Raw genomic sequence first — 63,155 nt, forward strand, 5'->3', positions numbered from 1 at the left:
AAATCCAAAGACCGAGCGACGCTACGAGCGACCGAGAGGGATCTCCGTCGCTCGTCGCTGACTCTTGTTGCTGTCGCTCTTCTCGTGGCTCGCTAAACCACTTGCGTGCGGTTCAGTCTTTAGTGCCAGGCAACCTATCTGTTAAACTGAAAAGTCTTGCGCGAATGCATAGTCCAAGGCATGTCTTTGGAAACATCTGGCAATGACAGCCGAATCGTTTCAATGGCAACCAAAACATCAGGTACTTCCTGGAAATCTGTGCCAGATGGGAGACCCAGAAGCAGGGGCAGATCCAAGGTAGCCTCCTGGGGGGGGGGGGGGGCCTTCACATAAAAGAAGCGGTAAGAAGGGGGGGGGGGGGGGAGGGGGCTGTTAGCTGTGTTTTCATTTCAAACAAACATCGGGGTACGCCTCGAAGCTTATTTACTCATTTGTTTGTTGCTTGCTATGACATACGTCAAAGTAGTGTATGACTGATTTAGTACATAAATACAAACATCATACGCTAAGGACTGTGATGCGGGACTTGAATCTCTGGCGCCGAGTAGCCGCTCAGCAAGTAGAAAGCCTTGCAGAAGCGAATAACATTTTTAGATGTCCAATTTCACGTACTGTAAAACCCTTTATTTTCGCGGCCCCAATTTTTCGCGTATCAAGCAAAGGGTAGGGCCATATTCGTGACCACTAAATTTCGCGAATTCTTGAGGCCGCAATTTAAGGCTTCTAGAGGCTGGTATATTCGTGTGCCCCCGAATTTCGCGAATTTTTCAATTCTGGAATTTCGCGAAAATTGGGGGCTTGCGAAAAATAAAGGGTTTTACTATTTGTCAGACGCAGGAAGTGTGTTTATGTGCCAAGCGAACGAAGAACTGAGGATTAATTTAGAACGATCTTCAATTTGAAACTGGAATCTCAGTCACACGGTACAGAGCATGCTTCCAGAGTTCAGAATTAATAAGCCTATAATGTAGATATAACTGACAGTATTTTCCCTAAACATATTAGAAACTTGTAGTACGAGCGCTTTGCTGTCTCTCGCACCGCTATATCATGTAAAAATTTCACAGCAACGAGGTCAATGCCTCTTGTTCATATTTTATTCACATTATAAATAACGTCGACCTCAATGTTTTATTTTGAACAAGGTTCGATAGTCCGTACAATTGAACAAAATTTACAACCAGTTATACAATTCCTTTATAAACAAGCATAAAATTGATTCGCTTCCCATATTGGAGTCGCATAATACTACAACTTTTAAGACGTCTTTATTTCTACTTATCTACGACATACCACAGGCCGTCATCTACGCAAACAGGGTTCGACAATAAAAAAATATCCGCTGTGAAACGCACACACTTTTTCAATTATGAAAAATGTAGGTGAACAGAGTGAACCGGCAAAAGCAATACCCTATGCTAATATACACATACATGATGACACAGCGAGTTCAAAGAGCCTACTAGAAACAAACACGTGCACACCAAACAACCACCAAGACACAAAAGATGTGTACAGCAAGAAAGAAAATTAATACAAAGCACTGACCAGGTTGCAAATGTCAAGCTATGATATATAACAGCAAAACAAAAGGGAGGTTTCATACAAAGACAAAACCTTGGCGATGAGCACGCAAAGCATGCATTCAAAATTTCATAGAAGATTTAACCACATTTATCACCAGAGACACTTTTGGAGCTCAGCGAATTAGAGAGAAAATGATAGCCTGCGCATCCCGCCATGGGCGAACCTCAGTTACACGGCTTACATCCAAAGAAATGTCGCGATGAGTCGCCAGCAATGCAAGACCAAGCATCCTCTCTTTGCCTATGGTTGATCGGATCCATGTTTTCAGCCTGCGCAGTGTAGAGAAGCATCTCTCTGCTGTCGCAACGCTTATAGGCAGTGCCACTAGCACCTGTAGAAGAATGTGGATAGTGGGAAACATATCCTTGTCACAAGCATTCAGGGCCTCGAGAGCTGTCGACGGAAGGCGCGTGCCACATTTCTCTTCTCGGCTCCACTTTGTGACCCACATATGGTACTCACCACGAAGTGCCCTTTCAGCACCGGTCGCTGCCACACCAATGATTGAGCCATACTTCTAGGCAAGGTTGCTACAAACTGGGCTAGCTTCTGACGCGTTTGGGGCACGTTGTGAAGAAGGCAGCAAAGCAAACAGCTGAAATATATCCAGCGTCTCAGAGGGAAATCTTTGAGCCATGTCTGCGGGACTTTGTCCAACAGGGGCACGTAGACAGCTTGTCTGAAGTAGGCAGTGGCATCGCTTGTGGACAAATTCTGGCAGGAGGCCTGCTTTTTTGGAACACGTTGCAGGCGAAGTTCTGTCCCAATTTCTTCAGCGAGAGTAGTGGCCTCATTTAAAAGATCAGCAAACTCACTTTCTGCCGTGCTTCGCTTCTCGTGCAGTACAGACAACGTGTCTCGTACAGCGTTCTGAGCTGTCTGAAGGTCTATCGATGACTTCTGGAATGCCTTGCTCAGCGAATAGGTATGTGACAATAAATCCACTAACACCACCAATGCTACAAGAAAGTGACTGTCCAAAATTGCAGCCAGGAGAGTAGCACCCTTGAAGGCACTCTGTCGTTCCCTCCAATGAGTGACCTCTTCTAGGGCTTCGGCAATCTTAGGAAGAGCTGTGCGGAACTGCTGAACACTTTGATGGCATTCAACCCATCGTGTTTCACAGAGGCCTGTGAGCTGCCTTCCGAGCGTTCGCTTCAGAATTACGTTTCTTTTAGACGAAGCTGCGAAGAACGTAGTGACCTCTTTTATCACACTGACGGCATTCCTCACGGCTTGCACCTCGTTCGATTTCGAAATCAATAAGTTCAGCGCATGATTGTAACACGGACATCTTTCAGCATTCGGAGCCTTTTTCTGGACCTCCGCAACTGCTCCCTTTGTTTCGGATACCATTGTGCTGCAACCATCTGTCCCAGTTACGACGCAATTCTTTGGGTCCAGGCCATAGCTTTCTAGGATGCCGAGAACGGTGCGTCCTACATCTTGACCCGTAACGGTGGGCTGGACCACCGTTTCTCGATTGTTTGAGTGAACTTGTCCCGTGGATGACTTCCGTAAAAATAGGAACTGAATGAAGTCCTCATGGAGCATGCCATCGCATATGTAGCGCAGTACTAGTGCTAGTTGCGACTCGTGGGTGGCGTCGGTAGTCTCGTCGAACATGACACTGTAGAGGACAGCATTTCGCACCCGTTCAATGATGATAGAGGTAATCTCCGCTCCGCAGCAGGATATAAGCTCATTTTGAGTCGTCTTACTGACGTACGTTTCTCGGGAGGATGAGCCAGGAAGATGTTCAGCGAGCTCTTTATCTCCGCTCTCGACCCGGAAGCGCAAAATTTCTCTGAAATTTCCTTCGTTTACAACGCCAGACGAGGCCGAAATCCCTGTCAACACGCCATCATCTCTGTGCCCTCGCAGAGGGGTCTTGTGTCGGCCCAGGAAGATAATTGACTTGATGATCAGCACCAGCCTTCGCCTGTTTTCATTCACTTGTGCCAAGCGATGGGCACTGACTTGGTTCTCCACACTTTTCTCCGGAGCAATGATGCGCTGCTGGAATTCCTTCCCAGAGCTCACAGCAGCAATGTGGTAACTTTTTTCAGCATGAAGTGTCAGGCTACCATCCTTTCCAAGGAGGTTCTTGAACTGTGTGAGAGGCTTTCAGACTAGCTGCTGAAGAGTGACTGTCCTGTGCTTACCCCCCATGTTTCCTGGGACAAACAGAGCACAATACTTGCAGTAAAGCCCTTTGTGAAGATCTGACAGAACCAGCCATTCAAACTTCTTCAAGTGTTCGCACGTAGGATGGCAGCGAACCTCTTTTCCGTCTTTCTTGTGAAGAGAAAAAGGAAAAGCGTAGTCCATTGGAGGGCTCCCAGTGATTCTGCAGCAAGAGGTTCCTCGTGTAGTCATCAACTGACCTGCCAATATGGCTGCCGACATCGTTCAGCGCCCCTTGTTTGTTTGTTTCCAGCCCGACGGCTGGGCATATTGCGACTAGCGTTTCAACATTGACTTCACTAGCAGTGGAGACGCATGGTGAGTGCGAAGCATGACAGTCATTAGCACGGTCTATGTGTTCGGAAGAAGAAACAAGTGACGTAGAACAAAAGACTGGCTCAGACGAACTATCTCTCGGGGAGGGGGGGGGGGGAGGGGCCGAGGGCCGAGGGCCCCCCCCTGGATCCGCCAGTGCCCAGAAGGAAGATATCTTGCTCACCAACGCAGTGGACACCTGAAAACGAAATGCTAGTTTAATGAGAAGCAGTCCCATATGAAGCTGCATTAACATTAGCAGGATCTGATCTTCAACAGGTATCATAAACAACGCTTTGGCAAGTGATACTGCCAGCAAGACATAAACCTGGAACACTTGTTTTTGTTAGCCCCGTAAAAAACCGAAACTGGCTGTTGGAGATGTTCTCGTCCACTGTGACCCTTGTTTGCTTGGCCTTCTGCATGACCTTAGGGGGCACAACTTCAACTTATGAGCAGTATGCATGGCTATGGGCACATGGTCAGGTGCAGTAGCTTCACACTGCACTTCCTGCTCTTTCGTTTTTTATTTCTTTTTACAGTTCAAGCATAGAGTCTTAGTGTGGTGAGGCACGCTCTAGGTCCTAGGTGAACTAGCAGGGTTAGGACTATCAATGATGTCCTCGACATCCATTGCAGCTGGGAGTGGTCCCAAAGGGGACTCCTTGGCATCTTGGGTCCCTGCAGGATCCGATGTTGCTCTTGCAGCAGACTCTACAGTTGGATCGAAATTAACTGTTGGGCTAGTTGGCTACACATTGTATAAAAATTCAAAAGCGCAAACACCAAAGAAAAGAGGAGGGGACAGGACAGAGCGCTTACTACAACTGGACGTTTAATGCATTCCTTCCTCCTGCCCTCGTGCAGCACCCTCCGTTTTGAAAGAACAAACACAGTTTGAAATTTTTTTATTTTTTAAATCTGCAATGACTTTTAACAATACATTTTTGGTAGGGACTGTTATGCTTACCTTATTTTCCTTTCCCAGATGCTGGGTTGGATAGAGGTTCAGAGAGGTTGGCCTTTGGTCAGGAAAGTGGATGGAGCAAATCTGCAAGAGCAATAAACAATTTGCAGGAAGTTACACTGGAGTAGGCTTGCAGAGTCATTCCCTCCTCAATAGCTGAAAATGACCCGTATAATGGCAGGCTTTTTTTTCTGTCATAAAAATAGCAAATAAAAGTTCTACCTTTCACAACCCCTTCTACACATACGGTTGTTAGGAATCCCAAATGAAACACAGGCTCTAAAGACAAGGTTTGAGTTGTAAAAGTTGTAACCTACGTGAAATGCGTTAAACACCACCTCAGACCTTGTTATTGAGGGGATAGCAAAGATGGAAAATGTTAGTCAAGCAACTTCATATGGGGGCTTGCTTGCATCCTACGCTAATCTATGCTACAGTCAAACCCAGATATATTGAATTCAAAGGGGATTGTAAAATAGTTTGATATATCGATAAGTTCATATCCAAAAATGTGTTAACTTAAGCTCCATTTGAAATTTCCGTGCATCTCTGCTGACACCGAAGGCCGCAACAAATGGGACCTTAGCAAATAGAGCTATAAGAGCCGCTAAATACAGTAGATCCTAGTTAGTGAAAATCACAAACACGGCCTCGCTTAGGTGATGGTGTTTGTGACTTCCACACAGCGCAGGCAACAAAATGAAAAAAATAATTCGACAAATGAAAAAACAAAAAAGCGAGCTGCATAAAAAAAAACTTTCCATCCATAGAATGAAGTTAAGCAAGCAACAAAAAAACAAAACAAACATCAGCAAAAACGGTGAAAGAAAAAAGGTAAACAAAGATCAGGCATTCAAAGTGCGATCGCTCAACCGTTGTCAACGCACTAAACTTAACGAAGACCTTTTTTTGGGGGGGGGGGGGGCTTATTTTATTTTGGGGTCAAGAGTCGCGCAGCAGCAATCGTGTTTGGGGAAAGAGCGCACTCTACCGTTCCAACAGCGGGCATTCCCTGCCCTCCCTACGCGTGCCCATCCCCTTGCTTTTGCCATCTTCCACTTTTTTTTTTTACAACTGCTCTTTTGTTGCGTATTTCCATGCGCGTATTCTGGCTTGGCGATCTGCCAGTCCCGCAGTGCAAGCTATGTGCTCGCTGCCAGCGCCATAATCTGACCGCGGGAGAAGCGACTGGCGGCTGTCTTTTGTTCCCTGTATAAAGTGTCCCCGCCTTGGGAGTTTGATACAGAAAAACAACGCTCCTATACTATTACATGTGATTTTCAAGGGGATGTTTGGACTGTTCATCGATATAAACAATAATTCGAAATTCCCGGGTGTGATATAACCGGGCTCGACTTATGATTCCGCGATCTCTGCGTAGTCGCACTTCACTCGCTGAGCTTAACGTACCGTGACAGTTGCTAATATGCTGGAATGAACGCATGTGCTTCGTACTTGAGTGACAACGTTTTACGCCCTATGATTGCTTCCTTCGCTTGTAAAAATTGAGCGGCACAACAACGACCTCCTCCAGACATCGCGCATACTGTTTACAATTTTTCCGGCACCACCATGCCATCAAAGTAGCAGTACTTGCCATCACATTTTTACTGTGATTTAAGTTCTTCCTTTCCAGGTTTGCCAGCCACTGTCGACGACATTCTTCGTTTTTCTTTCCGTTTGGAAATCAGTGCATCGACAGGGGCACCAAGCATGGACAGTCCATGTGCGTGAGCGGGGCATGTTCAGAGCACACAGCTTGATTCCAGGCCTGAATATTGCCACTCCCTTTTAGAGCGCAGCTCTTAGGGGCCCGTTCCCGGCTTGAGCAGCGTCGGCGTAACCAAGGTCGCCCCAAGGTCACGCAACCCCCAAGGTCACGTGACCCCCAAGGTCAGCCCAAGGTCACGTGACCCCCAGAGGTCACGTGACACCCAAAGTCACGTGACCCCCCCCTTCCCGAAGTCACGTGACACCCCCCGAGGTCACGTGACCACCCCGCAGGGTCACGTGACCCAAACGCCGAGGTCACGTGACCTCCCCGATGACATCGTCACTGATGACGTCACCGGCATCCGCATCGTCATCGTCATCATCACTGATGACGTCATCAGTGACGTCACTGGTGACCTCACCGGCATCCGCATCGTCATCGTCATCATCACTGATGACGTCATCAGTGACGTCACTGATGACGTCACCGGCATCCGCATCGTCATCGTCACGGATGACGTCATCAGTGACGTCACCGGCATCCGCATCGTCATCGTCACGGATGACGTCATCAGTGGCGTCACGGATGACGTCACTGACATCCGCATCGTCATCGTCATCATCGCTGATGACGTCATTGGAGTCCGCATCGTCATCGTCACATCATCAGTGACGTCAATGATGACATCATCGGCATCGTCACGTGACCCCCAAGGTCACGTGACCCCAAGGTCACCCCAAGGTCACGTGACCCGCAGAGGTCACGTGACCCCTCCCCCGGTCACTTCACCCCCCCCCCCCCCGTACCCTTCCCTCCTCCTCCTCAAGAGCTGCGCTCTAATTCGGTGTTACAGGGAGTTGTAAACGGCTTTCACTTTTTTTACAGCCTACTAGTGAGCACGTCTTGTCCGCGGGACGCGTTTTCTTTGTCCCGTTGTGGTCGTCCATCACGCCAGCGGGGAATCAGAAGTTGCGAGCTGTTGATTCCCTGGCGAATGCAGCAGGTACGACGAAAAATGAAGGTCGGCTGTGGTGGCTTGGAAAGCGTGCGGAGGGTGCGGTAAGTGGTGTCAGCTCGAGTAACTGATTCCCTGAAAGCGTGTATATTATAATGTTGGCAGGGCAATTAGGAGACATCACTCCCCTCCGGTAGCGTGGAAAGAGGCGACCATTTAGAAGCAAACAATACTGACTGTTGCTACATTTCTTTTGCGTAGCAAGCTTCGCACATATATATGCATGCATGCATGCACGCATGCATGGAAACAGAATTTCTACCTGTGTAGCACTTTCAGGACTTTTTAAGAAATAAAATCTCTTAAAAAAACGCTCCACAACTTTTTTATGGCAGCGGTGCACAAACTGTGATCCATGGATTCCCGGGGTCCTCGAGAGCATTCAGGGAGGATCCGCAGAGATTAGAGAATCATTAAAAATTTGTGCGAGTCTATTCTCCAGCTCTGAAGGGTAAAATAAGCTGGATAATGAATCACTTTTATAAGAAGCTGAACACTGATTTTATGCTATTGGACGCGGACTTGCTGATTTACCTTTAATGCACATTGTGCTAAAAGTCCCGGCAATGCGTTTTCCATCGAATTACTTTTCTACAGAGACAATCCTTTTTGGCTCGTTCTACAAAGGCACCAGTATCAATGAAGATTAAACTGATGTATAATTTCATACTTTGCTACCTGCCGCTTGGCATATCAGTCAAACAGGCCAGCTCTCAAAAATGCAGCGCTGCCCAGTGAGTACAAGAGCAGCAGCAATGTGCAGCAGTAATCACTTGACTGATTCGGAGGGAAATGGATGAAGATGTAGTTGTGGTGTAAAAGTGAAAAGCAAAACTTGACTTTCAAAACGGTTAGGTTTACGTTCTATACACTACTGGAAGTGCGAGCAGCTAGGCAAATACAACTTTAGGCTGATCACCGACCTTCCTGTTGAAAATATTCACAAGATCATCTCAAAGAACCAAGCAACTCATGCTCCAGAAATCTGCAGGGTTACAGTTCTTCATAGTCAAGAACGGGTCAAATTCTCTGGCGCTGGCCTCGGGTGGCACCCATGATGGTTGTACAGAAGGTCATAGCAGATGCAGCAGTGTCTTCGAAGCAGCACCTTCCAAGCAATGAAGCCTTGCACCAGGTTGTAAGATGAGAGAGGAAAACGGACTGCCTACACAAGCCGTATACTGTACGGGCGCTGGTTATCAAGGGAGAGTTAAGAACAACTTTAGATGGTTGGGAGTTTCTGCAGTGTGACTAGCGGAGGCGAAGCTTGACTCTTGTTAATTTTTTTTTTTCACCGCCGGAAACTTGAGGAAATTGAATAATGCTCCAATGTGGCTCATGGACGGAACATTCAAGACTGTGTTGCCGCTTTTCAGACAGTTATACGCAATTCACGGTAATCTTCATGGCCATGTGTTCCCTTTTTTTACTGCCTCACGACTCGACGAACCCAGATGGTGTGTGAGACGCTCTTCGAAGAAGTGCTGAACTTGGCCGCAGATCTTGGACTTGCATTAAATCCGAAAACTGTGAGTACAAACTTGGAACTGGCAGCATTCAAACTCTATTTGGTCGTGGCTCCCGATGTTGGAGGTGCACAGTTGCCTGTTTGACTTTCGTCAATCAGTATGGAGGAGTGCAGCACCTAGAATTGGTAGTGTTTTACAAAAATTATGTAGATGGCTTCGTCATCAATGTGAGGCAGCTAGCAGCCCTTTCGTTCTTGCCCACTGAAGAAGTATGAGATGCCTATGCGTCCTTGGAACCACTCTTGCCGCAAGAGTGGTTCTCCTACCTGCTGCGATGGTAGGAGGACAACTACCAGCTTGAAAAATCACGCTGCCGTGTTGGCTGTGCCCTGATTAGGAGTAATCTGTGACACTGTTCCAGATTTTATCCTTTGCACATGTTATAAATCGAGACGCAATGGTTCCCCGTGTTTCGGCATTCTGACTTTTTAGCTCGGTATTCCTATATCAGGCTTATTAAAATTTCCCCACCCACCGTATCAGAGATAGTTTAACCATGGGTGTTAAAGTTGGGGTAGGCCTGACATAGGACAATTTCGGCATTCGGATAATTCAGAATTTTCGGCGTTTTTAATGCTTCTTTTCTAAGGAGCGCACGCTGTTGCACATATTTGTGTTCATTTTCTCGTGTGGAACTAGATCTCTATGAACAGGAATGTGCCATAAAACATGACACTTCATAGCAAGAATGATAGCTATTTAGACTGAAGACAGCACAAAATGTCCAGTGGCCCCAGCCCAATGCCACTGAACTTGGATAAAATGCACAACTTGCATCCGAGTTGATGAGGACGACATCAGCCATCTGCCTCACATTTTGCTCCAGCAGGCACTTCAGCAGGAGTCTGCGGCTCTCAGTTTTCCGGTCTACCCAGCACCTTGGCAGCACCTTGAACACGAAAATGGTGCTCGCGATGCTCCGCAGGTGCTCCACAAGGACCTATAAATGAGTGAACAAGCTGCAGTGTCCGAATTTCGTGGTGTGTGGCCACAAACATGAATAAAAGGTAAAAAAATAATCAACATACCAGGATGTCACTGACAATCACGTCCGGTGGCTGGCAGTTCGCCAGGTCATTGCCTCCAACGTACACACTGCGGTGCCCCCCCTACACTAGATGTACACATACCCATGCCACATGCGAATTACAGGCAGCATACGCTGAGCCATTTCAACTGGCCAGCTCCCAGCAAGACGCCGTCCATCTCGCAAACTGCAGAAGAATTGCAAAACATGACACTTCATAATAAGAATAACATCCATTTAGACGCTAGGCCCCAGCAAGACGCCGTCCATGTCGCAAACTGCAGAAGAATTGCAAAACATGACACTTCATAGCAAGAATGATATCTATTTAGACTGAACACAGCATAAAAAAGTCGGTGGCCCTTGCCCAATTCTAGAGGACTTCGGATAAAATGCACAACTTACATCTGGGTTGATGAGTATGACATCAGCCATCCATCTCACATCTCGCTCCAGCAGGCAGTTCAGCAGGAGTCTGCGGCTTTCAGCTTCCCGGTCTACCCAGCACCTTGGCAGCACCTTGAACACGAAAATGGGGCTCGCGATGCTCCGCAGGTGCTCCACAAGGAACTATAAAGGAGTGAACAAGTTGCAGTGTCCGAATTTCATGGTGTGTGGCCACAAACGCGAATAAAAGGTAAAAAAATAACGTACCAGGATGTCACTGACAATCACGTCCAATGGCTGGCAGTTCACCAGGTCATTGCCTCCAACGTACACGCTGTGGTGCCCCCCCCCTACAGTAGATGTACACGTACGCATACCACATGCGAATTGCAGGTGGCATACGCTGAGCCGTTTCAACTGGCTAGCCACCAGCAAGACGCCGTCCATCTCGCAAACTGCAGAGGAATGGCAGAACATGACACTTCATAATAAGAATAATATCTTTTTAGACTGAACACAGCATAAAAAAGCCAGTGGCCCTTGCCCAATTCTAGAGGACTTTGGATAAAATGCACAACTTACATCTGGGTTGATGAGTATGACATCAGCCATCCACCTCGCATTTCGCTGCAGCAGGCAGTTCAGCAGGAGTCTGCGGCTCTCAGCTTCCCGGTCGACCCAGCACCTTGGCAGCACCTTGAACACGAAAATGGTGCTCGCAATGCTCCGCATGTGCTCCACAAGGAACTATAAAGGAGTGAACAAGTTGCAGTGTCCGAATTTCATGGTGTGTGGCCACAAACGCGAATAAAAGGTAAAAAAATAACTTACCAGGATGTCACTGACAATCACGTCCAATGGCTGGCAGTTCACCAGGTCATTGCCTCCAACGTACACGCTGTGGTGCCCCCCCCTACAGTAGATGTACACGTACGCATACCACATGCGAATTGCAGGTGGCATACGCTGAGCCGTTTCAACTGGCTAGCCACCAGCAAGACGCCGTCCATCTCGCAAACTGCAGAGGAATGGCAGAACATGACACTTCATAATAAGAATAATATCTTTTTAGACTGAACACAGCATAAAAAAGCCAGTTGCCCTTGCCCAATTCTAGAGGACTTTGGATAAAATGCACAACTTACATCTGGGTTGATGAGTATGACATCAGCCATCCACCTCGCATTTCGCTGCAGCAGGCAGTTCAGCAGGAGTCTGCGGCTCTCAGCTTCCCGGTCGACCCAGCACCTTGGCAGCACCTTGAACACGAAAATGGTGCTCGCAATGCTCCGCATGTTCTCCACAAGGAACTATAAAGGAGTGAACAAGTTGCAGTGTCCGAATTTCATGGTGTGTGGCCATAATTACGAATAAAAAGTAAAAAAATAACGTACCAGGATGTCACTGACAATCACGTCCAATGGCTGGCAGTTCACCAGGTCATTGCCTCCAACGTACACGCTGCGGTGCTTCCCCCTACACTAGATGTACACGTACGCATACCACATGGGAATTGCAGGTGGCATACGCTGAGCCGTTTCAACTGGCTAGCCACCAGCAAGACGCCGTCCATCTCGCAAACTGCAGAGGAATGGCAGAACATGACACTTCATAATAAGAATAATATCTTTTTAGACTGAACACAGCACAAAAAGGCCAGTGGCCCTTGCCCAATTCTACTGGACTTCAGATAAAATGCACAACTTACATCTGGGTTGATGAGTATGACATCAGCCATCCACCTCGCATTTCGCTCCAGCAGGCAGTTCAGCAGGAGTCTGCGGCTCTCAGCTTCCCGGTCTACCCAGCACCTTGGCAGCACCTTGAACACGAAAATGGTGCTCGCAATGCTCCGCATGTTCTCCACAAGGAACTATAAAGGAGTGAACAAGTTGCAGTGTCCGAATTTCATGGTGTGTGGCCATAATTACGAATAAAAAGTAAAAAAATAACGTACCAGGATGTCACTGACAATCACGTCCAATGGCTGGCAGTTCACCAGGTCATTGCCTCCAACGTACACGCTGCGGTGCTTCCCCCTACACTAGATGTACACGTACGCATACCACATGGGAATTGCAGGTGGCATACGCTGAGCCGTTTCAACTGGCTAGCCACCAGCAAGACGCCGTCCATCTCGCAAACTGCAGAGGAATGGCAGAACATGACACTTCATAATAAGAATAATATCTTTTTAGACTGAACACAGCACAAAAAGGCCAGTGGCCCTTGCCCAATTCTACTGGACTTCAGATAAAATGCACAACTTACATCTGGGTTGATGAGTATGACATCAGCCATCCACCTCGCATTTCGCTCCAGCAGGCAGTTCAGCAGGAGTCTGCGGCTCTCAGCTTCCCGGTCTACCCAGCACCTTGGCAGCACCTTGAACACGAAAATAGTGCTCGCAACGCGCTCCACAAGGACCTATAAAGGAGTGAACAAGTTGCAGTGTCCGAGTTTCGTGGTGTGTGGCCACAAACACGAATAAAAGTGTAAAAAATAATCAACGTACCAGGATGTCACTGACGATAGCGTCCGTTGGCCGGCGGTTCGCCAGGTCGTTACCCCCAACGTACAAAACTGCAAACTTCACTGGCTTCAGCGACGCTGCGGTGCCCCACCCCCCCCCCCCTACACTAAACATACATGTATGCACTCCACATGCGAATTGAAGGTGGCGTAGGCCTAGCCGCTTCAACTTTCTATCCTCCAGGAAGACACCATTCATATTGCACACTGCAGAAGAATGGCAGCGACGTGTGCAACAGTGCAACGTGCAACTGACGTTGAAAAGAAGGGAATGGATTGTATATGATTCCAGCAGATAGATGGATCGACCACCTGTTTTGTTCAGCGTTGCCAATTCGTGCCGGAACATACCTCAAGGACAGCGACATTAAAAGTTATGTGGAATGGTTTTGACTATCAGTGCGTTTGTTTTCCTAAATAATAAGAATACTCAATTCTATTTTCTTATATTGTTATACTACAGCGTGGACTCTATGGATTGAAGTCACGTTAACAAAAGTTAGAAATCTGACACCTGGGTGATGAACATGTTTTTTTAGAATAGAAAAAAAAAAAAAACTTGCCGCAATCAAAAGTTACAAATAAAAGTGCTAATTTTTTTCTGAATTTAGAGCAAAGGCAGTTAAGCCTCCTTTATGCCATTGAGAAAAAAAACATTCCAGTGAGGCACTGGGCCATTTGATTGAACTCAACAAGGTATAAAAGGGAGGCAAGAATAATTTCTTGCATTTGTTTTAAACTGAAATGTAAATCGCCAATGTACCTGTTCCCATTCGTCCAACACATACACTCCAGCTTGACCACATGGAAGCTGTCACACTTTCGCAAGTGCGGAACGAGGGTGAGTTTGACAGCAGTTACAGATTAAGATACTAAGAGAAAGAACGCAGATAGGTTCAGGAAGATCATGTCCCACCGTCCTAGCGAGCACACCATCATCTCCAATCTTTATGTCCTATACTCTGTCCGACCATAATTCAGAGCGCGGCCACTGCCACGAGGCCTACGGATCCCCATGTGGCGGGTTCGAATCCTGGCCGAGGTGCCCGCAATCTGACTGAGGCCTATTGCGGAGGAGGCGCCGTGTAACCGAGCTTTCGGTTGCATGTCAAAAGATCCCCAGGTGGTCCAAATTAATCCTCAATCGTCCGCTGGGGCGTGCCAGATGCCCGTCGTTGGTTTGGCACGTAAAACCCCCAAATTTGATTTTTGACTTTTGGCCACTGCCACGAGCAGGCGTAGCCAGTCCGGCGCTGATACCATATCACGTGACCTGCCGTTTTCGTGCGGCGGTGTGCATAGCACACATTCACGTGACACGATTGCAGCTTGGCAGGATGGTGCATAGCATCGGCCACATTCAGACTTGCGGTGGAAGGAAATGTAGCTACACCCACTACGCTCAGTCATTAATGATGTCATAAGTCCCTGGCTCTACCGTGAAGTCTACTTGATGAGCCGAATCCCACTGCTCTCTCGGCCTGTCCTCCATCTCCCTTTCCTGTCTCTTCATCTCGGCCTAATGCAGGTTCTCCCTATCTTGCCTCTCTCTTTGTCCTCCCTTACCCTGTCCTTTTACTGCTGTCGTTCCTCTACTACCTCATCATGTGCTAGGTCTGTTATCTGACGGATAAAATGCAAGCGCCTGTCAACGCCCGTTCGCTGCATGAACAAACGAATGTGTGCCAGGAACTGTGCTATCTAGTTTGTGTGCTCTGGAGCGCAATCTGAAAACCTCAGGTTAGCGGCGGCTGCTCTCAGGACCTGCTCCGCTGGCGCGTTTCTGCCATCTATGAACCTCTTTTGCTTTACTGGCCAAACACCAGCAGGCCAAGCCACATGTTGGGGCACAGCAGGGGGCATGGTCACTTCTTCCACATCCTCAAGGGTCGGGCTCGATGGATGTCCACTCTCTGCTCCCCGCTGTGCGGCCAAAAAAGCAGCCGAGTCCTGGAAGGGGGATGGTGGGTCCTGGAAATGCATTTGCCACTGTCAATATGTGCCAAGCAATCTAGATCGGGGATCGGCAACCCTTTCAAGTAGCTGGCCAAGGAAACACGAAGTGGATGTGGGGTTGGGTTAGACGGGAAACTAGTGTGTTTGTGTGTGTGTGGGTGTGGGTGGGTGCGGGAGGCGGCGGTGGGAGGCACGTTTCGAGGTTCTCCGACATGCCCAAACGCTGTTCCGTTGTCGGTTGCAGTAACGAGAGCAAGAGTTGTTGTGATTTATATTTCTTTAGGTTTCCTTTTACTAGCCTGCACCCAATGAAGCGTCGGCTGTGGATTCGGGCAATCCGGTGAAACAACGTGAACGGCTCCTAAAGGTTGCCTTTAAAGCATTACCGTGTTTACAGTTGCCACTTCAAGAAAGGTTCACGTCTTTGTTCCTTTATTTGTTATTGGTGTAGAAATACAAGTCAGCAGATTGATTAATACGTATGCTGTTAAGTCGCTTATGTGCCACGCAGAGCGAGCGCCTTGGAGTTCGCGTTTCTGTGACGGTGCGTTTGACTGGCGCATGATTTTGCTTGCTAAAGTGGCGGTCTTGCATTGCTACGCAAGCTGCCTGCTTTTTGGGTGTTGTAAACATTGGAATTGCCCACAGTTTCCAAATATTTATAAAGCATTGAGGTTAAGTGGCTATGCTGCACAGTTTGTTGCTATGTGCACACCCAGAAAGAGAAATGGGACCACGACCGCATCTGCTGGTCTTGTGGTTAAATAAAAAAGAGGAAACAATCGACTTCAGGAGTTGTTTTCATGTATCTGTCGAGTAAAGAAATTAGTTTGCAACATTGTCTTCTTCATGTATCTGTCGAGTAAAGAAATTAGTTTGCAACATTGTCTACAGGCGCGAGACTCAAAGCAGACAGGTGTGACCGATTTCCTGTTTTTTCTTCTGGACCTCTAGTCACACACCGCTGTAGCCTGAAGCGGGGTGACATCAATGCCGAAGCTCGCTCACAACTCATTGGCTGTACGTGTACGTCTTGAAAATATATTAAAGATGTATTTTAGTGGTGAATTTGATCTTGTGAAATTTCGAAGTGGTACTCCCTTCCAGTAAAAAAGACAAGACCAACAAACTTTCCAGGGTCAGCGTCGCTCTCAAACGACTTAGTAGTCCCCAACGCGTCCGCCGTTGACCCTGGGAAGTTTGTTGGTATCATTTTTAACAGGAATGGAGCTACACTTCGAAATTTCACAAGGTGAAATCCACCACATAAATACACATTTGACGAAAATTTGACGTTGGCATTTGCGGACGCCGAGTTTTTCGGATTATTTTAGTCAGCCTTTTTTGGACCATTTTATAGTGAGACTTCACATTTATGATAATACTTGTCGTCAATTAAAATTTTCGAGCAGGTTAAACAAATCAGTGTTGCGGAGTTGCCCCTCCGGAGTTGGAATGATTCCGGAATCATTCCGCATTTTCGCGACCCCGGAATGGAATGGGAATGGAATGGCGGCAACGGTGAGGGGAATGGAATGGGAATGGAATTAGATGCCTTTTGCCTGGAATGGAATGGGCCAGGTTGTTTATATTTTATTTATTTTTTATTAATTTTTTCTTACGTTTAGCCATACCGAGCCAGTCAGGGAGTCTGTTATTCAGAAATAAAATTAGCGGGAAACTGCGAACTTGCGTAAGGCCCCAATAGACTTATACGCAAAAAAAATGCAATACAAAAAACAGGCGTCGAAGCAAAGAACAGGGGGGGAGGGGGGGGGGGGGGGGGCGTCGGTGGCGCCTTTTACCAGTGAAGTTCAACACAAATCCGAATGCGTTTGCGCCTGTAATATTGCACGGCTCAAGGGTACGTCATCAGCCGACGTGAACGTGACCCGCTGCACTGGTGATCCGATACCCAGGATGGAGGCCAGACATGGCCTCGCTGTGCGGACCCAGACTTCGTACACCTGTGACTCGTCTCGAGCGCGCTGTATCTCGGAGAGCTCGCACCTGTGCCGGCCATCTCAGGTCGCAATCCAGGAGGTCTCTTTTTGAATGATGCTAGGCGAAACTCGAAGACTGCCATTCATGTGTTGGAGGCGGACAGTCGGCAGGAAGGACCGTCACAACAGGTAGGCCACCGTATCGATTTTTCAACCGTAACAGAAGATAAGACATGTGCTTCAGGATGCTTCAAGTGGTCCACTTTTCTCGAAAATTCCAAATGCAACTGCCTGCATGGTCTTCAACGAGGTCACCTACAACGAAAGTATGTATTCTCCTTTCATACAGCAGCGTGGTTAAAGTTTCATGTTCAACACCTACAGATTCAAGAATACTAGTTCATCCCACCGTGACGTCATGGGATCACTGCTGACGGGCGCCCTTATTGGAGGGGGAAGTGTTGATGTTTTGATGGAATTTATTTAGAGGTCAAAGTTTTTTCGCATCACTGGTCAGTCAGACAGGATGCCAGGGAAGGGACTGCGCTCAATCCTTGACGGAACGTTTTTTAAACCCATTGACTTGAGGACTCTTCGCCCGGAACCACTACCTTCAAGGCGAAGTGCCAAGCCTGCGGAAAAGTAATTTCGGGACAAAAAACCAAAAAAACTTTCACTTCAAATCTAAAGCCACATCTCAGTTGGCGTCCGAAAGAAATTTGAAAAATGTATTGCATTATCAGTATTTATATTTCTGCTCTTTCTAAAATGTATTCTTGTATTTGTATTTCCAAAAACTTTTTGCCTCTTTTTAAATGCATTTCCGATATGTATCGCGATACATTTTTACAGATATATTTGAGACTTCAGTATCAGGATCTTGCAACTATTTTCATATATCCCAGTATTTGTATTTCCAAATACATTTTTGAATATTTCTGCCCAACCCTGCACCATAATGCAGCTGTCAAATGACACTTTTAACGTTTAGGAATTAGAGGAATGGAATGGAACGATTCAGCCATTCCAGGAGTGGGAATGGGCCCAGTGTCCCCATTCCTAGGAGTTAAAATGAATGGAATTATCGAAAACTCTAATTCCCCGGAATGGAATGGAATGGAATTGGAATGGAATGGGGTGCCCATTCCGCAACACTGAAACAAATAGCTCGCAGTTGAGAAAAATCTTGAGCGTCGTCCATTCATTCGGAAAAATGTACAAACGGACAAAGTTATCCGTTGTCAATGCATTTATTAAAAACAATTGTACTTGTCGGTTTCGTTAATTAGAGTAAAAACGCCGAGCGCATTTACCGACCGCGTTCAGGCAGCCAACTTAGCTTGGAGCGGGCAGAACCGGAAGCAACGCAGGCCATCAAAAACGTTTCTCCTGCTTGCCGATAGATTGCGCCCAACATTTGCGGAAAAGGCCTTTTAAGACAAAAGGTTAATTAAGGCCTAAATGCTTTGGCACTGCACTGATTTCTGAAATCCAGCCTACAGAACACTTGCGCCCCTTCTCAATGCACATTTTAGTTTTCAATATTGCTCGCCGAGTCGCAAACATACAAGTTGAGTGTACTAATTAAAAGTCACGCAGAGATGTAGAGCTCTTCATTTGTCACTTGCAAAAGCATGTGTGATTATGTGTGCTTTATCCTCGAAAACATCCATTTACACACCGAGCATCAGTGTACTGCTTAGATTTGAAAACCCCAACGTAGGAAGCTGATGTAAAAATTAACTAGACGAGTCATCTTACCCATCATCAAAAAACACTGCGAACGACTCCTCTGACTCATGATCCACTTAAAATGAGCAAGCTCCACTGGATGAACATCTTGAACTTGTCAGAAGTCTGTCTGATCTTATTTCTGAAAGATACAGATGTTGTTCGAGTCCTCCTTCCTCAAACCATGTAATACCTTGAGTTTGAAGAGTTTTTGCTAGCGGTGTCTTTGCAACAAGAACATTGAGCGATTAGACTCACTACAATCTGTTTAAACATAACTTTGCTAAACATTTAAATCAATGGCCCAGCCAGCCAAGGACTGTAAAAGCAAGACGCGCGACAGCATACTGTCCGAGGTTGCAATCCCCCTGCCCCCTGCGGAGGGCTTGTCATATGCCTCGCTCCGATTGCCTCGTGAGGGATGCAGCTTTTAACCATTTTGAAAGTTATGCTGAGATAAAGTATACTGCACTGTCGGAATAGTTAAGGTAAAGCTCTAAAGCTCTTCTACCTGTGGGAATCCCAGATTTGGGTTTGGAGTGAAACATCAACCAGTAATGTCAGACAGAATCAAAATCGGAAAGCTGCGATGGCTTTCATTCTACAAAAACATCAACCCCAAAAAAATCTGTTTGGCCCAAAGACTGCACAGAGGGTTTACGCTGTGTCAGGGGCCGACCCCTCATCTAGGTGGTTAGCCGGTGTCCTCAGTATGTAAGAGATAAGGGTCATCCAAAAAAACAGCAATGGGGCGAGGGGGGAGAGAAGGTGGTGCTGTTCGCTTTATGAAATGAGGCAGCTGTAAAGCCAAAGGAAGTGCCACAATGTGGAAGCACTGTATAGAGGAATGCACACAAAAAACAATAAGAAATAGCTTTTGTAAACTACGGCCCATGCTCATTAGTCTGCAAGCCCGAAAAGAAAGTAAAGATGGGCAAATAATCTCCGCAGGATCTTGGTCATCAGTTGCCTTGGTTGCATTTGTGGTGCATTCAGGTGCCTTGTCGCATGATGGAGTCACTCCTAGAATTCAATAGAAGAGTTCAAGTTCCATCGCACATGGCAGCACTTCTGAAAGACAGCTGGAAAGGTGACTATAAGCCCACAAACATACCGTAGAATGCCGCGTATCCGCCCATTCCACACTAAGCGCCCATTCCCAAAGTTGTAAGATCTGAGAAAATATGCTCAGTACATTGATATGTAAAATTGATGACGGGGCAAGCGCCCATTCCCCATTTTTTCGCGATTATCTTAGATTTTGAGTGGGCGCTTGCCCGGTATTTTACGGTAATGATGAGGAGACGCCGCAACACAGTGTGTGCTATCTTACCTCCAGTTTGAGTGCTGGACTGGCTTTCTGAAGTTCCTGTAGCCTCAGACGTGCATAATTGACAGAAAGAACCATGTAGTTGTATGCTGAGTAAACTGCATGAAGATAAGGGCTTTAGTAACCAATGAGAAATATGAAAAGTATACCTCCGCAAAACATTGGAGGTGCCAGTTGGGAAGCGCAAGCTGCCAAAGTGGATCCACTTTGGCTTGTAGACGTCCGAGGTTCCACAGCTGCAGCGCTTTGTTCCTGCCACCTTGGCCGCCTCCTTGGCGTACTTGTCCCTCAGGTACTTCTACTTTGCCTTGCAGATGTCGTCTGGAGAGAAATATGTTGTTCGGGACACGCATGACAGACATGATATTGCTGCCCGCAAGGCCGAGAAAGCAACGCTCAGTCACGGACTTCTAGAAGACTCGCATTTATTCTGGTTTTTATTGTAACTTATGTCCTGCTTTCTTGTCCTCGAAAGTGGCAGTTCATCCTCGCCCCGAGCACGTGACGCTCAAACTTCCTTTGTCAATCTTTCGAGATAGTGACACACTGTAGATATGCCGCTGCCTGTGACCTTGTCGATTCAGTCTCGCTCTCGCTCTGTTACGCTGCCGGTCCGCTGCCTGCTTTTCTGCTGCCTTGACACTCTTTTTTTACTTTTTTTGTTTGGCACAAGTTCGCCGATTAAACCTTTATTTTTCAGTTTACTGTTCATCCTTTCGTCACTTTGTTCGTGACAATATACTCATGCAGAAATGTGAAAAAGACGTCAAAAATGCCATAGGTAATTATGTTTCGTGGGCAACAAACAGCACACACAAAATGCCCGTTTAAAGCACTTGCGCAACAAATTTAGTCCCACCCTTAGAAATGAATGGCCAAGCTCTCATGCAGATGACTATAGTATGTTCACTGCTAGGCTGACTGGGCGGTAGAAGTTACACGCTCGTAGGAACAATCAACAATAGCTTGCATGCCTACAACGTGGTCACACTCTCTGGATAGTCATGGCCATAGAATGGATCAGGCACGGAGGGGCAGGTGACTGACTGATCTAGAGAGTATATAGCTTTCACTGCCCGTCAGCTTAGCAGTGAATCAAATACAGACATTTAATACCGATCTCACTAACATCTGGTATGTGTACGATGCTATGTATACTTTGTAGGCCGATTGAAACCAATCTATAGAACAAGAATCGTAAAAATTTGTTTTGGGCTGGATGGTGCTGTAATTTGTCATTATTGTTCGTGAAATGTTTGAAAAAATGCTTGGCTGAATCAAAAGTTAAAATTAACCCTTTGCTGCCTGACCCTACTTAACATTTGCCCAGAGTAGTAGAACTTTCAATAAATAATTGGAATGGCTCTATTTGAAGAAACCCAGAAGCAAAAAAAAATATTTATTGAACAGAACAGTTTTTGTGAGTTGGGACATAATAATAATATCTTTATTCAACCCTGGAGGGTTGCGGCACCACAGAAAGGCCATTGGCCCATACCTGAGGCCTGTGGTGCCGCACTACTACATATTGTGAAAAAAGAAACAAATAAATAAATAAATATGACAATGAAGCATTCAACGTTTTTTTCCATGGAAGATCACTGCTGAAGGAAGTCCGATACCTCCTTGCACCAGTCTTTAAGGTCATCCTTCTCCTGGGGTGGACAGTCGGTCAGCGTCTTTGGCAGCGAGCGCCAGAGGGTTACACACTTCACCAAGACAGAGTTCTGGTGACGCACAGTGCGACCGAACAGTGGCTGTAGCCCACCAGATCTAGTAAGGCGCAAGCTTTTAACCAGCGGGAGCTCCTGATCTCTTGGGAGGAGGCTGTCAGCAAGGAGCCGGAGTGATGCAACCTGCCGGCGAAGTGCTAGGGGGTTCCACCCCACCATCCTCAGAAGTTCTTGCGTGGACAGGTCGCGGTAATGTGGCAGTCCAGGGGAAGCCTGGCACTGCAAGACTGTGTAGGCGGCACGCCGCTGCACACTCTCGAGGGACGCTTTCAGTGAATTCTGGTAAGGGTCCCAAACTGAAGCACAATACTCGAGTTGTGGGAGCACTAGAGCAGTGTGTCCCGTCAGTACTACTGACCTATAAGAAACACGAAGTTGTTAGGAAATCTCTTGAAAAGCTCCAAAGCAATTCCTTTCTTTAGATATGCAGAGAAACACTCCGCAACAGGTGCATTTGCTGAAAGGCGTGATTCTTGCTTGCGCTGTGCACAGACTTCGCACCTTCCACGTTTTTCGCCAAAAACAGGCCAATGTGAGCCGAGACTACTCTTTCGCACATCTGCACACACTCAGTAGGAGGATTTGCGCCGCTTGAGACACTGTCCACCGTCTTTGCTACCTGAATCCCTTTTTCGACTAGACGACTGTCCCATGGTGAGGAGTCCCATCACAACGGAGCGCTTGTAGTCCAGGTAGGGGATCTTTTCGTTGAACTCACAGTAGGCGACATAGCTGTTTACAAGAGATATGTCCAGGAAACCAAAAAACAAACGGTGCCACCATTTCTTCGATTTTCTGTCGGTTCCATACATACTCCGTAGCATGTCTGCCTTGTCAATACCTCCCATGAACATGTTGTAGTCCGAGAGCGCAGTCGGGCACGAGACAATTATTTTTGTGCCGTCTCGCTCCGTTCTTTCCACAGTTCCCACTTCACAGCCATGGTAGTTCGAAATAATGTAGACTACCTTGTTGTCTTTCCATTTAAAGAGAGTTATTCCTTCCTCTGTAGTTTTGAAGTCGTGCTCTCCCCGTGTCAAGCTCTTGTCAGAGCGAAGTTCTGGAAGCTGCCTTCGGTTGCTCCGTATTGTGGCACAGGCACATGTTTTTTCCATTTTCAACTTCGCCATCAGTGGCACGGAGGAGAAGTAGTTGTCGAAGAAAAGCGTGTAGCCCTTTCCTAGGATTGATGAAGAAAGGTCAAGAACCACACGCCCCCCAACCCAAATTCAGACTGAAGGTCAGATGTTTCTAGTTGCTTTCCGTGATACACCTGGAAGGTCTGGATAAAGCCCGACATATCTCCCAAGCACCAAATCTTGTAGCCGCGTTTGATCGGTTTCATGGGGTTATACTGCTTCATTGATGATCTTCCTTTGAAGAGTATGATGGATTCGTCGACGCAGGCCTCTCGTCTCAGACCATAGGCTAGTTGAAACTGCCGATTCAGCCCATCTATCAGTGGCCTCGACTTGTAGAGCTTGTCGTTGCACTGGCTGGATAACAATGAATTATCATTTAGGTGCAAGTTCGAAAGTATCCTGGAAAACCTGTCCCTCGACATAGTTCTTGAAACCAATGGCACCCCAAGGTCTGGGGAACCTGACCAGTAGTCCCTCCAAGAGGGAAGTTGATATCCCATCAAGAAATTGATGCCCAAGAAGCCAATGAGCTCTGTGGTTGACAGCTGGAGGTCAATGCCCTTTTGCGTGGCATTAGAGGTTGCTTTGAAAAGATATTTCCTCTTGCAGTGGCACGTGAAGCAGACCTAGAAAAAATTCCATTGGTGGTGAGCAACCACAGAACACATATTCGGAAGCCCCTTCCTGTTCCTTGAACTCCGGTCTCTCAGTCACGTGCTGCCTTCGACGCCACTCGTAGCGTTTCTGACGAAAGGAAAACTCAAAGACTGCGGCTACTTCTTCTGGACTTACACACGAGTCTTCAGAGGCTGCATTGTTATTGACTCCGCCTGTGCTGTGCGATTCTGCTTGGTTGCAGTCCGCCCCTGGCTCTGAGGCGTCGACCAGACTTGGTCAAGCAACTCTTGCAGATCACGTGGGCAGTTAGTTTTTCCTGGTTCCCTATCCGGGTCATCAAAATCCGACTCAATATCCATATCAGCTGAATAATCGCAAGGTAGGTCTTCAAAGAGGAGCTTGTCGATTTCATCACGGCTAAGTGAACTTCCACCTGCTGCCATGCTGAAAAAATAAGCAGTAGTAGTATTTAGTAATAGCAATATTTATTCAAATCTCCGTCAAGCGTCGAACAGAATAACATTTGCCTAATTTGAAGCCTAAACTAAGCAAACAAAACAAGCTTTTTCAGGGCGCAAAAAATGCTGTAGCGCGTTCCATTTTGTCTTGTAGTACTGACGGGACATGAATGTCCCAGAGAACAAACATTCGCATAATTGAAAAAATTGAGCCGGGCGGCGCTCTATATTTATATGTGCTGCCTCAGAAGCTATAGTGAATGCACATATGGTCGCGCAATAATGTAGAATAAAAATTACTTACGTTTTCGATGACTTTCGTTTCAAGAATCAAAGAGCCCGCGCAAACATGCTTTCAGCCATCTTGAAAATTGTGTTCGCGCGATCGCAGCGCCAAAACGGTGCGCTTTGGAAATGCTGCCAATGCCACCAGTGTCCCGATAGGTTTTTGCCGGGATATGGAGCATGCAGGAGATAAAAAAAAATCGCAAACTTTTGGGGCACATGTGTCCCGTCAGGCGGGAAAGGGTTAAATATGATGGTTGATTGTCTGCAGACACAAATGGAGTTCAGCCTTTTCCATACAACCGAGAAAAAACTTTCTCGTGGGCTGAACAAAAAGAGGAATAAAGACGACGCAGAGATTATCTTCCTTTCCTTCCTTCTCATTTGTGTTTATTTAAAACAACTGTCAAAACAACACAAAGATCTGAAAAAAAAATAAAAAAAATCATCATCTGGGCCGCTACACATATTACTGTCTTTGTCTGTCGATTTTTGAAGGAATCATTTTTTTTCCCCAATATTGTTACCAAGACAATCCAACACCTGACTGCACGCTCAGGATAAATTACAATACCATGGTATGTATAAGCGATTGAGATACATTTTGTCCACGTGGTCATACGCTGCAACAAGAATCGCATATCAAGAAAAACATGCGCACAACACAAAATGATAAAACACAGTGTCAGGGGATGCAAAACCATACTCGACGTGCACGATGCCCGACGGACGGGTGGTCTCCTTCCATGCGTTTTCCCGTTTCAGATCGTCTTTGTGGTCGCGTTGAAGCTTTCCGTACAGCCAAGAGTAGTTAAAGACGAGCTCGATCAACTGAAAGCACTTGCTCTGGTCATCGAATACGGCAGCATCTGCAGCCCTCTGCGCAGCTTCGTCTTTCTTCTTCGCTTCCGCAGCAGCGTTCTTCGCGTCTGCAGCAGCCTTCTTTTCGGCCGCGGAAGTCACCTTCTTCGGGTCTGAAACAGGGGGAAGTTCATAGATGCAGCCATACTTGCAAGCATGCAGTCAGCTTCTGCGACAGACAGCGAAGAAATGCAGAGCTGCAACTCGTGCCCTCCACTGATCAACCAGGAGACGGGAGCACCCTATTATGTCACAGTGTGTTTTCTTGCGCCTTTAGAAAAAGTTTAAAATGTAAAACGTTCTTATGCGCTCCCAGAAAACGCACAAAATAAGTGCGACGTCAGAAAATTCACAATTTCTGGGAGTTGCACGGCCTACGCGTGCACAAAAACACATTGATTTGGATCGCATTTTAGTTTTCTTATCTACACATGGCAACCAATAGGCTCTTACTTGTAGATGGATTTTAATTTTTTTGTGTGTGTGATCTCGGTTTGCATTGGTTGTGCAGGGTCAAATCTCGGCTGTCACTCAGTTGGCATCACAATCATGCAATCAAGACCACTGCTCCGATTTCGTTCACTTTTGCCGTGGAGATCCTCCGACCACCGAATATTTTTATCCTGTGAAGTGTCTTTCTCCCTTTATACCGCTTGAAAAAAAGGAAGCATAGGTACAGTTTTATCACTCACATTTGTTGGCAAAGTTCCCATCAGTCGCTCTGTTTAAACACCTTCATAACTGCTTGCTGTCGACCCCCATTGTCACACTAAGACAACGCTGTTTGAAAAAATTAAGTGCCAAAATACATTGGCAGATTTTTCTTACAGCTCAATACTGGAAAATTTTCTGTCTAAACTGATGTATAAAGTTATTGAAATATTCTGTAGTTTCATTTCATACCCCTCTTAAAAAACAATGTGGTATACTTTGTGTTATATGAGCGAAGTATGTGCGAAGCTTCCCTGATAGAGCAAACAACATTCAGTGCAGCACGACACATTCACCTGTATTTGACATACTACAGAAATTTGCCTGTGATTGAAAACCCTCTGGTCTGTGATACCGGTGCCTCCCAATGGTTTCATCAGATTCCTCCCAATTAGAAAAGCGTCTCCACCCACAAAATTGGTGGGGCAGGAGCTTGCCACCTTCATGGGCTCTGGTAAACAAACAAATACTTTGCTGCCTTGTTTGACGCAGCTTGCTGCAAAGGCGTCTTCTGCCTGGTACCAGCGCCTCCTTGCAACCCTGGTGCACCAATATTGGTGTAAGTGAGCTCACGCTCAGTGCGCTCAGGTTCGGTGCAAACTAAAAAACAGTAAAAAAGTCGTTGCAGGGCCCCTTTAACGAAGGGTAGGCATTAGCTCGAAAGAGAGATTTTGGAAATGCCTGAGGCGCCTGACTCCGGTAGGTTTGCTGGAGTGCATTGCACGATTCATATTGCAGTAAGAAAAAAAAAAGGAAAAGGGCATAAGCCATTTGCCAGTCATCGAACAGTTACTCAATAAGCAAACAGAAAAAGACAATTCAATACACTCTTGCCAAGGGGTCTGCAAATGAAAGCTTATCTCAGACCCCTTACAAGAAAAATAATGTTCACAAGATGTATTCCCTCAATCATAACAGCCTGCTCTTTTACAATGGCAAATATAACAGTATTGAGTTTAAACAATTTGATTTTACATTTACGGTTATATGGAATGCGGGGCGCGGGGACTGAATGGTGGGTGTTCCGCGGCTAGGAGGGTGGTGATGCAACTTGTTGATGTCCAGGCAAGGCGTGAGTGTGGGGAGTTCTGGCTCCTGCTGTTTTAGGCCAGGAAGGGGGACTGGCGATGGCACTGAATATTTCTTTACCTGTGAGCAGTGAACCATGTGTTTGTTGGTGGAATATGTTACCGAAGGCGGGCAGTGGTCGAACGCGGAATATCTCAGGCGTACGCTTCCAAACAATTTCGTAGAGGCCCTTAAAATGCGGGGACAGCTTTTTCAAAGGAGTACCCGTACGGCTGGTGGCAGTATGGGGTGGCTCTGGGAACCGGGTCGATGCTGTCGTCCGTCCCCATGTGAAGGTCGAGGTCTTGCTCGTGTGTGGCGAAGAGAGGCGCGTGGCTGTTTGAGATGGGGGCTTGAATCCTGTTTCGGTCACTGTCGTTGAGGTTGGCCCCTATCAATGGGACAACCGATGAGGGCAGAGCTGGTAAGGGCGTTGGAGAAGCCAGCTTGGGCTGCTCATGAGGCTTGACGAGCTGGCGGGTGGCGGTGGCACAAAGGGTTGCGGCGGGCGAAGCTTGACTTGGCATGCTGAGTGGCGGGGGCATGTAAGCGGGAACTTCCAGCGTTGTCCAGGCTTTTTAATCCTCTAAAATCGGTTCCGATTATAGCCTCGTCCCACTAGAACGACAAACACCGAATTTTGTCTGGCGACAAGGTAAAGTTGTGTGTCGCTGATACCGTCCCACCTCAGCGACAAATGGGACCGACAAACGCCGAGAAACACTCGACGACAGAACAGTTCTTGTTTGTCGTCTGACTCGTACCGCCACGAACACGAAGCGGCAGTCCCACCTACGAACACTGTCCGACGAACTATCCGCCTTGCCCTCGCATTCGCGTCCGCTCCCTCTCGCGTTTCGACATCGAGCCGATCGAGCATCGAGCCGATCGAGCGCCTTCATTTGGTATGGCATTTTGTCCGGAAAAACGAGCCGTTGTGGCCGCTCTCCTTTTATTTGAGGCCCTATCCTCCAGTGAGGATGAAGAGCTGCCAACGAAACGAAGGATGTGGGTTAAGCCCTACCTGCGCCGACACCGGGAGCAGGGCTGCTACGCTAACTTGATGCGTGAGTTAGCGCTAGAAGACGCCGAGGCGTTCCGCTCTTGGATACGCATGGACACCGGGACATTTGAAGAACTGTTGAGGAAGGTGAGACCGCTCATCGAGAAACAAGATACGTCATTCCGCGAAGCCATCCCTGCAGGCGAAAGGCTGGCGATCACGCTGCGATACCTCGCCACTGGTAAGTCATGTAGCAAGAGCGAACCGAAGAATGTTGTTTACGCACAGAGTTTGCTTTTGAACAACATAGTGTTAGTGTCTAAAGTACCGTCCGATGGCGCTCTTGGAGAGCGTTCAAGTGCCATCCGACGACATTCCACTCACGCCTTCAAGTGCCGTCCGAAGGTTGCGCATAAAACGAATTGTCAAAGCGAATTGTTTGCAGCGGGAACGTAGCTTAGCGGGTAAGATATCCGCGTCAGACATAGCGTTCGCGGGTTCAATACCCAGTGTAGATTTTCTTTTTTTATTTTTTTTCCTCGAACATTTGTTTTGTCGATTTCACGTATATCTGAAAAATTAATCTTGGTCGCATTCAGACATGCACATCGAAACATAAAGGAAAAGACATCAGATCGTCAGGGTTTTTTTTTTAATTAAAGTTTTGACTCTAAAATCACCCGCAAAAATCAGGAACTCGACGCATCAAGTAGAAACTTGCTTCGAATACTTATTTTATTGGTCAGATTGACGCATTAAAACTTTAAGCTTCGATTGGAAGTACAAACATATTAAAATAAAAATAAAGAACAACAATGTCCCATGTTACTAAATGAGACAGTTTTTATTTTTTATTTTTTTGCACATGGAGTAGAGGCTTAGAATTTTAATGTGTAAATGGGACTAGTAAATTACATATTCGAGGTAACCTTCAACTTGATACATTGAGTCAATCCTCTTTTACTGTCTACAAACAAAGTTACAAGCTAATATTAATGGCCCGTAAAAAATCAGCAACTGTACGTATAAGGTTGAACTTACCTCAAATACATATTTTACTACTCCCACGTATGCGTTCAAATTTCAAGTTTCTACATACAGAAGAAGAAAAAAAATTACACCAATTTGGGGCTTTTTTTTTGTTTTTTGTTTTGTTTGGAGTGTGAGTGGAGACTTTAAAATTTTTTGCTGGAATCCGGCAAGTATAAGACGTATTCGGGGTAAGTTTCTACCTAATGCGTCGAGTTCCTGATTTTCACAAGCAATTTTACAGTCCAAACTTTATTTTGAAACACAAACGCGGCGGCGTTTGTGAAATAAAATATTGCGGTTTCCGGATGCATCGATTTGATATTCTTTATCATACTGGCAGTGCTAGTTATCGCTCGTGGTATTCATGCACGGTCGACTCTTGTGGAGTAACGTTTGCATGGGAATTTCAAGTCTTCAATTTCTCAATTTTAATAGGAGCCAAGTCACGATTAAGTATTTTAGCACGTGATTGAGGTTTGCGAAAGAAAGCAATTGCAATATTAGGTGAAACACGCTGTACTCTCGTGTTTCATGATGGTATACTTGTTTCTGTGCTGTGCATTTCTGATCTCGGTGCTATCATTTCTTGCTTACAGGGGAAACCTTCGCCTCCATGGGTTTCCAGTTTAGAAGGGGGCATAATACCATTTCCAAGATAGTCCGGGACGTTTGCGTCGCCATCTATGAAGTCTTGGCCCCCGACTACATAAAGGTAGATTTTTCCTACATGATTTGTTGTCAGCATAATTAGAGCAATCCTTACATGCTTCACATTAACTCATTAACCCCTCCATAATTCAGCCAGCAAGACAGAGTTAATGTATCATACTACATATACACTGAACTGCTCTTTCATCTGTACGGAGTAATGCAAATAACAAAATATTACGAATATAAGCTGGCAACGATGCTTTCGAGTTATTCATTACCACATATTTCTACACTAAGTGAAATAAACTAGAGATAATACAAGCTTTTCTTGCATCTAGGCTTCGATAATCGAACCATGGAGTTAAAAAAGTGTGGGTCTGTTCAAACTTCCGAATTTATTAGACTGAGAAATGCCAAAACTGAAACTAGAGGTGCGATGGACAACACTAACACCATTATAGTATTGATGCCGAAGTATTGATCATTCTGTTACATTGCTGCATGCATGTGTAGTGGCCGAGTGGGAACCACACTTGGCTGCCATGCAGAGGTCCCGGGTTCGAATCCCGAAACCGGCAGCAATTTTTTTTATTAACTTGTAAAACATGTCCTAGAAAATTCAAGGCTGTTGTCTTTTGTTCTAATAGGAATGTCCTAGGGCCAAATGTTCTAGTAGGAATGTTATAGAAAGCGAAGCGGCAATAAAACGAACCCCACATGGTTGTACAGAATCATTCAATCTCCAGCGCTCAACCTTGCTGTCACGCCGACAATCGAAGCCTGCGACGCAGTTATTTTCTTTTGTTCTGGGCACAAGTTCACCCCCATTAAAGAATTATTTAATTCAGCTCTTCTTGTCACCAGTTATTTGTGACAATATCTGTCCCTGTTACCTTGCGAATTTTGTCACTTTTTCTGCACATTGATGGAACATACAAGTGGAATATGCAAACACATTAGTTCAGAACGTGCTTGTCGACTTTTTGGCTATGCCATTTAATAAGTGTCAACTTAGTGGATTCCACTGACTGGATCCAAGAGGCATATCGGTGCTGTTTGATGAAGCTACAGGCATAATATTTCTATATACTTTTTCATGATAACACTCAAGTGAACTTCACGGTTCTTTTGGTAGAAGAAGTAAAGAGTTATTTCTATGTTGCCTCATACTTGACAAACATAATTCCCTATTCCATTCAAGGTGCCATCAACACCAGGCGAGTGGGAGCAAGTTGCCCGAGGCTTCGAAGAAATCTGGCAGTTCCCTCACTGCCTGGGTGCCTTAGATGGGAAGCATGTCACGATCTGCCCACCTCAGGGTGGGCAGATCGTGACATGCCACGGATCTACGGGCACGTATTGGCCGGGGCATTGCTGAGTTTCCGAAAGCAGCCCAGCTGCCAAACTCAACGAAGACGGCACCTTTCGTCATCGTGGGGGACGAAGGGTTCGGCATGAAGCCATACCTGATGCGGCCGTTTCCAGCGTCAGAGCTGGAAGATGCCGAAAGGATCTTCAACTATCGGTGAGCTCACAATATGCTGTGATCACTATGCTGCTGTCAGTGCATATTGCCAGTTTACTTGCATTTCCGAGTTACGAGGATAACAATAGCATACCACGGCCAACAACAAAGTGCCATCCATACATACCGTCATGGCTGCCTATGGGAGTGTCTGCCACATTTGTCATCCATGCATTTCATGGGCGTCCTTTTCTGTGTGCTAAACCAAAAAAATGAAAGGCTCCATAAAAACATGTAGTTGAGAGGCCTCCCCAGAGGGCTGGCAGCTTGACAAGAAAAAGCAGCTGCGCTGAAAGAGTGTGTTGTGTGGCCAGCGGCATCATCATATGTATTACCGGCACAAGCAGCGTCGCCAGCCCTCCGTAGTCGGAATCAAAAACGCGCAAATAAACGTCTTTGTCTCTCAGCAATCACCACGTGCAATTGTGTCCCTACGCGTGGTTCACATGTTGTAATTGTCATTTGGTAAGCGAGAGCAATTTCTTCTCTTTTTGCACTGTAAAATTTAAAATGACAGACCTCTGTTAGGCTTGAACCACGCTTCACTGAATTCTAGATTGAAACAATTAAGGGATACCTGACAGGCAAAAAGATGGAATTGGTGTTAATAAAGAATACTAGTTTCACATGGGCAACACATGTGCCCCATCAGAATGCTACGACTGTATGTCAATCTCGCCAGCAAAATTGCTGAAAGTAACTTTTTCTTATTTGAGCGAAGTTACACGCTGCAAGCACGATGGTGTGCTTTGCTATTTTTATTGTTATCAGCCGAAATGGTATCTTCATTATTTTAATATCCCCTTTGCTGCAAATTTGTTTTCTTAAAATCCCAGACCTGTTGAATTTGTTTGGGGAGTGCAGTGTGGGCCAAGCTGAAGAGAGTTAAGTAGCACAGCCATGGGGATAAGCAATCAGTAAGGGTGTGAATATATTGTCACAAATGATAATTGATTAAGTGATAAATAAAAGATACTGAACATTTAATGTGGCGAACTTGTGCCGGGTAAACAAAAGAGGAACAGTAGCGTCCCAAGCGTCGAAGTTGGTGTAACCACAAAGGTTGAGCGCTGAAGCGAGTCTGACTCGTCAAGGTCCCGTGCAGCTCCTTAGCTTTACTTCGTTTCACGATAACTTGGCGAACCATGGAGGCTACGGCCCTTGTGACCTACTAAGGACGTTGGAGTGAGGCACATGACAGCACGTCACGGTGGCATTCGTGTCACTGCACCAAATGCGAGGCCTGAAGGAACCAGCTGTCGTCTGCTGGCAAAGAGTCGTCCGCTGCGATACCAACCAACTCGGAATGAATGTCTACCGCCGCAACATTGCGTTCCGCTAGAGTAGCGAGGTCTTTGAGAACAGTTCATGAGACAGACATACAGTCAATTTATCCGTGAATCTGTGGCGGGTGCGACATTTTGAGTGGCAGTGGTCGACTACAGGGCTGTGATCGTTCAAACATGTGGCGCTCACTCTCTTCTCCGTGGTCACATGCTATTTCCTGTGGTTTAGACGCAACCACCAAAGGTAATCAGAGTCGTGGGTCATCGAAGGCGCACACTCAATATTAAAAATAAAATAAAAATATGATACTCATTTTTTGTGGCTTTTAAAAAGCTTCAAATATGTTGAATGAAAAATAAAAGTTGCACAGACACGTGACTTCTGCCAACACACTTTGGCTTCCACACACTTTTCCTCTTAATTTCTTCTTCCTCCCCAGTCCAGTTTTGGATTCAGTTTCAAACAGTTGCATTTTTTAACTTTATTAAAAAATATATGTGATGCTGTAGCAAAATATTGATTGGGTAGCTTTTTTGACACCATAATGGATTGCCTAACAAAAAATAAATTTTGGGGGTGTCAGCATCTCTAAGTATTCTTTAAAAGTAACATATCTTCGTCTTTCTTCCGTGTAGTGTAGCGTAGTGTAATGACGCAACTTCAGTTGCCGTTAAAATAAAAAAAGATGCCTGGAACTACTTTTTGTTGTGTAGGCCGCTGTTGCTGTTGTGGTAACGAGGCCTCCGCAGCCTTGGAGTGCTGTCACATGCCTTGCTCCGATACCCTTATTGGGTCGCGGCGGCTGCAGCCTCCACAGTTCGCCAAGTTATTGTGACACGGAGTATAGTGTGTGTTAGCATCTTGAAAATTCGGCCCAAAAGGTATGAGCGTTCGGGGTGAGGATGAACAGGCATTTTCAAGAACAAGGAAGTTGGACAAAATGATAACAGTTACATCCCGAGCAAGAATAACTACAAATCTTTTAAAAGTCTGTGACCTAGTGTTACTTGCTCGGCCGTGCGCACAGCAATATTGCTGAAAGTCAAATAGCAGAGTGTCATCCACAGCTTCAGCAGTCATCCTAGCAATCAGTGAACCACTGGCATCTTTCTATGTGTGTGCTTTAGGGTAGTGCAACACTCTAGCTAATTTGCCTTTTTTCCTCATTGATTGAACAAGATTACAATCTATTTTACAGGCTTTCCCGGGGACGCCGAATTGTTGAAAACGGCTTCGGCATCCTCCGGAACAGATTCCAAGTCTATGGGGCTCCTCTTCGTCACAAGCCGGACAGAGCGGTGAAGGTTGTGAAGGCGACTATTGCCTTACACAACTACCTTCGGACGAAGAACGGCACGCGGGCAAGGTACACACCACCCGACAGCCTTGATGTTGAAGACGTGCTCACAGGTAAATGCGATATTAGCTGTTCAACTGGTGTAGATATGTCACTTTCAATTTTCAATAGTTGCGTAATGTACAACTAGACACATCTCCAGCGTGTTGCTCACAATCAAAATGTGTAGTGCTCTAGCGAGGGTCCCCCAATTCTTCTGGTCAGCAGCCATGGCAATGCCACTCATTATTATTGCTTGCAGCTATTTCTGAATGTAAACAGCACTATTCGGTGCACTAATGCAAGACTGCAACACATCGAAAGATCTAATGTTACTGTTTAACCGGTTTCACATCCATGAAACATACTGTTGTGGAAAGACGTATGCGTTCCTTCGAATTGAAATGACTATGGCCAAGAGAACAACAGTCAGCTCGTGGCTTTTTTCATTGCAACACAATTTCCCTCCAAAGAGTGTGCCGACCTCTTGCACAGCAATAAGTGCCGTATGGAATAAGTTCCTTATGGCGAATTTGGGTGGTCAGTCGCCGGCAACTTATTTTGCCGGAAAACCGGCAATAGTGTTCCCGTAATCAGTTTCCGGCCGGCGCGCACCGTTCGGGTGGTGGTTCTCCGGCAAGCAACGGCAACTTTCCGGCGCTTTTTCGGCCCGAGCTCCAAACGGCCGGGCCAGCAGGCGCCAGTCTGTATCCAGTGTCGTTACTTCCGAAATGGGAGAGAAGGTCAGTGAGAAAAAAATGAACAAAAGAATTAAACTGATCTGAAGTCACTTCAGCAGCCACTGCTCAAGTCAATCCAAGCCGTTGGAGCATGGGTGACGGCAGCAATAGCCTCTTGCTAGCAGTGTCGCGCGAACAGGAGGCGAGGTAAACGCCACTGTCTGGCGTTTCGTGTTCGGGCGCTGAGGGTCACGTGGTGTGCCGCCAGCGCGTTTCTGGTTGCCGGTTCCGCCGGCTCAGTCTCGCCAGCGATTGACTACCCGAATTTGCTATTATTTAGGAATTCTGCAATGCATGGCGTGCAAGAAAAATGCAAAGAAAGCAAGATGTGCAGAGCCGTATGTGGACATAGCTGGTCATGCCACATTTGAACTTAACAGCCCATCTAAAGCAACACCATTATAAGCAAGCTGCTTGTGCCATTCTAGTTCTGCTGTAGCTGGACAATACTTGTTGGCTTGTATGTGAACATTCCTTGCTATATTGGTGTCGTGCCATGCACTCCTTGCTCTCCTTCACATTTTGTGCAGCCATTTTTTCCTGGCAGTGCTCATGCCTTGCAAATGCTTGGCATCAGATAAACTCTACTCCACAGCCTCATAGCATTCGTAGTTCTTTTGTGAGGGTCTTTGCAACTTGTAGTAAAGACTCGGTTAATCTCTAATACTGCTAGTTGGTGGTGAATGCGTTAAAAAAAATATTAATTTTCATTTCACTTGTTTCAGTCACTGTACGTCAAGGCAGCTGGAGAAAGGGTGTGAACGACAAAGCAGTCTTCCCCCTGGAGCGCATTGGTGGCAGACAACCAGACGACGCCAAGGCTGTTCGTGAGGTCTTCAGAGACTACTTCATGAATGAAGGCCAGGTTTCTTGGCAGTGGAAGGTGCTGGAGTAACGGTATGTCATGTTTGTATGCAGGAACGAAGTAGCATCCATTAAAACAGTTGTTGGGGTATTACGACATTACTCAGGTCCGCTGAAGCCGTCATTATCTGCAACCCAAGACATTGTAGGTAAACACTGAAAAAAAAAGGACACCTATACCGACTTCATTTTGCATGTGTCCCTCTTTTCATGTAGATTTTTTTGTCTATACATAGTCAGGCATATCTAAGTATGACCGCTGAGTCCACGCTCGACTGCGTCCTTACTATTGTTTTCGCTTAATTTTGGTTGCTAATAAGATATATAACATCTCCAACAGGCCATCTGTATAGCCAAACAGTTGAGTATAATGTATAAAAATTAAGGTGTTGTAGCTTTCAAGAAGTTTGTTGCTCTCCGAAAGCAGAAAAGTAAAAGAAAAGGCTGGCCGAACTGCAAGACATACCATTCTATTTATTTCCATCGAAGATAAGCGCATGCGCTCAAGCCCACTGTCTGAATTCACTCATATGCGATCCTGCGCTCTTAATAATCTTAAACCATTTCGAAATAATCCAACAGTTTTCTCATCCTACTTGCTAGCTGGTTAGAGACAAAACAAAATGGAAGAATAAGTTTTTACGGTGTTTTGTTGGTTTGTCTGCATGGTGTGCGAATATAGGCATCGCAGCTAGAGGAGGCCAATTTAGTGCCACAAAGTACCATAGCAGCACACCTGCTTGGCTTATACATCAGCCTAGCAAGTGTGCTACTGTACTTAAGGTACTACTAGTTTGTGAAAGCTCACCCAATACCAGCCCAATTTGAAACCACAGAGTTGCATAGAAATTTGTTAGTGCTGTTTTTAACTCTTCGGGCCCATCAGGCAGTTCTGACAACAATGAACTCCTACTGTACACGAAGAACTACAAATTATTTATGATCCTTGAAGTGTGTGCAATGTTGGATTCTACACCAACTGAACAGGGTGGCTAGTGTGACCGCAGCAGAGTTGATAGCAGCAACACCAACCAAAACTAGAGACACGACACTCCAGCATATGAAACAAGTTTAAAGGGATGCTGAACCGATATTTGAAATCTCATAATTATTGCCCGAGCGGGCTTCACGGGATGGTACTGTACCTAAAAACGATTGAACCGATATTTGAAATCTCATAATTATAGCCCGAGCGGGCTTTACGGGATCGTACTGTACCTAAAAACGATATTCAATCAGACGGATGGGGCCCGAATTATTGTATTTCTTTGAACTAAGAGTGAATCCTCGGCTGGAAGCCGCCGGCGCGAGCGAGTCCTTCTGAGAGCAGGCGTAACAGAACTGACGTGCGCATTCTCGGTGCCATCTGCGCCCCTGGTGCCTCCGCGCATTCTCCTCGTTCGTTGGTGCTCCCCTTGATTCTTCGCTCGGCGGCTGTTTTCTAAGCAACCGGTACTAACAATAACAAATGCCACCCGGCTTAGCGCCTGGCTTGGCTCTGTCTGTCTTTTGAGGCGAATGAGAATGCGCACGTCACGAAGCGAGCTTTCCACGACGCTCACCAGGGGCCGCGTAAAATTGTATTTTTCGTGTTTATTCAATTTTATACGCCTTCTTGCTCAGAACAACGTCATTTAGAAGTAAAGGACAGGCTATGTATGCCATTGCGACCAAGAATTTCCACCCAAAAATTTCGGTTCAGCATCCCTTTAACACTGTAGCTGTGAAAATGCAACATGCAACATGCACACAGTTGGCCTGTGCACCTCAACACGAAATAACAGAAAAAAAAAAAGAAAACTGTTTGACAAGGGCGAGGAGCCTGACAATGTGGCAGTTTGTTGTCCGGTTTTAGTCTCCAGACTTATTCGAGCTAAATCTGCTACACTGTGCCCAGTGATTGCAGGGACTGAAGGCTTGCACTGAAAAACAGAATGATGCTTGGTTCAATTCCCACTCCTGCTTGTTACAATAAGGACGAGCATGGCACGAGCATGCGGTTCTGTTGTCACTCCACGATACATGATAAAGACCCCCCAGGTTAGCAGTTGTAGCACAGAACCAGTGTCATCATATTTTAAAAGTGGACTCGCCTTATGTTGTGTAAACACTTGACACGTCCAATTTGCCTTGCTTTTGCCTGTGAATGGACTATCTCTACTGGAAGGGAAGTTGTCCCTGTGCACGGAGAAAAGTTCTTTGCTGAGCATGCGCAAAGCTCATTATCTTGCAGTAGAATTTGATATATTGTCTTGCTGTGTGCTTTTTCTGCACCGGCAGTTTACAGCTTTGCTGTAGACTGCCCGTGTCCTCTCCCTCAGCCCATTTGACTGTTTAGCCCGAGCACGTTTGTGCAGCAGTGCAGAAGGCACAAGCACTGAAACAGAAAAGTACCTAGTGTGGGCACGGGTGGGTCTACCTCAGAGCTTATCACAAATGTGCATGTTCTGCTGAGTACCTTTTTTCAGCACCGCACACAACCAGTGAGAAAGTGTGGGGCATTGTGGAACAAAAAAACCATATAAAGCTCAAACTGAAACTTTTAATTTTCTCCTTCAGGCACCACGACCAAACTGGCTGCGATTGAGTTTTCCACCATGATTCTGTGGGCGGCCAGCATGGCCATCTGCCTGTCCGCACCCCTTGGTATGCTGCGGGCGCAGCACTCCATCATAACGCCGAAGCTTCTGCACTCGTCCGGCTGCGGCGGCTCCTTGGCAGCGTTCAAGCTGTCGACAGCTGCCTGCAGCAGCACCGCCCTGTTCGGTGCCGCCTCCTCCGTGCGGCGGCAGTTCTTCTTGGAGGGTGGAGGCGCTGACTGCACAGCTTCTTCACTCGGCTCATAAATCAGCTCGAGGCTATCATCCTGCACATCATTTTTTATCCCACTTCTCGTATTATTTGGTGTTTTCTCTTTTATTCTCGTATTCACAAGCTCTAAAGTACACATGCATATTTGAAACCAGAAGCCTGACAAAGAAAGCTTTTCATGAGAACAATTGAGTGTGTGTAACGAATGTATCGCAAATTATCAATTACGAAAGCTAAGGTATACAGAGGTAATTCATTTGGCGAGAAAGGATCCCCTGAAATTTGTATGGAGCACAGATGCAATCATTCCATATTCCAGTTTGTTGGCTGGAACAGTGATACTAATCTCTATAAACTGCCTTTTTTTTAAAGAACTTTTTTGTCATTGTTTGAGTGTGAGCCGTGACCTGTAGATTTGGCACATCTGCTGAAGCCAACATTTGTGTTGCCCATGCAACTATGTGCTAAGGAATTATTAAGGGTAAAGGTGCTCATCCTGAGAGTCAATTATTGGGCGATGCCTTGAATGAAGTGGCACAGATATGTGTTCTGAATTGTGTTGCTCCTTCCCGATTAAAAGAAGGTCCCTCCAAAATGGGCACTTACCACTTCCTCCTGGGAGGTCTCGAGTGTCGACTCGCTTTGGGCTTCAGGAGCCCCAGCCGACAAGAACCTCATTTTCTTGTAGTGCGCCCACTTTGGAACAAAGATGTCATCGGCCCCAGCACCAGAGCGGCTCGAATCCTTGACCTTGCGGTTTTCCCTCTGGTACTGGGACCGCATATTTGCCCATTTGTTCTTCACTTTTTCCACTGCAATGCAATAAAACAAAATATTCACACTCCATATATCTTGCCACCTCGTTTTATGCTGTTGAGTGTTTCAAGCCATGTTTAAACTACTTGTTAGAACTATCAAAGTATCAAAATGTATACAAATGCTCCAATTGTGTCACCATATTTCATTCGCTGACATTGTAAATTGTCGACCAAACTGGACGAATAAATGTGGTTTGGTGTAAATTGGACTCGTGGTCATATTCAGTTATGTGCACTCCGGAGGCGCGCGTACAGGCGAGTCGCAGCGGTGGCGCGATAGCTTTTCGGTCACAAAATTGCGTAATTAAATGCGCGTGAAGTTGCAGTGATTCTGAGCAGCTGCAGCCGCTACCGCATCGCGATCAAATCGCGAGTGCTGTCAAACTAGCGATTTAATCGCACTGCGATCGCGATGAGATCGCGCATGCGGCTACCTTCTTGCTAGCGCTCGCCAGCGCAGTAAACAACTTCAAACAATCTCGAATACAGTACTTTAGTTCGAGCGTGAAAGAAGGCTGAATGGTGCGTAGATGTTTCAACTCCGGACGTTTTAATCGCAGAAAACACAACCAATGAGTACATACCGTTGCCGTCGAAGCCCAGGGCGATGGCAATATCTCTGAACGCCTTTTCTTTCGTTGTCTTCTTGTGATAGGATGGGTGGGTCACATCCCATATTAGTGGCCGCTCTTCTACCATTTGAATCAACGTCGCTTCGAGCGCCGAGTCGAACTCTGGCGTGGCTGACGCTGGGGCTCCCATCTCCAATCCTCGTGGTTATATCAGTTATATCGATCGCGCACAAAGAATGCTTCGGATTTATTTTGGTGTCGATGGTCATGAGGGAAGCGCGGAAGTAAACAACGACAAAAAATATCAGCCGGAACTGTATATTAAACATCAACACATAAATAATTACCTCTTCTTTGGCCGTGTTTGTCGGCGCGTAATTCTCCATCTAGCAAAACGGGAAGACTGCGTCGCCCGACTCGGTTTGTCTGTGTATTTTGCCGTGTTTTGTTGCCGACTTCAGTCCCACCAGGAAACAAGTTTCCTTGTTCCCGTGTTCTGCGTCGTGTCCGCCAGGTGGGACGGCGGACTCCGAAAAACAGGTTGTCCGTCGGTGTCGTCTGTCGCTCGTTGTCGTGTGTCGCTGTCGTTTGTTGCTGTCTGTCGCTCTAGTGGGACGCGGCTATTAGAGTTCTGTTGACGTTGGCGCAGCGTGCCACCTTCGAATGGCGATCTCCTGCCACAGCTTGGCGCTCGCCATCCGGGGCAGGGTCTTCTCGAAGCATGGCGCCACAAGTTTTCAGTGGAGCTGGTGAATTTCTGGGAGTTTGGCTGGCTTGACGTAAAGCTCGGTGCGAACAGCACAAAGCCAGTCGTCTCCAAGATTCAATGGGAGGGGGTTGTTTTCAAGCATGGCGGCTTCGACAACTCCAGAGGTGTCGTCGACGAAGATGCGAAGACAAGCAGATCTGATTGGCATAATCGCACCACCCCCGACGACGATGAGGGGAGCTGCTGTCCACGGTAAGAGCTGTAAGCTGCTGGCATGTTTCGCGGAGATGAGGGTGATGCTTGATCCGCTGTCGGGAAATGCATCAAGGTGCCAATTTTGCAGACGTCAGCAGTGACCATGTGTCACGGATGACTAAACCTGATAAAAGAAAAACTCTGAGATTAAACGAGAAATTACTTAAGAATAAAGAAAAATTGGGTTTGACCGGCGACAGGCGACAGCTCCACGCCCGGTGTGAAAGTCAACAGAGAGGCGACGGAATGCAGGGGTGAAAATAACAACAAGAAATTTAATTAGGCAATGATAAGCCATGCATGACGACATGACCAACACCAACAGAACGAAATGCGAACACGCGTTACTCCAACATCACATTCGCGAACCTTTGGGCAGTGGGGCCACGAAGAAAATCAAAACGACACTCAATTCTTAACACAATGCGAAACAACTCACTGCTTGCGGCACAAATGCAGCCGGGAACAAGGTTCGCCGACCCACAGAAAATGTAAGTTCCGAGGAAGGAAACTCTCCACTGCTGGACCCAAAGTCTAGGGGAAAGTTCAAACGAAGTCCTAAGACTCGCCTACGTTTTGGGTCCGACGAACGACGAATGCTTGACTTGCCCGGCGTAGTGGACTGGTTGCTCGGTCGACGCAACACAGCACCACACGCACACACATTTCCCGAAAAAGAAAAAAAAAAAAAAACTGATACCCGTAGGCAGGCAAGCCACTAAGAGCAAGCACCAAAAATGATAAGTTCTAATCGCCGTATTCATAAACATTCCCCTACTCGACTCCAAACTCAACTCGAGTTGAGTGGAGTATGGACGCGCGGTTCCACTCGAAGTGCATTGTTATTCACGGACGTGAATTGGCACTTATTCAAACTCCTGTGTGTTCGAACTCGAGAACGGAATCTCGAGTAAACTCGAGATTCCGTTCTCCACTCCAGCAAGCTTGAGGACGTCTGGGAGCGAGATTATAGCCAAACCTTCTATTCAAAACGCCGTTTTCACGTGAAAAATAAATATATTCGTTCATGTTATCTAGAAAAGTGTATGATTCAAAGACCGAATTAGTGAACTACGAAGTTTTATTAAGGAAGCATAAAGATTCGACGTGTAAAACGGACAAAGTCGTTATCTTGTCTGGCAACAAGCGCATTAGCTGGCTGCGTCCTGTCCTGTCGTTGTTTCATCAGTCTCGTCTTTCGTGTTTTCGCCGATCTTGTCTTTCGTGTTATCGCCGCCCGCTGTCTTCCGTGTACCCCTGCTTCGTCGCCTCGCTGCCTCGCACGACGAATGATGGAGGACCCCAATGGCAATGACTCGGAAATGGCATAAACCGAAGAGCGTACGGGGGTTTGATTTATTTATACTGCGGAGAAGAAGGCGCTACTCCAAGGGCTTGTAACAAAACATGCGTGACTTCTGGAAAACAAAAAAGACAAATAACTACCCGAAGGAGGCTAAACTTAAAGCATGGGAGAAACTCAGCACCGAGTATAACAGCCAGCCAAACGTCCGCCCATGAAGCGCTAGGCTACTTAAGATGCATTGGGAAAAAGAAAAATTGATACAAAAAAAACGAAGTCTGACGAGACAAGGGACATTCACGCCACAGGTAAGTCGACCATTTGCATATGTGGTAAACCGTTCCCGATGTGTAAAAAGTAAACATTGGAGAGAAGTCCTTTTTGGCCAGAACAATGCTATGTCCACGACGTTGTGCAGCTTGTTGGGTCTCGTATGAAACGAATTGTCAAAACGGGTTGTTTAAAGCTGTAGCGTTGCCTAGTGGTAAGGTGTCCGCTTCATACGCAGCGGATCCAGGTTCAATCCAAAGTGGGCCTATTTTTTCTTTTTGACATTTTTTTTTTTGTTGAACATTTGTGATATTGAAATTTCTTTTTTACAATTATCACTGAAAAATATGAGGTCCCCGCAATTTGACGGAGGCTTATTGCAACAAAGTGCCCAGCATTCAATCGCCCATAAGAAGGTTCCCAGGTGGTTCAAAGTAATCCTTCGCTGGGTTGTGCCAGATGCTCTTTGTTGGGTTCGCTCGTAGTCCCCCTAATTGTTTTTATCTCGCAAGGAGGCGAAAATGCAATCTGCACTTTGTATTCTTCATCCCATAGATTGTTCATACTTTCTCTAATGTGAGCTTCGAATTCTTATGGTCTCAGTAGGTGGGCCACGAACAAGCCGGCCGATGAGCCCCTCACTCATTCTTGTGGGAGCACGGGATAAAATCTCACTAATATTTTCTTCGACGAGTATAATTCAAGGGGAAAATACTGGAGTGCTTGCTAGAAAATAACAAGGGCCATCTCGGCACCCAATCAAATGTATGTTTCCAAACACTCAATGCATAATTCTTGGTTTTGAACCCTCTAGTATAATTCATAGTTAATGATATACGTAGATTAAGATGGTAATTGTTTTCTTGTTTTGAATATTTAAAAAAAATAATGTTTGAAATAATAATTTGTACAGCTGGCCCGCCACCACTCTGCTCTGTCGCAGAGTACAGATCTCTTCACAAGTTCTAGTCTATATCAGTCACAATATCTCTGAGCTTTCACGTGCGACAAATCCCCAATGACCTCGTCGCAGTCACCCTCCGGGAAATTCATGAGGCGGGGGAAGAGAGTGTCAGCGAGGACCCGGGAGACACGCTCGATCACACCGCACACCGTCGTATGAGACACGTTTACGAGATCGCCCGTAACAACTTGAAAAGTCCCCTCGCCATAAAATCTCAGGGCCACGAGGAGCTGGAGCACTGGGGACAGTGGCAGGCCGTGACTGCTTTCGTTTGCTTCCAGCGGAAGGCACTGGAGGAGGCTTACGACGGTCGATTTCGTGAAACGATATCGCACGAGGAACTCCCAGTCATTGAAATGTTCCAGCGAATTAAGTCGGTCCTGGCAACATCGTCTCGGCACATTGACTGCCTGGTCGGGGTCTGGGTCGTCGTGAAGAAATTCGTCTGTTCTCAACAAGAAGTCGACAAATGATGCATCGGCCGCTATGACACTGAACGCACTCGAGTGACTCGAGTGACCGTTCAAGGTAGCTCCTGCACAGGCTCGAGATCTCGAGTAAATTTTGGAGTCGAGTGGAGTTTCGAGTGGAGATCTGTTTATAAATCGCAAAACCACCCTCTAGTCGAGTTTCGAGTTGAGTAGCGTTTAAGAATACGGCAGTAAGACTCGCGTACAGGGAGGAACCGCGTTGAGCAGCGACTTGTCCAGCTCCAGGGCTCGACTACCTCCTTTTTTCCCAAATTCTCTTATATAACCTCTTCTACCAAAACACATGTTGCTGGTCCTCACCTCCCAGGGACAGACGTCCACTGGAAAGCCTTGGCGAGATTTCTCCTTAGATGTCAAGAGACACTAACCTTCCGCCAACCAAAAACACGTGCGAGTACATTCGCTCGTCCGAGCCCCCAACCCAAAAACAAACAAACAAACACATCAACGACAACAACTCTAAGATGTTGATAATCGGGTGAAGAAAAACTATCCGCGTAGAGAACAAAATGGCAAAGACGGGAGATTCACGAAAACACCGTCTCGGCGTCGCCTTCACACGCCCAGTGGTCACACTGGGAAATCAACACAAACATTGAAATAAAAGAGATGGCTCGAGGCAGTACACGCAAGGTGCCTCGGAGAGCTCGTGAAGAGAATGCTCTGAAGCCGCCATCACAGGCAGACACGTCGTTCGTTGTCTCTTTCTACGTCCTCACTTTAAACAACGTGGTAGGACCTCATGGCCGCCACAGTAGGTTGATCAACAAGGCAATGATGCCATAAGAGTGAACGGCAACAATGCCATTTCACATGCAAAACAACTATTTTCCTGCTCCCTTTGCAAGATATTTCGACATGTGCTGTGTGCCTCAGTACAGCGGAGCTAAAGTGGCTCTGAACGGGGCCAGGTTAATCCACGGCTCTTGAAACATTGCGCATATCACAATCTTTATTTATACTGTTCTGAAGGAAATGCGAAATGACAAACGCTGGCAAAAAGAAAGTGCGAAAGGTTTTCCCAACATGATCTTTTGCCAATCACAAATGCTAAAGTAGATCGATCACTCCGAGTAACATGGACAGAATAGGGACAGAACACTCGCCTGTCTTGTGGGTTTTGCGCCCCTCGTCCGAGCGCTCGTTCTTCCACTTCTGTTTGAGGTCCCCTTAACACTTCTTGAGCTGATTAGAGTCCCGTGGACTAACACCCGGTGAGCAGTTATGCTCAGTGCAGAGTTTTTCCCAGGTTTCGCTTTTGAAGTTCGTAGATATGGAGCCTGTCTTTTTGCATTCAATGATCGTTTTATGCTCGCTGACAAGCCCCGATAGAAGAGATATTTCATCAATGGTAAAGTGCGGCGAGTTTCTTTTTTTTCTTTTTTTTTAGTGGCCATTTCACTGCTGCTCGGGGGTTGGGGGAATCTCAAAAGTTTAGCAGAAATCTTGGACAGAATGGAAGGCTGGAGCAACCAAACGAGTGAAGAGCATGCTTGGAACGCGATGGGAGAGATTGGAATGGTTCTACTTGGTGGCTATTTGGCATGTTGCTAGACAAAAACATGATTATTTCCAGAAAACGCATACAATCGCTAAGTAATTAAATTTCCCATTAGCATCTCTCGCAATTTATGTTTTGTAAACACATGTTGTACCGTAGAATACTGCGCATCCGCCCATTCCACGTTAAGTGCCCACACCCATATTTGTAAGATCTGAGGAAATATGCACAGACTATTTATATGTAAAATTGATGCCCGAACATGCGCCTATTCCCTATTTTTTCACGATTATGTCTAAATTTTGAGTGGGCGCTTGCCCGGTATTTTGCGGTAAAAAAAAACTTTAAAGAAGTAACTTATTTTAAAGTCTGAAACAACCTTTACGAGAAAAACTGCAGCCTACTCTCGCAACTTGAACGGGACCCGACGGAGGAAGTTCGCGGGAGCGTCTATGCAACGTAAAAGCCAACTTTGGCGTTTTCAAGTGAAACTTAGGGTTGAGGCGAACTTGAGTAACTTAAAGTTTGGCTACAGTTGAACTCATCTATGAGTTTGGGGGTTAGTCTTATCCATTGGATCTGCTGTTTTGTTTGAATCAAAACTCGAGTAACCACGTGTGGATCGCCTCTGCACCGTGTGTGCACTATTTTGTGAGCCTTGCGGAGGTGTCACCTTGCTAGAAACATCAACATAGTTGAACCTACAGCCACTCTGGGAGCTACTGACCGGGCACCATAATGTTTGTGACAGCTCCTTCGACCTGCCTCATAGTTATGCACAGTGCAAGTCATATTCACATTTTTGTGCAATTGCTGAGATGGGTACAAAAGCTGTCAGTTTGGGCCGCTGGAGCCAGCACAGTTCACCATGATCACAGTGTAGCAAAGGTGCAACCACGGACCATCAGTGGCCATCAGCATGAGGCTACTGACAGCACTCGTGCATAATATATGTCAGTGACGCATAGGTGAAAACCATGTATCATGTAGATGAATCCAGACTGTTTCTTATACATACCATTTGGTGGTGGTGGAGCTGCCACCTGTGCTGAATCCTCACTAGCACCTTTGGCGCTGATGAGTCCTACATAATCCAATTAAACATAGCCTAATGCACGACAAATGGACAGCCTTTCTGGTTTTGCGCTGATATAATGCACCATTGCCTTCACTTCAGAATTCAGGTAATGGAGTGCCTCATGCACAGGTCTAGAGAATTAACCCGTGAGCTTGAGTGCTACGATCCAAGCTTTTGAAGAAACATTACGAGGCAGCACACTCATGCAAAGTCAATAAGACCAAAAGCAACACGGTGTTTATTCACCACCAGTTGGCAGTTTTAGGAGACCCTTACCTTGTTCTACTGTGGCCACGGTACGGTGGTAAGGCTTTAGTCGCATACTGAAAAGCGTGCTTCAAAGTCGCAGTGCGAGCTTCCAGTAGCAATTCCACTACGCACGGCAATGGTACGCTAAAACTGCCCATTGTGATTCCCAGCACTTACCGACACTGCAGCCGATATGGTGTGTGGCAACGGACCAGGTGCGACCACCCTAGAAATCATGTGCCTTCTCCCGTGTCCTTGCGAGGAATCTTCTCATTGAAGGTTCAAAGGTTCAAAGGAGTTTATTGGCCTTACTTCCATACAGCTGAGAGCCTGAGGCAGCCAAAAGGCAGATGCCCCGTGCATCCAAGTGCTGGCTGCCTCCTCAACTGTATGTTAACAAGTAGAGAATACGTGAGAATGAAACTTACATGTACAGGTGAGATGCACGAAGTGGAGCTGGTCACAGGATTTACACATCCCTGTACCGCACTAAGTCTTTGAACTCGATGACACTTTGGGCCCTTCTAGCGTCATTCGGCAAGGAGTTCCATAGCTCGGGGGCATGGATGAAGAGAGAGGCGGAGGCACTATTGATGCGTGCAAGGCGCTGCTCAAGTCTCAGTGGTTCCCGCCTTGACCGCCGCAGGTAACCTTTCGGGATGGGGCAGCCACCGTGCAGAAACTTGAACAGGAGTACCCGCCTGGAGAAAAGTCTACATTTGCCAAGTCTAGACCACCGCAGGGTCTGTGACTGCCTTTCATAGGGAAGTTTGCTTGCCCTATCCTGTATCTTACCCTATCCTGTACGCTTTCCTTTGTATTGACTCTAGCTGCTTTTGGAGGTCGGTCTGGTGCGGGCTCCAGATGGTGGCACAGTATTCCAGGACTGGCAGTACGAGGACTGTGTACAGCGTACAGAAGGCCTGGTGCGGCATGGCCCTTGACGTTCGGGTTATGAACCCTCTTAGCACGTTTGCATTGGGGCCAGGATTTTGTCCTACACATGAAGTTCAACGACAGCACTCAGTTCACGTCTCCCACCGGACGGTCGTGTGACAATTGAGGTGTGACAACCTTTGCAAAAGCCCGATTGGACACAAAAAATTACAGAAGTAAGGCAAATTTCTGTACAGACACACGAGCACCTTACGTATGACGTTACGTCGTCGGCCACAACAGCCATAACGATTCATTGCGATCGCGACCGGCAATTTTATTTAAATTGTACCGAATTTTGAGAAGTTAAACATGTTGCTTTTCCAAGACCCTCCGATGTGGCGTTTTGCATTTTCTCTAGGGACATTCATAGGTACAAATCCTGACCAAGTTTCAACTCAATCACCACTCTTCGTCGACATCATTAACGTGGCGCGATGAAGTTCCCTGCCAGTTGAGTTCGCCGGCGATTGAGATTTAGCTCCTCCCACCGGCGACGTCACAATGAAGTTTCTCCTTCGCTTTTTCAAGCATAGACAGACTGACCCGTGATGCTGCGCTGCTGCAGTTGGTCCACAGTCGTTAAAGCAGCGCATCACGTCCTTGGTGAGCCGCCTGTCTGTTGGAAACTTTATGAGTTGGTGAATACACGTCGTCTCCTAGGTGGATCCGAGGAATAGGCAGACAATAAGAAAGAGAACATTCCGCGGTAAAATCTCGTTGATATGTTCCCAGCTAAAATAATTCCCCCAATGCTACTCAAAAGTGCCAGTCCCGTCAGAACTACCAGAGGAGTCTGTACCGATTTCCCCCTCGTTCTGTTTGCGTTCCCAGTTTCTACATCAAAACACGGCACCTAAAGCAGTTTCATGTTTCAGAGCGTTTCAGAGCAACCAACTAACCGCATTGTGTTTCAGCTGTAGAGTTGACTGACGTGTTCAGCGATAAACATTGCTATACTGTCGTACTGTCTAGTTGTTTTTCGGGTTGGTAATTTCCTTGACCTTAAAAGTAACTAAGTATGTTACTCGTAACCGAAAGAAGTAACTAGGTAGATGTAACTTGTTACTAATAATGCATTACATACATGTCTGATTCTAAGTGTGATAAGGCATTGTAATTCAGGCTGCTCAATATTAAATACTTCTATAAATTGAGAACAAAGCATGCTAAGCAACCACCCGTCGGGCATGTTGCCTGCCTCAAACTTGTCGGCCAGGTCACAATTTCTCCACATGAAGCTATCATGGGTACTTCCTGGTCACTTGACTGTCAACTGGAGTCATAGCCGTTTTGGTTGCGGTACAGGTGCTGCTCCTTTTTTGCTATCTTCAGGGCGATGTGTGTCCCACCCCATCAATGCAGCCCAATACCGTGGGGAAGGTTTTGACCTCCAGGAAGCCTAGAGGTTAAACAACAAACATTCTTCTATAGTGCATTTTGTTTGTAGCGCTGAAACAAGTAATGCAGACACTTTGCCTATCTGAGAGAGCAGTTTTAGATGAGACATGCGTCAAATGAAGTATGATCATAGGGGTGGAACGGCTGCGCCATTTGCGCCTTTTTGCGCCAGACGCATTCGTCTGCGTCATCCTGCGCCATTTTGCGGAAACTGCGCCACAGGCAATACCTTGCGCCATTATGCTCCAAATTGCACAACGTGCGCCCAAAAAATTGTATTTTGTCTTGGTTTTGATTTTTATCGACTCAATTGGCAACAATGAGCGTATTTAGCTAGGTCGGCCTTGCAATACTTTTTTCTGTTTTTTTTTCTCTGTGTATCCCGAGTCGAAAGCACGCGAAAAAACTCAGGGGTCGAATTCGAAGTGCTACACCACCTGCGAGTTGATTGTTATTCATCAACCATAAGCGGTTAAGCAAGTCTGATGAGGTGAGGTCGATTCGTTAAGCGTCAGATTGCCTGAGGCTCTGCGGCCCGGGTTGTGGTTGTCATCGAGTTGAAAACACATTAGCTAAAGATTCCTTTTAGTACTTCATCGTTACAAGTTGGAACCGCATTCCTGCAAGATAAATCGTGATTTGATAGAACTGAAACGCGGTCCAGTCCCAAACTTTGCCGGCCAGCAGCTCTCACGCGAGCGGTAGATCCGGCTTATCGCTTCGAATGCGATAACTCCGTTAATCGTGGTCTGTGGCTTCAATATTGAGTTGTACAATAGGATACACTCGAAATTGTTGCCCTGTTCCTCCGCGGAACTGCACGTCCGTTGCTTACTCACGTCACATGGTTCGCACATATAATTACTATGTCGAGCACGTGTGAGTTGTGCTATAAGGAGTGCTGGTTTGCATTTGAGCAGCTGAAAGCCACTCAGAAAATATCAAGGACACTATTTTCAGAAACATATGGTACTTGGTTTTTGGTTCTCATTAAGGCTTGCAAAGAAGTTTTCGCAATTGTTTCACTGTTATCCCATCTACCTAGGTCCCTAACCACTCATGTTCATCTGTGCTGCTAAGAACAATTGAAATTTCTCCCGTGGTTGTCTAAGAAGCTGAAGTGCAATGAAAACTGATCTGATCTGCTCCAAAGTACACTTCACTTGTTCCGTCTTTGGATCAGAATCGTTTATCATAATTAACTAAACAGGTGGGGGAACCAGTGATTTTCCTTTGCCATTTTGCATGGTGGCAAATCCTCATCTTTCAGCCTGCATCTGCAGCAGAGAAAAGCCTACGCGCTAGTGTTGTGAGAGATTAGTTAGTAGCGAAAATTAGCGTCGCGCACGGGAAGCGGACGCTGATAGCAGCGTCCGCTTCCCTTTTAGCTTGCAGATTCAAATGCAAGGAGCAGTCCGAGTAAATACGCCAATGTGGCTCTGGCTAACTTTTAATGGAATTAAACTGAAGGTGACGCCATTTGGAAAACACTTACCACGTGCAGTGAGCAACGCTGCCCGCGATGTCAGGGAAAACTTGATCCCACTTTTGGCGAGGTCGCACAGGACACTGCTCACCGCGTTGATGATCCGTGAGGAGCTCGATTGGCTCATGCTCTCTACGTCGCCTTCCACCGACTGAAAGCTCCCGCTCGCATAAAAGCGGAGCGCAAGCAGCACTAGAGCGTTGACAGGGAGTGAACACGAACGAGCTGTCGGGCGTCAAAGCACCGGTGCTAGCGCATCGCGGAGCCTCTGCACGGCCGGCCTCGGCAAGCACTAGTAGCGCTCGAAATGGTGATCTGCGATCGTCTCCAATGTCCGACGAGTCCAGAAGAGACGCTGCTGCTGCAAACTTCTTCTGGCATCGCACTGCTGATCGAGTAGGAAGATGACGTAGGCAGCCATTTTGAACAGACTGCCGCAAAAACGTTTGTAAAAGGAAATCTACCGTTGTAGGATTTTGTCGTAACTCACGCAAAATCAAAACATTTTACTTTGAGAAAACCAAAATGTTTGTAACTTTTGCGTAAGTTATATTTGCAAACTTTTTGTCGTAGGAACGTTTTATGAATCCAACCTCAAATCGGGGAGTGCTAAATGCTCTTATCTCGTCTGCTTGAAGGACAAGTAGCATTCCTAAGAGCATATGACATGTGCATGTGACAATTGGGGGGAAAGAAGATGTACAGGTGTGTCTGTCTGCCCAATACTTCGACTTGTCCTTTATTCTTTGGCTTTACAAGATAACCCTCTCATGCATGAATTGTGAGCACTATGTCAGAAAACTTTTATACCGTGTTGTGGCATTCATGTGAACAACCAGATGTAAAAAAATTGTCTAAAAAAATTCCACCCTATTTACAATAGCAGAACTTACATATTAAAAATTACATATTACATATCAGAACTTACATGTCCTCATTTGAGGACAATGTGCATTCCAGTCAGTCGTCGAGTGATTCAATTTCTGGTATTTTTGCAATGGTCATTTTAATCAAAATAATGAGTATATTCGGGCTAGAACACGTTAATACTGTTTCATTTCTGTTCCACAATGCTAAAGAAGAAGCTCTCGGCTCAAAAAGACGAAAGTGAACATCTCACGAGGCTTGAAACTGTTCAAAGCACTCAGGGCAGAAAGAATTCGAAAAAAAAAAAAACTCAAACCAAAAGTTTAGAAACAAAGAGTTCCCAACGTTTCGGGGTCGACTGGACTCCTTCTTCAGGGGTGACTGAAAATGGAATGGGAGCGTTATGCAAATCATGCGTAACGCTTTTAGCGCCACCACTTTCAGAGCGTCTGCCCTTGCTTTTTAACAACTTTGGTTTGCACTGCTATCTTACTGAAAGTTTGAAGTCCAATTGGAACTTGATGCTTTGACAAAAATTTTGGTTGTTTTCTACTTAATTAACGGTGACCCCAATGTTAAGATACAATCTATTTTTCCTTGCAGTTATATAAGCCCAATGAAGACAACTAGAACAGAACTTTCAGCAAGATAGGATGCAATTAAGCAATACCAAACATGTATGCCGTAAACTGATCGTCACCTCCGAAGGTGACTTCCATCTGCGGAGTATTTGGCATATTGTCTTCTAATTATTCCAGTTACACTACAGAGACCACACAACAAGCAAACGACATACCTAGCTCTTCATCCAAATAGGCGCGCACGTCTTCGACGTAATGCGATATCTTGGGCCTTTTCGCTGGCAAGGCGAACGACTCGGCAAACACTTCGTCAAGAACGGCTGCCTCGTCGTCACTAGAGCTGGAGCTAAGCTGATATCTGTTGCTGTCACTAATTTTGCCGTCTCGTGACATAGGCATTTTAGATAATGGTTCCATATTTCTGCGTTCATTCAGACACAAAAGGCATATGCGAGCCACACGTGTCCCCAATGTGTTTCATGAATTTTGATGTCTTCTGGTATACTGTGAAATCTCTTATTGCTTATTTTATATTTCTCAAAATTCAAGTTTTGGAAATATTTCATGGACACAAAATTTTGCGATTTGGAGTGATATGGTATGAATTCATAATGACATGTAATATGTTTGCGGGACAAATTGTATGCCACAATTTTCAGGTCAAGAAATGGATGAAAATGAAGTGATTTACAGTACATTGAACATGCATATTTTCAAGGTACTCTGACCTTACAGGACCTTATAGTCCTGCAAGGTCTAGGGTACTCTGACCTTATAGTTGATTTCACCTTGCTCATCTGAGGTAGTAGTTGAAGATGCGTTTTTCGCCATCAAGCCCACGTCCGGGTTAGGGCCTCGAAAAATCCGGCCTCAGCTGGAAAGCATCGTCCTCCACGAACACACATGGAGCAAGGATTCCTTTGCTGGGCAGTGGCAAGTCCTTGGGCAGCTCCAGATGGCCTTGCTCAAGGAGCCGGCCGAAGGCAGACTTCTTGAGGACCCCTCCATCGCTCTGCTTCCTGTAGGCGCCAACATGCACAACAACAAACTGGTATTCGCCGTCGACTACGGCAAGCAGCACAATAGAGTAGGTCCCCTGGAACGAACAGCATTATTTTACTTGGGACAGTGTAAACACGGTGGACTCGCAATAATTCAAACTTGGATATTTTGTACTTCCGGTTAATTCGAAAGAACTAAACCCTTTATGTTTGCAATGCATTTATAAGCTGCTTAATTCAAACGGCGTTTTTGCTAAATTAACGCAGTCTATTTATTTGTTCATCGCAGTGGGTTAGCCCCATTGAGTGCTTTTCTCACAGCAATACCGTTGAAGGACATGGTCATTCCTTTTCTGCAGTACACAAGCGCTCGGTGAGACGCACACTCTATGCTACTAACCGATTGCGATTATGCAAGCAGAACTGTCCTGAGAGAAGAGCAGTGCGAGCTTGAGGAAGACCGCTTCGCCCGATGAATTAAACGTGCAAACTGCTTTTTATCTGAGTAGTTTGTTGATCGAGACTTCAATGCAGGCTTGATTTATATCCAGCCAAGGCCCGTGAAGACATGGTCACCACACTGAGAGCGTTCTTAATAAACTCGGATTTTGTCTAGCAGCATCCGGTCTGTCAAACCATTCGAAGACTCGAGCTTTAGGAAACCGAAATGGTCTCTTATTATTGGGTTAATAACAATTCAATTCAAATTTGGATCTTGAATATTTGCATACCTCTAGCAAATATATTAATTTAACTCTGCACATATTCCTGTCAAATATTTGCATAATTGAAACATGTGCTGACGAAACAATGCACACCCTTATCGCATACCATTTGCTGTTCCAGGCCGACATGGTTGCACGTCAGAAGGGTTGACCGCGACAAAAAGTGTTCCCTATAGTTTCTCTATGTGTAGTGCTGTACCATCAAGGTGTCGCTGTAGTTCCGAGTGTGTGGAAAACTTAATGCACCTTTGACATTTTGCTTTTGTGGCCATACACCTGTTCAGCAGGTTCTGGTGTCACATTTTGCTTGGTGGATGCATTCCAAGTGCGTTTTGCATCGTTGCAGGCACTTCCAGTCATTCCTCTGCCTGTCACGTCCACTATTGACAGCAGAAGTGCTTCGTCATGTGAGCATGTCACCCCCAAGGCTGCTGTGCATGTGCAGGACACATCCTGCAGGTCTGCTCCCTCAAAGTGGACACTGACGTCGTATGATCTTGATGTTGTCTGTGATGACCTTATGTTTGCCTTCAGCCGACACTCTGTACCATTCGTCGCACACATGACGTCACCATGGCGAGAGTCCAAGAGTCTTCGGCGAACACCTTGTGATTCTCAACCGGTTTTTCATCTATGTCCAGCCTTGTAACCATGTAGTCGTAGACAACTGAAATAAATATTTAAATGTGTTAATTCCGTAAGGGCAAATGAATAGTGTACTACATGGGGTAAATACTGCGGTGATGTTCTGCCTTTCGAAAGGACTCTTAGAGCCCTTCAGGGGCAACAGTAGCGGCCTTCTTTTTCTGCAGAGCGCAGTTAAAAACAGCTGCGAATATGTAATTGAAACAACTTATTCTTCGCAGTCTCAATATTTCACGATTTAGGCCAAAGCTCAAGTTTGAAAATTATTCGCGGGTGCTAATTCTCGCGAGGCAGTGGAATCTCAATGTTGCTTCCAATGTGTGTTTACATTTTACAGGAATTGTTAGCAGGACCTATTTTTGCGAATTTTAAGCGTTTCATGAAATTTGTGAAAATTAAGTCATTTACATACGGTTTCGTCTCTGAAGAAATTTTTTTAAGAGTTATATCATCATAGTCACGAATGTCAATTGTTCTCGTTCTCTGGTAATCATTCATCATCCAGATGTCTATAGCGTGCACATGCAGCGAGGAATACTACCGCGATCGACTGTCCCTGGGTCAAGTTAATACTCAAAAAGTCACACATTCGTATGCATTAAGGCTAGCCCCCCTTCCTCTCAGGAAATGTGATTTTTTCCCTTGGGGTGTGCATGGCTTGGGATTTCTTGGAATATGGTAGTGTCGTCTGGGATCCTTATACAAAAAAAGACATTGATAGGCTAGAAAAGGTCCAGCGACAAGCTGCGCGTTTTATTCACTCTAACTACAGACAGACAGCATCCCCAACGGAAATGCTCAGAGCTAGTAATATAGAACCTCTGCACATAAGGCGAGAAGTCGCACGTCTGAAATTGCTTTATTTAATGATCAACGACAAACTAAATTTAAGCCCGAATAAATACGTTCTCCCATCCAGCTCAAAACGATCAGGTAGATTGAATCATACAAAAACATGTCAAACTTATAAAAGCCGAATAGATACCTTTAAACAGTCTTTCTTTGTAAAAACTATTGAGGCTTGGAATTCCTTGCCCAATGACGTTGTAAATTTGGAAACCGTGTCCTCCTTTGAAGATTCCATTGCAAAGCTGTTAACATAATGAGAGCTTAAAGTGATGTCCTTTAAGTGTGCAATTTGTAATAATTATGTGGGTCAATTTGTTCAATTTGTTTATTTGTTTAGAGGGCCAAGGTTGTGCATTGTTGTCATTGCTTGTTCGAACAGCAGTGTCTGCTACATTGACAATTTTTTATGCTTGCGTCTTTTTTTATGTGTCATCACAACGATGGATACTCTCCCTGTAATAGCCCTCAAGAGAGGGCTGACAGTATTTTCAAATAAATAAATAAATAAATAAATTTCAAGACTTGGTGTAGGGGATCGCGGTTGGCGCAATATATATGCATTAAGGCTATCCCCCCTTCCCCTTGGGAAGCGTTTTTTCTTTGGGGGAAGGGGAGGGGCTGGGGGGGGGGGGGGGGGGCTGGTTAGGCCGGGGTCTGATTGGGCCTGGGACTGGCTAAGTTAGTCAAACCATGTCAGGCCATCTCTATTACAGAGGAAGGAAGACACGATTTTAGGTATGCATGAAAATAATATGGTTAGGTCATGGTGAGTGATAATACCTGAAAAAGTTTCAACTCAGCTCCACCCAGACTTTTTGTGGCTGGGTCAAAGACGTCCAATGAATCAAAAAGTCTTGGTCAGGTGGGCAACTTGTTCGTTGACACATTTTTGGTATGCATCTTTCGTAGATATCCAACTTCTAGTAACTTACTTGAGTTTAAGAAAACGAGAGCTAAAGCTCGCTGGACAAGACGCCAGGCGAAGGGAAGCTCCTGGAGAAAGTATTTGACGTCCTTGAGTAGTTTTGTATCTACAAAAGAAGCGTGGGATCGGCTTAGAAAGATTAGGGGCGACTACTTACCTTTCAGAACTCCTCTCTTCCCTGCATCATCTTCGACATCTCTGAAAGATCAAGCGAATGTTCTTGGGAAACATTTTCAGGATGTTTCTAGTTTACGCAACTGCAGTGAAGCCTTTAAAAAGTTCCGTTCGACAGCAGAGAAACAACCAATCATTTTGTCTGGTGCTCGTGACGCTCCGTACAACAGGCCTTTTACACTCTCTGAGCTCAAAGTGGCTCTTAGTGTAAAGAAACAGTCTGCTCCTGGACCAGATAATGTTCATTATGAGATGTTAAGGCACCTGTCACCTGATTCTCTAGGCAGTTTGTTGACCTTTTATAACTCATTGTGGCATCGCTCTGCATTCCCCGAGGTTTGGAAAAGAGCTCATGTAATCGCTCTTCTGAAGCCTGGCAAAGATGCTTCTCAACCAACTAGCTACCGACCCATTGCTCTCACAAGTTGCTTGGGAAAAACCTACGAAAGAATGATTAACCGACGTCTCATTCATTTCTTGGAGAGTGAGAATGTGCTTGACATTAATCAGTGTGGTTTTAGAGCTGGACGTTCCACCCTGGACCACTTAGTCCGCCTTGAAACCTCTATTCGTGAGGCGTTTGTACACCGCCAGGCCTGTCTCTCTGTGTTTTTTGATCTGCAAAAGGCGTACGATACAACGTGGCGCTATGGGATCCTGCGGGATCTTTATGCTTACGGTGTTCGGGGTCGCATGTTGCGATGCATACAAAGCTTCTTAATGGGACGTACTTTCCAAGTCCGTCTGGGCTCTACCTTATCAGATGTGTTTTCTCAAGAAAGTGGTGTCCCTCAGGGAGGGGTGCTTAGTGTCACACTTTTTGCAGTTAAAATCAATAGCCTGGCTCAGGTGATACCACCGACAGTATCTTATTCTTTGTATGTGGATGATGTGCAAATTTCAGTTTCTTCTTGCAATCTGCATAGTTGTGAACGTCAACTGCAACTGACAATCAACAGGATGAGCAAGTGGGCAGCCGAAAATGGGTTTCGCTTCTCCCCCGACAAAACCGTATGTGTTCTTTTTTCGCTGCGTCGAGGGTTGTCACCGGATCCTACCTTGCATCTGAATAACGTTACCATTACTGTTAAGGAGGCGCACAAGTTTCTAGGCGTGATATTCGACAAGAAGCTCACATTCGTACCCCATTTGAAAGAACTAAAACGAAAATGCCTACGATCTTCCAATATTCTTAAAGTGCTGTCGCACACAACTTGGGGGTCTGACAGACGATGTCTGCTGCGAATTTATAACGCTCTAGTGCGGTCCCGGTTGGATTATGGTGCACCGGTATATGGGTCGGCACGACCATCTGCTTTGAAGATGTTAGACCCAATCCATCACCTTGGCCTGCGTCTAGCCACGGGTGCTTTTCGCACGTCGCCCGTGCCGAGTCTGTATGCTGAAACACATCAGATGTCCCTTGAGCGACGCAGACAATATCTTAGTCTCTGCTATGCCTACAAAGTTTATAGTGATCCAGACCACCCTGCATTCTCTGCTCTGCAGACCTCTGCATCATTGCGCCTTTTTGAGAATAAGCCCAGTATTGTTCGGCCCTTGAGCCTTCGGGCTGAGAGCATGGCAAGGTCGCTGCACCTTTGTTTTGATGAGCCTCCTTTGTTGAGACAGGCCTATAGGGTTGCTCCTTGGGATTTGGTGCCAATCTCTTGTGATTGGTCACTTTCGAAGTACAGCAAAAAGGTTGTTCCTCGTCTTGTTCTCTTGTGGGAGTTCGCAGAGCTAGAGAAGAAATATAGTGACTATCTCCACTTTTACACTGATGGCTCGAAAACATTGAATTGTGTAGGCTGTGCAGTTTATTCTCTCGCTTTCAGTGAAGTGAGGCAACTCAACCCTCTAGCAACTATCTTTACTGCTGAACTGTATGGTATCCTGATGGCTATTGAATATATTCTAGAAAATAACATTAACAAAGCAGTTCTGTTTGTTGATTCCCAAAGTGTTCTCTTAGCTATTTCATCTTTAGCAGACAGCAAGAACGCTCTTGTGCAACAGGTTCGTTTTCACATAAACAAAGCTTTCCATCTAGGACAATTTATAAACTTCTGCTGGGTGCCCAGTCATGTGGGCATTCCCGGTAACGAGAATGCAGACCATCTTGCACTTTCTGCAAAAAATTACACGGAAACGTCTTTTGGCCTGCCGCACCAAGACCTCAAGCCAGCCTTAAACAAGTCAATTATTAAGTTATGGCAACAGGATTGGGACACACAGATAGATAACAAACTTCACATTATTAAGCCCAACTTAGAAGTATGGGAGAGTTCCTCCCATAAGGACCGCCGTTCGGAAGTTCTTTTATGCCGCTTGAGAATTGGTCATTCTCGATTGACTCACCTGCACTTGCTCTGCGGTGAAGATGTAAAGCTCTGTGAAAAGTGTGGGAAAATGTTAACTGTCCTTCACATCCTGTGGAATTGTAGATTTTTGGATCATCAACGTCGAAGATATTTTCCAGAACTTTTCAGAAACCACCTTCCATTTCATCCTTATTTTTTGCTTGGTGATAGACCTTTGGTACCATTTGCTCACGTTTTAAGTTTCCTACATGCAATTGGCCTTTTGCACTTGATATAGATAAGTAAAGTTAGATGTAAATGCAAGGCTCCTTAAATTAACTTTCTTGGCGCAATATGGCCGTAGTCGCTCTTGCGCCATTAAACCCCAATCATCACATTTTTGGTATACAGGGCGATGTTAGGACTTGCATAGGTCTTGTGACAGCGGCTGCTGGTAGGTGAGTGGGCTTCCGTCGAGGACCACACCAAAAGTACCATTAGTTCCCAACACCTGCACACAACTTAGGTGCTTGGCAAATGGAGAGTGCCCGAGAAAGTTGAGCTCATTTCCCAGGTTCCGCATCGCGTGTTGCATCTCAGCGAGGTCTCTTGGACGCTTTCTCACGTCGTACAGTCGGGATCCAATCTGTTTGGTAGTCCCGCCTTCCCGCACGCTCCCCCGATCGATGTCGTCGATGCTGGCGGCAGCAATCTGGGTCCCACGGGGACGTCTCCGCTGTTGTGGGAGCCCAGTACAGCTAAGCTCAAGGGAGGCTCCTCGTAGCACTGTGCTTTCACTAGAGCAACCACCCCGAGCCATGCGGGTTCGCCCGCCCACGTTTGGCTGTGCGTGGCTTTCTCGTGTCTGGGGAAAAGGGAATCCTGGTGGTTGAGCTGAGCCCGGGGCAGGTTTGGACCCTTCGGGGCCCCCCGAGTGAGGCAATACACCACTTCGGCCCCCGCTTCTCATAGACGGGAGTCCTGGTAAGGCCCGGCCAGGATGATTCAGTCTAGTCGCCATTTCTTCTACTATCCCCTCCGATCTCTTACTTTTACCTTTCCTGTTTCCTTTACTTCTCCCTCACTTATCTTACTCCTTTTTCACCCCTCTTTGGCGGCAAGGGCTAACCTTGGGTGGCAACGGACCTCTGTCTTGACCCACACTTGGGTATAGTTTCATCCTGTAATCTCTCAATTTGTGAACGTCGCGTTCAACTTGCGGTCAATAATTTGGTCAGATGGGCCGATACGAATGGGTTTAAATTTTCTCCCAAAAAAAACAGCTTGTGTCAACTTTTCTCGTCGATGTGGTGCTCTTCAGGAACCGTCTTTGAACATGTATGGTTCTCCTATTGTTGTAAAAAATGAGCACAAGTTTTTGGGCCTTGTGTTCGATTCCAAGTTGACTTTTGTTCCACACATTAAGAGCTTAAAACTCAAGTGCCTTAAATCTCTAAACATCCTTAAGGTCTTGTCACATGCATCATGGGGCTCTGACCGACTGTGTCTGCTGCGTATCTATCACTCAGTCATTCGCTCCCAGCTTGATTATGGTTGTATTGTCTATAACTCTGCTCGGGCATCAGTTCTAAAGATGTTAGATCCTATTCATCATCAAGGACTGCGACTGGCTACTGGTGCATTTCGTACCTCCCCAGTGCTTAGCCTTTACGCGGAAGCAAACGAATTGTCCCTTGAGTATAGGAGGTTTTCCCTGGGTTTTATGTACTCTGTCAGGGTTCGCTCGGTCGCGGAGCACCTCGTTCGAGATAATATTGAGACGATCAAGTTCCAACGCACATTTGTAAACAAACCTTCCACAGTCCCCCCTTTTTCTATGAGGAATAATACTGCAGCACAATCCGTTGGGATGGATGCAAAGCCTCAGTTGGTCCAATACCCTCCGGATACAGCTCCATGGAACAACTGCCAGATACATTGCGACCTTACACTGACCAAGTATAACAAAAAGAATGTTCCACAGGAAGTCATAAGGCAGAACTTCTTTGAGCTTCAGACCAAATATCACGAGTATGCCAGTTTTTATACAGACGGGACAAAAAAAGACTCCATAGTAGGCTGTGCTATGGTGGGACCATCGGTAAATCAGGTGAAGAGAATAAATTCAAAAGCCTCTATACTAACAGCAGAGCTTTATGGTTTGTTGTTAGCTGTTGATTACATAATCAAAAAACGCCTTTCTCACGCTGTAATCTACACCGACTCTTTAAGCTCTCTGAAAGCTGTCGCATCAATGAACCGTGTAAAAAACCCACTGGTTTCCGAGTTAAAGTACAAGATAATCCTGGCTGCAACGAAAAATTTTGACATAGTCTTATGCTGGGTTCCTAGCCATGTTGGCATTCCTGGAAATGAAGCAGCTGATAGTGCAGCCAGTTCTGCTAATGATAGTGAAATGACACACTCCAAATACCCTACAAAGATTACCACAATTCTCTGAAACGTTGCATCAAAGCAAAGTGGCAGCTGCAGTGGAACGGCGAAACCGGCAACAAACTACATGCAATCAAACCTCTTCTAGGCGAGTGGGAGAGCGCCCGACATCGGGAGCGCTTTTATGAAGTCGTACTGTGTAGGCTACGAATCGGTCATACTCGTCTTACACATGGACATCTCTTGAGCGGGGAGGATGCCACTGAATGTGTGCACTGCAACCTACCTCTAAGTTTGTCGACGTTTAGCGCACTCGAAAAACTGTCATTCAAGCATTCACACACCCAAAGAACACTCCTTTCACACAGCGCTCTGTGTGAGCGCTCTGTGAAAGGAGTGTTCTTTGGGTGTGTGAATGCTTGAATGACAGTTTTTCGAGTGCGCTAAACGTCGACAAACATGAACAACCAACTCGCCCAATCTCAAGTTCCTACCTCTAAGTATTATGCACGTACTCATTGAATGCCCTATGTATGACCAATGCCGGTATAAACACTACTCACTGCTTTATAAAGAACACATTCCACTACACCTTGCCCTACTACTAGGTGACTAACCACTCATTCCATACAGTTGTGTTTTTAATTTCCTCACAGATATCGGCCTTCTACACTGACTGTGATTTTACTTTCTATCCTAAATTCATTGTCATATTGTTTACACTTATACACATTCATGTTCATGGTTTTATCATATATTTCGCTACTATAGCTCTTTCCTCTTCTTAAATCCGAATTGCAATAGTCTAAGCTTGGCGCAATATAGCCTTAGTTGCTGATGCGCCATAAACCCCCAATCAATCAATCAACCTTGTTGCAAAGCCCCACAATGAAGCGGTCCCTGACGAGTCGGTCTTCAACTGCCGTTGACGCATAACCGCATTTCTTGACGAGTGACCGGCCCCGTGAAAAACGCGTCCACGCTTTTGCCGGGTTCTTGTATGCGACGGCGAAACACGACGCTTGTGTATACCTCGTTGGTAGGATGCACAAAGTGGCGTGTGAAGGCCTCTTTGACGGCATTGAAGGACAGTAGCGCTTCCGAAGCCAGGCCTGGACTTCGCCAGCCGCGTGATGTAGTGCCGAAGCAAAGCGGAAGTCTCCGAAGACCGTAATCCATTGCTCTCAGGTGTTGGGGTTCGCAAAGTCGGACGGAGGCGGTGACGGGAGGGACATTTGCGGACTGTTGAGCAGCTGTCCGATGCTAAGCCTTGTCTCCTAGACAAGGCTTAGCATGCGTAGACATGCCGGCTTTGTCGACAGAGTGATTGAGCATGGCGAGCGTTATGCCGCTGCTATGGTGGCCGCTTCTGACACCATGCCGCAGACTCGAATGACACGCAGATATGCAGCACTCCAACCGGCAAGTGACACTACTTTATTCAGCTGAGCGATAATATAGGTGCAGCAACCAAAGAAGGAAAAGAGTGAGGGGGTGCCAGTTGCGACCTCTACAGCCGGGTATTCTCGCTTTCTTTCGCCACATACTTCATTTTTTTGGCTCCGATGAGGTCGTTTGCTGCAGTAGTTTCTCCTTCCTCCGGACTTTTGATCTCAATGAAGACTGATGGCATGCCGTCTGCTTCCACGACGCCATCAGGGCTGCATCCCAACCAGGGCATCAGTGGATTGACTACAAGCCCGAACCTTTGAACGCTACTGCCTGTCAACATGGTGTATTCTTTCAAGGCTGGCTCTTTGCACTGCTTTCCATGCCATGTGGCCTTATTGTATCCAAAGTTCCCAGAGCGCACCAGGCAGACAGGGTGTCTAGCGACCGGGAAAACCGGGAATTATCAGGGAAATTTTAATTACTGGAAAAATCGGGGAATTGTCAGGGATACCGTCACAAAGCGAGCCCAGTCAGGGAAAATGAGCCGGAAACGCCATCGAGTGCCCTGAGCAAAGACTTGAGGACTTGGGGCAGTAAAATAGGCAGTGATGGAAGTGCTGCGCCAATTGCGCCAAATTGCGCCAAGGACGGAATCCTGCTACATGTAGCGCCAAATGGTCATTTTACCGAAGAATTGCGCCATGCCTGCGCCGAGATGAGATGTAGCAACAAAAAATAAAAAATGGAGTCTTATCAGAGCGCGTGGAGGTACCGCGGTATTTTCCGCGCCGCAACTGTTACGCGAACCGAAACTGCGAGGGCGCATTATCGTCATCATCATTGAAAGGAACAACGTTAGCAACATCTGAGACCAAAGTCGCAGAGACTAAGCGAAGAACCATCCCACTGAGAAGGCCGAGC

At 46.2% G+C, this 63,155-nt stretch overlaps 3 protein-coding genes across 3 annotated transcripts; 1 reads left to right on the forward strand and 2 right to left on the reverse strand.

Moving 5' to 3' along the window:
- Window positions 1-22,522: 22,522 nt before the first annotated feature.
- On the reverse strand, window positions 22,523-27,623 carry LOC115311700 (piggyBac transposable element-derived protein 4). The gene is made up of 3 exons (XM_040219528.2): window positions 27,322-27,623; window positions 23,247-23,449; window positions 22,523-23,133 (listed from the first exon to the last, which is right to left on the reverse strand). Exons 1-3 carry the CDS (start codon window positions 27,621-27,623, stop codon window positions 22,523-22,525), a joined length of 1,116 nt encoding a protein of 371 aa, XP_040075462.2.
- A 149-nt stretch (window positions 27,624-27,772) lies between these two features.
- LOC115327576 lies at window positions 27,773-39,367 on the forward strand. The gene is made up of 7 exons (XM_040219527.3): window positions 27,773-28,340; window positions 29,728-29,843; window positions 30,984-31,089; window positions 31,124-31,307; window positions 33,793-34,004; window positions 35,396-35,567; window positions 38,094-39,367. Exons 1-6 carry the CDS (start codon window positions 28,004-28,006, stop codon window positions 35,563-35,565), a joined length of 1,125 nt encoding a protein of 374 aa, XP_040075461.2. The 5' UTR covers window positions 27,773-28,003; the 3' UTR covers window positions 35,566-35,567; window positions 38,094-39,367.
- On the reverse strand, window positions 38,077-39,925 carry LOC120847664. The gene is made up of 3 exons (XM_040219525.2): window positions 39,748-39,925; window positions 38,952-39,157; window positions 38,077-38,400 (listed from the first exon to the last, which is right to left on the reverse strand). The coding sequence occupies exons 1-3, from the start codon at window positions 39,923-39,925 to the stop codon at window positions 38,077-38,079; spliced, it is 708 nt and encodes a 235-aa protein (XP_040075459.1).
- Between the last annotated feature and the right edge of the window lie 23,230 nt (window positions 39,926-63,155).

This window comes from Ixodes scapularis, unplaced genomic scaffold (assembly GCF_016920785.2).
Source record: "Ixodes scapularis isolate PalLabHiFi unplaced genomic scaffold, ASM1692078v2 PGA_scaffold3__209_contigs__length_174095766, whole genome shotgun sequence".
Taxonomy (NCBI): domain Eukaryota; kingdom Metazoa; phylum Arthropoda; class Arachnida; order Ixodida; family Ixodidae; genus Ixodes; species Ixodes scapularis.

Coding starts and splice junctions, on each gene's coding strand:
- LOC115311700 (XM_040219528.2), bottom strand. CDS start 27,623: ATGCCAAGTCAAGCTTCGCCCGCCGCAACCCTTTGTGCCACCGCCACC. Junction 23,450..27,321: donor TACTGCCACCAGCCGTACGG/GTACTCCTTTGA, acceptor ATTGTTATCCAG/CCAGTGCAACGACAAGCTCT. Junction 23,134..23,246: donor GTGCTTGGGAGATATGTCGG/GCTTTATCCAGA, acceptor CATCAATCCTAG/GAAAGGGCTACACGCTTTTC.
- LOC115327576 (XM_040219527.3), top strand. CDS start 28,004: ATGGCATTTTGTCCGGAAAAACGAGCCGTTGTGGCCGCTCTCCTTTTA. Junction 29,844..30,983: donor TGGCCCCCGACTACATAAAG/GTAGATTTTTCC, acceptor ATTCCATTCAAG/GTGCCATCAACACCAGGCGA. Junction 31,308..33,792: donor GAAAGGATCTTCAACTATCG/GTGAGCTCACAA, acceptor TCTATTTTACAG/GCTTTCCCGGGGACGCCGAA.
- LOC120847664 (XM_040219525.2), bottom strand. CDS start 39,925: ATGGGAGCCCCAGCGTCAGCCACGCCAGAGTTCGACTCGGCGCTCGAA. Junction 39,158..39,747: donor CCTGGGCTTCGACGGCAACG/GTATGTACTCAT, acceptor ATTGCATTGCAG/TGGAAAAAGTGAAGAACAAA. Junction 38,401..38,951: donor AGACCTCCCAGGAGGAAGTG/GTAAGTGCCCAT, acceptor AATGATGTGCAG/GATGATAGCCTCGAGCTGAT.